Below are 72,089 nucleotides of genomic sequence, written 5' to 3' on the forward strand. Positions count from 1 at the left end.
GGTTTGAACAAAGTCTTCAAATCTTTTAATCCATTCAAAGTAATTTATATTCCAATTGAATGTTTTTATGTCAAGTTAGATAAATAAAAGAATCATTTTTGGTGTTTATCATAAACGATGAATGGATTTTCATGACACTATAAATTTATAAAGTACACATATATTCTATTTTGCTCGTTATTCATGCGGTTGTCATTTAGTTGCTTCCATTTCTTTTATATGAATATGTGAAAGATCTAATATGCTCAAGAGTCATATTAGAATGATATTGATAATTAACATATGATACTAAGGGTCACACTAACAACAATTTGATACAATTGATTATTTATTAGAAATTGTTTTTGATAAATATCCATAAGCTTTTATAATAAATTGGGAAAATATTTATTTCAGGGAAATAATTATTTTACAATACAAGTAACACATTATTTCATAAGGTATGAATTAATAAGTCATGCACAACATTTTGGACTCGTTGGATCTTTTTGTCTTTTACCTAAAGACAAAGTTTATATCTTATAAACTTTGAGTTTATAAAATATAAACTATGCCTTTCTTTTGCTTGAAAATTGTTTAATCAAAAGTATGGAGCATGGTCTTGCAAATTCTTTAATCAGAAAGTATGGAACATGGTCTTGCAAATTGTTTAATCAAAAGTATGGATACCAAGTCTACTATATATTTGGAGAATGACTTTGATTTTATATATTCCTATGAAGAAAAAAACGTGAGCGCTCTCCATTCTCCCCATCTCTTCTCTTGCTTTAAGTTAGTAGAAGTTGCTTGCATTATCTTTACTCTCTTGGATCAAATACTTGGGTATTTGTATCCAAGCTTAAGAGCTTACATAGAACTAGCATTCTCATCAAGTTGGTGCATTGTTGGTGTCTTTTTAGTTCCACATTCTTCATCAAAACTCAAGCCTCTCAAGACGACTCAAGGGACAACAAATGTTGTTATCATCTTTCTTCTTCTTTGGTTGTGTTTTTATCTTTCCATTACTTGCAAGAAGATCCTTGGTGGGTTGTAAATTTTTTTGAGTTTTAGAAACTAATATAAATGTAATTGACATTTGATGATTAAGTAATGGGAGATTTATTTATGAGTAAAGTTTACTATCTTTTGTCAATTGTTTATTTTGTGTTTCCTTTTGCATGTTTTACTTCCTGAATAATAGGATTATTCAAATTATCCACAGTCAATCATACTTTGGGAGTAAGTAATGAAGTAAGACTATCATGAATTGGCTTGTAGATTGTCTAAGTTATTAGACATAACAAAGGTTTTTGTTGTAACGTTCATGAGTAATCCTGAAATAGTATTTGAGTATTGGATTAAACCCACGCTTACTTGAATCACTTCATGGAATTTATCATGAGTGATTATGAGATGATAATATCGTATAATCTTCAAACTGAGATATATGAGTTGTTGTTTACGAGTTGGTTGTGCATTGATAATACGTAAACGCATCAGTAACTTGATGTTATAAAACGTATTGTTGTGTATGACTTGATAAGTAAATAGTACAAGCATATAAGTCAGAGTTTATCTGTTCCTTTTATCCCAAGGGGTAAAAGCGATATCTTGGGCCCCTCGATGATTTTGTGTTGAATTATATGTCGGGCCCAGTCAGGACTGAATTGATGTGTTCAATTAAGTTCGTTTTTAAACAAATCTGAAATCGGGAAACAAACTGTTGGACATTGAGAATGATTCTGTTCCATGTCTTTGTCCACACGATATCTTGCAGAACAGAGGATTAAATGATTCCTTATCTAAAGGACACGTCATTGACTAGTTCAGAGTTTGATAGTGGCTTTTGAAAGCTACGATTGCTAATCAGATTTTGAAGTCATACTTGCAATTATAGTTATTAGACTTATCCAAGTGGGAGACTATTGGATTAGGTGTTTAAGCCCATAACTATAATTTGTATATACTTGATTTGATAGTAGCATGGTCCTTTTGGGTTGCCTTCACCATAACAACTTGACAGGATGAATTATGGAGAAAGAGATTAATTAATGATTTATTAATATATTATAAGAATAATATATTAATTGGAAATCATATTATTTAATTAGTATATAATCAGGAATTAATTTGATATTAATTTTAGGATTAAAGGAACTGATTAAAAGAACGGGGACTAATATTGCAAATCATTGATAGTTGCAATGTTGGGCTGATGGACTCCTTTAGAAGGGAGTGGACGAAATCTATAGGAGGTCCTATAGAAATTGTCCAAGGTCTTCTAGAAGGAGTGTTCATGGGTTGCTTAGGGCCTACGGAGGAAATTAGGGTTTCCACCTGAAAACCCTAGCAGCCACAGCTATTTAAAGACCCCTAGACCTCCTGAAATCGGCCACTGCTTCCCAAGAGAAACCCTAGCAGATTTTCATAGTCTTTTATCACCTCTCTCCTTCATCCTTTTGCTATTGGTGTTTGTGACTCCATTATAGGTGCAACACTTGGGGCACTAAGCTTTCATAAGTCAAGATCAAGGAAGGAATTCTTGTTATTACTAGATAACAAGCAAGGTAATCTCCTAACCCCAGTTTTCATATGGATTTCGATTTTGTATGCTAGTATTAGGGTTGTTGCTTTGGAATTTCTATTTGTATGTATAGCTAGAGAAAACCTTAGATCCAAAGCAATTAGGGTTGCATGATCACATAGGAATGTTGTTATGCTCAAAAACACATTAGTATCATCACATGAGGTTCAGGGAGGATGATGTGCAGAAGACAACCTTCAGGACTCGTTATGGTCATTATGAGTTTGTGGTGATGCAATTTGGGCTTACCAATGCACCTGAAGTGTTCATGGATCTCATGAACCGGGTCTACAGGCTGATGATGGATCGGACTGTGATTGTATTCATTGATGATATTCTGGTCTACTCCAAGACCAAAGAGCAGCACAAGGAAAATTTGTGAGAGGTATTGGAGACCCTGAGGAAGGAGAGGCTTTATGCAAAGTTCTCCAAGTGTAAGTTCTGGTTGCACGAGGTGCAATTTTGGTGGCACATCGTCAACCAGAAGGGTATATTGGTTGACCCGGCCAAGATTGAGGCCGTGATGTGATGGGAAGTTCCGAGGACCAAATCTAAGATTCGGAGTTTCTTAGGTCTCGCAGGGTATCATCGGAGATTTATCCAGGATTTCTCCAAGATTGTAGTGCCTTTGACCTGTTTGATAAAGAGGAATGTGACTTTTCGGTGGGGGCCTGATCAGCAGTTGGCTTTTGAGACTCTGAGGCAGATATTGTGTGTGGCCCCAATTCTCGCGCTCATTGAGGGTTTGGATGATTTTGTGGTTTATTGTGACGGCTCTATTTCGGGTTTGGGCTCAGTTCTTATGCAGAGGGGTCACGTGATTGCTTACGCTTCGAGGCATCTTAAGCCTCGTGAGGCCAACAAACCTACGCATTATTTAGAGATGGGGTTCATGGTTTTACCCTCAAGATCTAGAGGCACTATCTGTATGGAGTTCGGTGTACTATCTACACTGACCACAAGAGTTTGAGGTATTTCATGGATCAGCCAAATCTGAATATGCGGCAGCGGAGATGGTTGGATGAGGTAAGGGATTATGATTGTGAGATCTTGTACCACCCTGGGAAGGCCAATATGGTGGTTGATGCTTTGAGCCATAAGGCAGTGTGTTCTTCTATCAAGGATATATGCTTGAGGATGATTGTCACTTCGCCTTTGATGGATTTGATCAAGAAGGCTCAAGTAGAGGGGTTGAAAAAAGAAAATCGAAAGACCGAGCGGATTAGAGGACATGTTCCTTTATTTTTTCGAGAAACCTACGGATTGTTGACTTATTTTGGTAGAGTTTGGGTTTCGGCATCAGGTGGGGTGAGACAGAAAGTTTTGGAGGAGGTGCAAAATTCAAAGTTTTCTATCCATCCGGGGGCCACGAAGATGTACATAGATTTAAGGTTGAGCTATTGGTGGCCCTGTATGAAAAGGGAGATAGCTTGGTTTGTTGAGTGGTGCCTGACTTGCAGGAAAGTCAAGGTTGAGCATCAGAGATCCCACGGAAAGATGCAACCCATACCCATTCCCATGTGGAAATAGCAAGAGATTACCATGGACTTCATTACAAAATTGCCAAGGACGGAACGAGGTGTTGATTCTATCCGGGTCATCGTTGATAGATTGACCAAAAGTGTGCATTTCATACCGATTGTCGAGAGCATATCCGCTGAGAAGTTAGCTGGCATCTATGTTCGGGAGGGGGTAGTGCGGCACAGGGTGCCAGTTTCGATGGTTTCGGACCGGGATGTTCGTTTCACCTCTAGATTTATGAGGAAGTTTCATGTGGATTTGGGTACGCAGTTGCGTTTTAGTACAGTATACCACCCTCAGACTGATGGCCCGAGAAAATGGACGATTCAAACGCTCGAAGATATGCTTCGGCTTGTGTGTTGGATTTCGGAGGAAGTTGGGATACTTACCTTCCATTGGTCGAGTTCTCCTACAACAACAACTATCATGTCAGTCTCGACCGACCGCCTTTCGATTTGTTGTATGTAAGAAGGTGCAAGATCCCGGTTTGTTGGGGGGGAGGTCGGGCATCGGGTCATGGGGACTACCGAGGTGATACTCAATACCACTGAGTTGATTCAAAATGTGTGGGACAGGTTGTGAGTCGCGCAAAGCCGACAGAAGAGTTATGCAGATTGACGACGTTTGGACCTTGAGTTTCATGTAGGAGACTTGGTGCTTGTGAAGGTGTCACCTTGGAAAGGTGTCATCCGATTTCAAAGCGGGGCAAGTTGGGCCTCAGATTCATTGGGCCTTTCAGGATTTTGGTCCAGGTGGGCAAGGTTGCTGTCACACCCCCAAACCAAGGATGGCGGAAACGTCCGGGGGTGGAGGACTTCATGTATAGTATCATAACAGCAATTGTAATAGTAATTCAAGCAAACACAACCAACATATATATATAATTGAAAAAATTTACATCATTGTATGAATTACATGTTTACGAATCAATCACAATATGTTGATAAAATATGAAATAGTAGACGCCTTAGCGTCCCATCCTCAAATGCACTTGATTACCTGTTTAATGATTTCCTGAGAATACAAGTTGTTTGAAAAAGTGTCAACACAAAGGTTGGTGAGTTCATAAGCTTCTGTTTGGTATTATTAAAAGCCTTTCGTTTGTAAAAGTAGTATTTGTGTTAGAAAAATCCAATATTTTCCTTAATGTGTAAATGTAGTCTTAAAACCCAAAGACCGAAATGTACAAGTAATTTGTCATATTTATAGTAAAACAATGCAAGTTTAAATCGACATAAACTCGTTAAATTTTTAATGAAGTTCCCGTAAATTCCAATGTTTGTTAATACTTTATGTGAGTTTATTATAACCATACTATGACCAAGGTTGCCTAAAACGACGTTCTTCAAGCGTCGGAAATGTTATGACATTTGTCACCCCAGACCTATCGGTCTAACTGTTGCATGCAGTTTAGGTGTGGGTTTGTCAAACCCAATATAGATCTATACACAAGTATCACGCTCTCCCTTAAGGAGACTCTGGTTACAATACAGGACTTAATGGTAATTTGAAGTAAATGTCTCACAAAGTCATTAACGGAATTACGTGTTATGAAAACTTGATACCGTATGGTCGTACCTTGCTTAATGAAAATATCCTTTGTATAAATGTACCCTTTTTAAATGTATGTGTTATGTAATGTATCATAAACTATACCTATTATAGTTTATCAACCAAGGGTAGTACGTGGTAATGTATGCAAACTATATTCAAAATAGTTTATTTTATGTTTGAATGTATCGATTGTACTTTGATTATAATCACTTGTTATTCTTTATATTTTATATGACCAAATCCAGTTGTAAACTGATGTGTGTCTAAATATTAAGATAAAATGTCATATATTGCAGTAACATATAGTCACATAAAGATATACACCTTGCTCAACATGTTACAAGGTGAAATGAAATTAACAGCAACTTTTCGTTAAAAACAGTTTTTGTTACCGTTCTTAGAAAATTTATAGAAAAATCATCACAGCTCTAAATCCAAATCCGCAAATTTTGAGAGTTTGGAATATGAGTCTAGTTTGTTCGTAAATTTTATCATGATTTTTAGTGATCTCTAACAGAGGTGAAAATGTTCATAATCACATACTGGTCCGGGTTTGCCTCTGAAATGACAGGCAGTTTTGTAAAAATCACCATTAATTGTAGAAAAATCATTTGGAGATGTGCAAGTAGTCATTTTAAAGCTAAGAGTATGAACTACTTGCACCTGAAACAGCTTTGAAAACTAAAATATTTAAGTTGACCAAAACAGTCCGTGATTAACGTCCATCTTTTCTGATGCAATCTGTTAGAAAAAGTTTAATTGTGTTCTTGATGATTTTACTTGTATTCCCTCCTTAAAACTTAAGAAAAACATGTAAATGTATGGGTATGAACTCACCTTATGTGGTTTCAGTAGATGAAAGTGAGAGAGAGGAAGTGTTCAACTCAAGAACACTAAGAAGATGTCTTGATGATTCGAAAATCTAACACCGAATAAGATGGAACTTGTGTAAGATATCAATAATTTGAGTAGAATGGAGTTTAATAATTATGTGAATGATGAAGATACTTACTAATTGAAGAAATAAATCCCTGGAGAAAGCCTTGAAGTTCTTGAAGTTAAGAGAAAAGATGAGAGAATTTTGGAGAGTGTTCTTGGTTGCTAAGTGTAGAATGAAAGAGTTTTTATGGAGAATGAGGAGAGAGGATCAATCAACCAGCTCTTAGAACGTGGGAAGAGCTGGAGATTGGCTGTAAAGGTCCACTAAGGAGACAAGGGGTAGTGGGAAAGAGTGGCTGATCATAGAGTGAGGTGGTAGTGGGTTGCTTTTGCCATAAATTAAGGAAAAGCAAATATTCCCTCAATAATTAGATCAATCACCAATTCTTTTAATATATTTTATAAAAACCCTGGAGATTTATATATTTTGGGGCCTTAGTTTATAAAATAAAGTTTTGGGTGAAAATCCCACGTTAAAATAATGAAAAACGGAGTTAAAACGAAGTCGTAGTCGAAAAAACCGGTAAAAAAGGGCCTGTCTGCGAGGCTTCGCTTCGGACCTTCGGACTTCGGACACGGCTTCGGACTTCGGACACGACTTCGGACACGGCTTCGGACGGACGGGACTTCGGACACTGGTCCTTCGGACCTCGGACCTCGGACACAGCTTCGGACCAGAAGCTTTGGTTTCGGATCCTTAAAGCTATTTACTCGTTTTTATCCCGTTTCAAGCGATTTTGGACCCGGTTAAGGGTCGAGATGACCCAAATGATTACAAAAAGTTAAAGTAACTTTTGAGAGAGATTTGGGAGAGATTTCAATTAGAAAGAGATAGAGTGAAAACGATTTAGAGAGGTTTCGTTTGTGATTAATTTGAGTGTCCGGCTTCACAACGCAAGGTTCGTAAACCCCATTAAACCGTGTTTTAGTGTCGTACACAATCCCGATGATTGTGCAATAGTGTTTTATCGCTTTGGTTCGTTGTTTAGCACTGTTAAGGCTAAGGAAAATCAAACACATGAACTTTCCAAATGATGATTTCTCACTAAAATAGCGAATTGTATAGTGATTACATAACGTAAACCCTAGCATACAAGGGTTATTGGAGTTGACCGGTTTGACTTGTTGACTTTGAATTTACCGAAATTTGACGGTTGTCACAGTTGCATACCGTATGGATTTTCCCTACGAACTCAGCTAGATCCATAACATCTTCCATGTGGCTCAGCTTCGGAAGTGTGTGGCCGATGATTCCGCAATTATTCCTCTAGATGACATTCAGGTTGATGACCGCCTGAATTATGTGGAGAGACCACTAGCGATCCTAGATCGGAAGACGAACGCTCTGCGTAACAAAGAAGTGTTAGTGCTCAAGGTACAGTGGCAACATCAGAAGGGTTTCGAATGGACATGGGAGTCCGAGGCGGAAATGTGAGAACACTACCGTGATTTGTTCGCTGCATCAGACTTCCAGGGCGAAGTCTAGTTCAAGTGGGGGAGAGTTGTAACATCTAATTTTCCAGGTATTTGATTTTGACCATTGAGTGATGAATTGTTTGCAAGATGGGTACCCAATGGCAATTTCGTGATTTTGGGTGCAGCTTGGGTATGTTGGGCGTACCTAGTCCAATGCCAGTACGTTGTGCGTACGCTAGTACGCAGGGCGTACGTGGTTTAAACCAAAACCCTAATATTTAGGGTTTGTACACTATGTAAGCACCATTATAGCCCCAAGACCTTTCCCTTTATCGTCCTTTATTCCAATATCGACCCTCCTTGAAAACCCTAGTCTATTTTGAGCATTTTGAGCTTTTAAAGTGAGTTGTGGGCTTTCTTGTTTGTGAAGAAAGATCTTCAAGGAGTAGGCTTTGCTCTCAAGACTTTGGATCCAACATCTTCTCTTCATTGTGCACCATTTGGAGGTATAAAGCTCCAACCTTGGCTCATATTGTTCTAGATCTTGGTTAAGCTAATTTTTTCTTCTCGTTTGTCCCAAAATCTAGTTCTTTGTGGGTATGAGGTACTCCAAAGCATTTAAGCCGTCCTTTTAGACATTTCATGGCATTTTAGGTCATAAAAATGCAAGCTTGGATCTTTGTTTGTCCCCATGCAAGACTTATGGTGTAGAAAAGGTTTGAGCAAGTTAGGTTTTTAGTGTTGGGCTTCTTGTAGCCATGCAAAGGCATAAAGTTTGCAACTTTATGGCCTTAGGGGTGTTATTTAGCTCAAATATGATATTTGGACGTGGTTTCTTAAGGCATTAAGAACTTATTATGAGTTTTTCTTCAAGGGTGTGTATGTTGGGCGTAATGCCCAGTACACTGCACGTACTGCACCTCACTCGCGATCCGTCCTCGTTTGGTCATATACGAAGGGCGTACCAGTTGGTACGCGGGGCGTATGGCCCAGTTCCATCTTTTGGTCATTTTGGGCCTTGAATTGTTGGGCTTTGCTTGTTGGGCTTGGACAATAGACTTTTATGGTAATGGGTCACTTCTGGATTTAGGCCCATATTCGACTTTGTATGATCATTGGGGTTGGGCCTGGGATTTTGTTTTGGGCTTAAATGAAAAGGGTAAATTGGCCTTTTTACCTTAGATATTGGACAAATAAAGTAGAGTTTCAGCTATGGGTTATGTCCCAATTATTAATCGGGGCTTTATTATTTATTCGTAGCACGGATTTTTCCGGTCCAGCATCCCGAGCACTTATCTGGTTTTTAAGCAGTTGAGGTGAGTTTCCTCACTAGATCCATGGGTCGAAGGCACTAATGTCATCCCATTTCTTGTTGTGTAGAATGCTAGATGCCTTGTGATAACTATTTGAAAGACCAAGATCTGGCCCCTGGCATTTGTATGAAAGACCAGTATCTGGCCCCTGGCAGTTATATGAAATACCAGGATCTGGCCCCTGACACTTGTATGCAAGACCGGTATTTGGCCCTCAGTACTGAACAGAAAAACCATGGTTTGGCCCATCGCACGAAATGATTATATGACTATGATTTGGTCCATAGTGTTTAATTTCTTTTATTTGTGGTATGTGGTACTTTGGGGAAACTCACTAAGATTTATGCTTATAGTTTATGTTTATGGTTTCAGGTACTTCTAATTCAAAAGAGAAGGGCATGGCGTGATGGCACATTATCCTCCCCTCATGATTTTCCTCATTTTATATATTTGTAATCTAATGTTTTGGATATTATGACTTGGTGTTGATTTTGAACAATTAATGAATGATTTGATAAGCTTTTAAAAGAAAATTTGTATTACTTTTTTGGGGTCGTTACAAGTTGGTATCACAGTCTTGGTTTGAGGGATTCGGGCAAACTTTCAGGTGTGTCAGAACTCAAATTAAGGAAATGATAGTTTTTTATTAAGAAGTTAAATTTTTAAAAAGTTTTTTAAAAAGTTTCTTAATAAAAATGAAGTTAAATTTTTAAAAAGTTTTTTATTAAGAAGAAGGGGTGCGATGTGTGTGATTATCCAAGCTCAAGTAAGTGGTTCCCAAATTACCCATACATATGTATTATGAGTAGTATGCTTGATATGAGAATTGCATGCTAGATTATGGCTAAGGATACCTTCAGGGATCATATGATAGAATTTCCTGATTTTTGTGATGCCTTATAGCCTAGTGGAACTTGATGCTATGTATTACTTGGAATTGATATTGGCTCATTTAATTGCTAAGTGTATGTTTTCTAAGTTGTATACGATTAGGATTGTATAGCCCTTGAATGATCGATTTAGCCTCAATTTTTGTTCCTTGTTTGGTTGTGGACATAGGGTAGAATCATCATTTGATAATCTATGCGATCCTATTTTGTGTATAACTTGCATGCATAAGGAAACCAGCAGTGTTGATTGAGGTTCTTAGTATTGCGAGTAGTGAGAGCTGAGATTTCCTAGGAAAGCCTAGGATTCATATGTTGTATAGCATAGGATTGGTATATGGTTGTAGTGTGGTGGCTTAGAGGGATCAGGATTGACCTTGAGGAAGGTACATGTAGGTGTGAAAGGTAGTATTGGGCCCATACTACCGGAAGCACAAGATCTGTATTCGAGACAAGAGCAGACCTGACAACTATAAGGAGGCCTTTGTGGTGGGGAATTTTCTCTCGATTCATAGGCTGATTGTTTTTATGTTGAGTTTGAGTATGGTGATGACTCGAGGAGGTTCAGGTCCGGGTTTTGGTTTAGGCTCGGGTTCAGGTGTTGAGCCAATTGATGAGAGGTTACGCGAGTTCATTTCGGTTGAGGTTACTCGCGGTATCTTGGATGCTACCCCTGTGTTGTTTGGTACCATCAAGGAGGGGATTAAGGAGTTGATGGATGAGAGGTTCAAGTCTTTTCGAGCCGCGATTGCTTCGGGTAAGGTTGGAGCTCGAACTCCCTCATTTCGGGAGTTCAAGGCTTGTGGAGCTCCTGAGTTCTTTGGGGTTAAGGACCCCATCTCTAGCCGTCGTTGGATCGTTGACATGGAGAATGCTCAGCGGACTAGCTTTTTCCCTGAGGGGGAAAAGGTGGGATTTGCATCCTGCTTGCTGAGGGACAGAGCACGAGACTAGTGGGAGGAGGTTACTCGAGCTGTAGGGTTAGCGGCAGTGGCAGTGATGACCTGGGAGGATTTTGTTCAGAGATTCCAGAGGGAGTTTGCACTTGCTATCGAGGTGCAGCAGCTAGAGAGGGAGTTCTAGGACCTGCGCCAGACTACTGAGACTATATCAAAGATTACCGCCAAATTCAGGGAGAGGAATTTCCTTGTCCCGCAGTATGCTGCGGATGAGGAGATGAGGAAGACGAGATACCATGACATGTTGAGAGAGAATATCGGGGAGTTTGTGAGCTTTTCGGGGTGCAAGACCTTGAATGATATAATCGAGAAGGACAACGAGCGGGAGATTGAGTTGAAGCTTCGATCGAAGCGGAAGATGGAGCAGGTACAGACAGCAGTGGGCTAGGCTAAAAGGCCCATGACCTCCGATGCTCACATTAGAGGCTAGTAGGGTCGGGGCCGTTGTGGAAAGTCGCGCAATGGGGCTCTCCGAGCGGTGGGTTAATGTTGTTTTAGTTGTCGCCAGTCGGGCCATGAGAGCAAGGATTACTTTAGAAGGGCTCTGATTTTCTTACATTGCAATCAGACCTCCCATAAAATGCTGATTGTCCGAGATTTTACGAAGGAGCAGTGGCGACGCCTACGCCAGCCACCATGAGGATTACTGATGGACGCCAGGGCAAGGTGGAGGCTCCTGTGGTGAAGAGTAGGGCATTTTAGTTGACCACCGATGAGGCCTGTACAGCATTGTAAGTGGTTACCAGGACCTTTTTGGTCAATGGTTTGACCGCTCTTGTTCAATTTGATTCGGGGGCTACCCGATCCTCTGTAACTCTTGCTCTTAGCAAGAAGTTTTGCGATGTTCCTGGGACTTTGGTTTCCCCACTAGATGTTGAGTTTGCGGATGATCGTACTATGATTGCTTCAAGGGTTTTCTGTGGGTGTGTCTTGAATCTGTTTAGTGAGAGATTCTCTATTGATTTGGTGTCGGTTCCCTTGATAGAATCCAAGGTTATCATTGAGATGGATAGGTTGGGCCCTAATGGGGCCATGATTGATTGTGAAGAGAAGTAGGTGAGAGTTCGAATCCCAGGTGGGGGAGAATTGTTTATTCCTGGCGAGAGAGATTCACATGGGCCAACTCTCTGTTCAGTTGCGAGGGCCAGGAGATATCTACAATAGGGTTGTTATAGGTTCCTAGCTTATGTTGCAAACACTCGAGTTGAGGGCACGACAGAATTGAATTGGTGGCCATTATTCGGGATTTCCCCGATGTGTTTCTTGAGGATTTAGCAGGAGTGTCTCCCGAGAGGTAGGTTGAGTTTCATATTGATCTGGTACCTGGTGCGGTTCTGATAGCCAAGGCACCGTATCGCCTGGCGCCACCTGAGATGCAGGAGTTGTCTGCCGATTCTATTTGTCAAAAAGAAGGACGATTCACACAGAATGTGCATTGATTATCGGGAGTTTAATAAGCTAACAGTGAAGAACCGTTATCCATTCCCAAGGATTGACGATTTGTTTGACCAGCTTTAGGGTGCATCTTGGTTCTCCAAGATTGATTTGTGGTCGGGGTATCATCAGATGAGGTTTTGGGAGGACGATGTGCAAAAGACAGCTGTAACATCCATAAAATTTTGAAATTTTAAAACTTTTAAATAAACCCAAAAACCATCATTTATTACAAATTCTTTTCAAAATAAGTTGAACATCAGAGAAATCCCAAAGATCATAAAACAAATATGAGGAGGTGCACGATCACGCCTTCGCCTTCCTGCGATCCTCAAAAGTGCCTGAAACATAATCCAAAACTGTAAGCCCGAAGCTTAGTGAGTTTCCCCAAAATACCAATCACAATACAAAAACAAGAATAAAATCACAAACAACATGTTGACCCAACTCGTCGAGTGCACATACTAACTCGTCGGGTTACTACAGTACTCAGAGAAATGCGAAAAATCCAAGCCAACTCGTTGAGTTCCTATAGTATCCAGAAAAGCGGGAAAACCCGAGCCAACTCGCCGAGTTGTCAGGACAACTCTCCGAGTTTTCCCAGCTTAACTCTTTCAGTCCTTTTTCACCCATTCTAACGCTTAAGAATGTAGATCTGGTACCCCAAGAGATGGAAAACCACGTAAAGTTTCTAACTTTACGTCCATGCATGTCACCAAGAGGCTTCAAATCTTAAAGAAGGCTTAATAAGGGACCTAAAGTATGAAGGGGGCCTTGAACTTGATAAAGCTTGAAACTTTAAGCCTAAAGAGGCCACACACGTCCAGATCTGAAGTAATAACTTCATGAAATGCCCAAACCTAAGAATGATCCCAAAATGAGCCAAAAATGACAATAAACTTCCAAGGAAGAGATCTAAGCAATAGATGAGCAAGTTTCGACTTTTTACCTCAAAAGAGTAGCTAAACTCAAGAAGATTCTGGATCTAAAGCTTCCCCTTCAAGCTATGCACCACCAACTTTAAGCTCTTAAAGAGAACACCAAGGAAACACTCTTTAAGCTCACACACACTCAAATATGGGAGTGAAAACACGAGACTAGGGTTTCTTGACAGAGGAGGCGATTAGGGAGGCCATCAATAGGAATTAAGGCCTTTAAATAGGGTGCAACACCCTAAAAATTAGGGTTTCATATTCAGCCACCAACTCGTCGAGTTTTCTTATGCAGCTCGTCGAGTTGGTCGAAAAAGATCCGCGGCCCAAAGACTTTCAACACGTCGAGTTGAGGCCATCAACTCGACGATTTCCAAGGAAAAATTTCCTTTTTAATAAAATTCTCGTACCTGGGAATCAGGATGTTACAACTCTCACCCACTTGAACTAGGCTTTGTCCTCGAAGCCTGCTACGGTGAACAATTCCGGATAATGCTCTCGCATCTCAGCCTCCGGCTCCCAGGTCCACTCATATCTCTTTCGATGTTGCCACTGTACCTTTTCCAAAGGTACCTCCTTGTTACGCAAAACCCTTACCTTCCTTTCCAGAACAGCCACATGCCTCTCAGCATAGTTCAGGGGCTCATCAACCTGAATGTCATCCAATGATACTACTGCAGCCTCGTCTAGTACGCACTTTCGCAACTGTGAGACATGGAAAGTGCTATGAATCTGACTGAGCTCCTCCGGAAGATCCAATCTATACGCAACCTTGCCAACCCTAGCAATAATCCGGACTGGTCAGATATATCGAGGGCCCAACTTCCCCCTCTTCGTGAAGCGAATTACACCCTTCCAGGTTGAGATCTTCAGCAACACCATGTCACCGACCTGAAACTCCAACTCAGATCGGCACCGGTCGGCATAACTCTTTTTCCGACTCTGAGCAGTCTGTAATTGCTGCCTGATTCGCTTAATCATCTTTATAGTCTGCAAACCACCTCGGTCCGACCAATGACCCTGTGACCAGCCTCGCCCCAACAGACTGCGGTACGACATCTCCGCCCATACAACAACTCAAAAGGCGGAGCACCAATACTGGAGTGGAAATTGTTGCTGTAGGAGAATGGTCCGCTCCCACCAAATTCAATGACGTAGGCTCACAACATATTCTCGAGAGTCGGAATGGTCCGCTCGCTCTGGACATCGGTCTGCGGATGATAAGTTGTGCTGAAATGCAGCCTCATGCCCAGTTCCTCATGGAACTTCAGCCAGAAATGAGAGGTGAACCGAACATCACGGTCTGAAACAATAGAGACCGGAACCCCATGGCGAGCAACAATCTCGCGAATATACACATCAGCCAACTTCTCGGCCGACGAGCTCTCCCGAATTGCCATAAAATGGGCACTCTTGGTCAATCGATCCACGATGATCCAAATAGCATCAAAACCCTTTTCCGTCTTCGGCAACTTGGTGATAAAATCCATCAAAATCTGCTCCCATTTCCACATAGGAACCTCCAGAGGTTGCAGCTTGCCATGCGGCCTCTGATGCTCGGCGTTGACCATCCTACAGGTCAAGCACCTCTCAACATACCAAGCGATCTCTCTCTTCATGCACGGCCACCAATAACTCAAACTCGGATCCCGATACATCTTGGTGGCCCCCGGATGGATAGACAAGCGAGACTTATGAGCCTCCTCCAACAGAATCTGTCTGACCCCACTAGACACAGGAAACCACACCCGACCGCAACGGCTCAACAAACCACGACTGTCCGACATAAATCTGGTAATCTCACCCCTGATCCTCTCAATCTTCCAATTCTCCTCTCAAACACACTCAGTCTGAGTCTCCCTAATCCGACCCACAAGTGGAGAATCCACAAATATCCTTATACATGTCATCGGAACAGAAGATCCAATCGACTTGCGTCCTAGGGCATCCGCCACCACATTCGCTTTACCCGGATGGTAAAGGATCTCGTAGTCATAATCCTTAACTACGTCCAGCCACCTGCGCTGCCTCATGGTCAGGTGCGGCTGATCCATTATATGCCTCAAACTCTTGTGATCTGTGTAGATGGTACAACGGACCCCAGAAAGGTAATACCTCCAAATCTTAAGAGCGAAAACTACCGCTCCCAACTCAAGATAATGCGTGGGATATCTCGTCTCATGCGGCTTCAGCTTCCGCGAAGCATAAGCTATCACTCGTCCTCTTTGCATGAGGACTGCTCCCAAGCCGGTGATGGATGCATCACAGAAAACCACAAAATCCTCAATTCCCTCCAGGAGGGTCAATACTGGGGCCTCGCAGAGTCTCTGCCGAAGGGTCTCAAATGTCGACTACTGCTCAGGGCCCCACCGGAAATCCACCCCCTTCCTCGTCAGACGAGTGAGGCGCACTGCAATCTTGGTGAAATCCTGAATAAATCTCCGGTAGTACCCTGCCAGACCCAGAAAACTCCTGATATCCGAGGGAGATTTCGGAACCTCCCACTGCATCACCGCCTCGATTTTGGCCGGATCGACCAAAATCCCATCTTGGTGAACGAGGTGTCTAATGAACTGAACCTCTCGCAACCAAAACTCGCACTTCGAGAACTTAACATAAAGTCGTTCTTGCCTCAAAACTCCAAGAAGCTAGCAAAGATGCTCCCCATGCTGCTCCCTAGTCTTGGAATACACCAGGATATCATCAATGAACACTATAACTAAGCCATCAAGCATCGGCCTGCATACCCGATTCATCAAATCCATAAATACTGCCAGCACATTGGTGAGCCCAAACGGCATCACCACGAACTCGTAATGCCCATAACGAGTCCATAACACGGTCTTACCCATGTCCTCCTCCCTTACCCTGACCTGATGGTACCCAGACCTCAGATCTATCTTGGAGAACAAAGATGCTCCCCACAACTTATCAAAGAGATCATCAATCCGCAGAAGGGGATAACGGTTCTTCACCGTTACCTTGTTCATCTCCCTATAATCGATGCACATCCGGTGCGAACCATCCTTCTTTTTGACAAAAAGAATCGGCGCTCCCCATGGAGAACTGCTCGGACGGATGAACTGCTTTCCTAGCAGCTCCTGCAGCTGAGATGACAGCTCCTGCATCTCAGGCGGTGCCAATCGGTACGACGCCTTGGTAATAGGGGCCGCACCTGGCACAAGGTCGATCCTCAACTCGACCTGCCTCTCAGGAGGCACACCGGGTAACTCCTCCGGAAATACATCAGCGAACTCCCTGACAATAGGAACATCAGCAACTGACACCTGATCCCCAACCCGCGTATCGACCACATAAGCCAAGTAACCTGCACACTCGTGCTGAATGTACTGCCAAGCCCTGGCTGCCGAACAAAACCTTGCACCCAACCTGGTGCCCTCACCATAAATAACCAGTTCTCCCCTACTTTGGGTTCGAACTACCACCCGCTGGCCCTCGCAGTTGATCATGGCACCGAAACGACTCAGCCAGTCCATACCCATAATCACACAGACATCCCCCATAAGAATAAGGATCAAATCAATCGGGAAGGATGCCCCGAAGATCTCCAGAATGCAACCCTGATAAACCGAAGTAGCATAAATCTCGTGTTTGTTGGAGATAGAAACTCGCAACAGACATTCCAACTCTCCTATGGGAAAATCGAACTCCCTACTAAAGGACCGAGAGACAAAGGACCGACTCGCATCCGAGTCAAACAATACAAGAGCATGCAAGGAGTTCACTAAGAACGAACCTAACATAGGTACAAACATATGAGCATAAAACAATCATAATCAATAAGATAAGAGATAGAAACATACCAGTCACAACATCTGGTGCTGCTCTGGCCTCCTCGGCAATGAGATGGAAAGTGTGACCTCGAGCCCTGGAGGACTCCGCCCTTCCCTGAGTCCCGTCAGTGATCCTCAATATAGCTAGCGCGGGGGCCTGCGCCGGCTTGGCGGCGAGCAACGGAAAATTGACCTTCACATGGCCAACCTGATCACAATGATAACAATCCTCATACTCTGAACCGGGGCGGACTGGCGGTTGTCCCTCGCATAATGCCCCTCTTTGCCACATTTTTGGCATACTCCACCAGATCGACAAGCTCCAATATGAACCTTCCCGCACTTCCCACAAGTGCGGCCACGCTGACCCCCAGACCTTGAAGCAGCGGCCTTGAACCACTTCGGTGCCGGTTGCGACCATGTCGGGGCCTGCCTCTGCTCTCTCAACTAAAACTCTATCTCAAGCTCACGCCGCCTGGCGGCCTCCTGTAACTCCAGCAAGGTATCACACCGCTGAGTAGAAACAAACTGTCTGATGTCCGTCTTGAGCATGCTCATATAACGGGTCATCTGCGCCTGCTTTGAAGCAAACTCAGGGCAAAACATCACCCTCTCAATAAACATCCTAGTGATCTCCGTCACCGACTCCGATCCCTGCCTCAGGTGTAAAAACTCCTAACCCAACCTCTCGCGCTCGACTCAGGGAATGTAGCGAGTGTGAAACATCTCTCTGAACTGATCCTAAGATATTGCAACCCTCTGCTCATCAGAGTACGATCCCGTAACAAGTCACCACCAATCCTTCGCTCCGGAGCTCAAGAGATTCAGAACGCACCTGACCTTCTGGTCAGCAGGGCGTGAACACTTGAAGAAACACCCCTCTACATCAGATAGCCACCTCATGGCTATGATCGGGTCCTGGACTCCATCGAAAGTCGGGGGCTTCGTATTATCGAAGTTACGATACTAAAAAACCCGCCCTGTCCCAACACCTGCAGCCGCCATGGTTGTGGAGGCTGCAGCAGCAGCCATCTCAGCAATGGCTGCATAGTGATCATAAAAGAACTTCATCATCTCGGTCTTGATAGACCCGAACATCTCCGGAATCTGATCCCGGACAATAGCAACCACCTCCTCACGGATGATTTCTCTGATGCGGTCCTCTAACAATGCTGGCCCATCCTGACTGCCAGCTCCCGATCCCGACCCGGATCCGATCTCAAATTGTCTTGTTGTCACCATACTAAAAATACACCAGGAAGATATCAAATAATCCACATAAATAGCGGGGAACCAACTCCCAACGAAGCCCTAGGGGTTGTGATTTCCTTGCTACGTATGCGGGTCATGTGCTTCCGGTAGTACGGGCCCATACTACCTTCCACACCTACCCGTGTTTGTCTCAAGGATCATCACAACACCCTAACAATACTCATAAGCATAAACGAACTTGCAGTCCTCACTCCTAAAGGAAAAGCTAAACAACTCACTACTGGCTGACTGACCCCTCACGACCCATCTATGAAACTTCTACCAACCCTGAAGCACTCGTTTATGCTAGCCATACATAACACTGGACCCTATAGACATTTGAATATCTGATCCTACCCTAAGCCCTTCATCAAACAAGAACATGAAATAAGGCCAAACCAAACATTCTCAGGCTATAAGATCTTAGTTATATATAACCATGATGCATACACTAAGCAACTACAGTAATGATGTCAATTTCATAAAAGAAAGGCCCTAGGCTATCTGCCATCATATAATCAGTCAATTCTATCATGCAATTCCTGAAGATCCCTAACCTATCACTAGCATGTTGTCCTAACATATCACAATATCAAATAATAACATGGTATTTTGGGGTCTACTTACTGGCTCTGGCTGATCGTACACATTACATCCTCCTTTAGTATTTTGAAAACCGTTTGAAAATCATTTTGAAATTTTTTTCCTTAGTTTGAGACTCGATTCACATGAGTGTTCCTCCAATTCACTCAGACCAAGGCTCTGATACCAACTTGTAACATCCATAAAATTTTGAAAATTTTAAAACTTTTAAATAAATCCAAAAACCATCATTTGTTACAAATTGTTTTCAAAATAAGTTGAACATCAGAGAAATCCCAGAGATCATAAAACAAATATGAAGAGGTGCACGATCACACCTTCACCTTTCTGCGATCCTCGGAAGTACCTGAAACATAATCCAAAACTGTAAGCCCAAAGCTTAGTGAGTTCCCCCAAAATACCAATCACAATACAAAAACTAGAATAATATCACAAACATCATGCATTCAGAGCCTTCAGTCTAACTGGAATGCCCTACCGGCCAACAGCATGACTGGTACGCCACCTCGGGCCTTCAGCCCATCTAGAACCTTCTCCGGGCCTTCGACCTGTCTTGTACGCCCCACTAGCCTTCAGTTTATCTAGGACGCCCAAGGTATGCTGACCTTTAGCACAAAGCAGGTCCGCCTTAACCCAATCACACATAACATGTCGACATATGCATAACAGTTAAACATACAACTAGTCAATCAGACAAACAGACAGATCTTACAAATCACTAAGCATAGCATCATCCCTATTAACAGGATACAGATCTAACAGATCACTACAAAACTCAATCATGCAATAATCAGGATAACAATCCGAAAGGGCCGGCCTTGGTGCCTTTGACCCAACAAGTACAGTGAGGAACACTCACCTCACAAGTAGTGTTGAACCGGTACAATCCAACTCCAAAACTCAGCTCCGGACTCAAAAGCCTACAACCACCATGTGACCCTTTCGATCAAAACCCCGAAATACCCAAAATGACCTCAAAGTCAAACTTGGTCAACCATGGTTAAAGTTAAAGTCAACAGTCAAGGTCAACAGTCCATGTTGACCCAACTCGTCGAGTGCACATACCAACTCGTCCAGTTACTACAGTGCTCAGAGAAACGGGGAAAATCCGAGCAAACTCGCTGAGTTGTCAGCACAACTCGTCGAGTTCCTATAGTATCCAAAAAAGCGGGAAAACCCAAGCCAACTGGCCGAGTTGTCAGGAAAACTCGTCGAGTATTCCCAGCTTAACTCTTTCAGTCATTTTTCAACCATTCTAACGCTTAAGAATGTAGATCTGGTACCCAAGAGCTGGAAAACCACGTAAAGTTGCTAAATTTACGTCCATGCATGTCACTAATAGGCTTCAAAGCTTAAAGAAGGCTTAATAAGGGACCTAAAGAATGAAGGGGGTGTAATATCCTGTTTCGGATTGTCCGTGATTAGGGTTCGTGGGCTGCAAACCGGGCATGAGGAGGTCTCGGGGTTACGCGAGTTGCTAGAAGCTTAGGACATCTTGTCACCTTTCCGTGGTCAGACACGTCCAGATCTGAAGTAATAACTTCATGAAATTCCCAAACCCAAGAATGATCCCAAAATGAGCAAAAAATGACAATAAATTTCCAAGGAGGAGATCTAAGCAATAGATGAGTAAGTTTTTGATTTTTTACCTCAAAAGAGTAGCTAAACTCAAGAAGATTTTGGATCTAAAGTTTCCCCCTTCAAGCTATGCACCACCAACTTCAAGCTCTTCAAGAGAACACCAAGGAAACACTCTTTAAGCTCACACACACTCAAATATGGGAGAGAAAACATGAGACTAGGGTTTCTGGACAGAGGAGGCGATTAGGGAGGCCATCAATGGGACTTAAGGCCTTTAAATAGGGTGCAACACCCTAAAAATTAGGATTTCATATTCAGCCACCAACTCGTCGATTTTTCTTCTCCAACTCATCGAGTTGGTCCAAAAACATGTGCGGCCCAAAGACTTTCAACACGTCGAGTTGAGGCCATCAACTCGACGAGTTCCAAGGAAAAATTGCCTTTTTAATAAAATTCTCATACCTAGGAATCGGGATGTTACAACAGCCTTCAAGATGCGTTATGGTCATTACAAGTTTGTGGTGATGTAATTCAGGCTCACCAATGCACGAGCAGCGTTCATGGATCTCATGAATCTGGTCTACAGGCTGATGCTGGATCTGTTCTACTCCAAGACCAAGGAGCAGAACGAGGAACTAGGGGTGAGCATGGGTCGTTTTTGACCTAAAACCAAACCCAAAACTGATTTATCGGTTTTTAAAAGACTAGAACCCAACCCAACCCAACCCAAAACCGATGGGTTCGCTTTTTCGGTTTTCGGTTTTCGGTTTTTCCCCGGTTTGGCTTCGGGTTCATCGGTTTTAAACCCAAAAAATATTAAACTTAGCAATTTATCAACCCAAATCCAATGACTTCATTAAATAAAAGAACATATGAGGGTGACTTTGAACATATGAGACAACTCTAATATGATATTTAAAATAATTAGTTCATCTCTAATTTATAAAATTGCATTTAGTATGAAGTTTTGTTCCAGAGTTGATGTGGGATAAGGCATAGATGCTGGAAAAATAAAACAGCAAACAATGTCTATTTTGTGTAAGATCCAACAGCTTACCAAGCAACCAAGATGTTATTTGTATTCATATTTTTCAGAATATAATATATGTATATATATATATATATATATATATATATATAATATAATTTTATTATTTATATAATAACTTCGGTTCGGTTCGGTTTTTCTTGGTTTCTTAAATTTACAAAACCGACCCAAACCAAAATTTTTGGTTTTTGAAAATCCAAAACCCAAACCGTCGGTTTCGAAGTTGATTTCGGTTTTTTTGGTATTTTGGTTTGTGGGTTCGATTTTGCTCACCCCTACGAGGAACATTTGCGAGAAGTATTGGAGACCCTAAGGAGGGAGATGCTTTATGCCAAGTTCTCCAAGTGTGAATTCTGGTTGCACGAGGTGCAATTTGTGGGGCACATCGTCAACCAGAAGGGTATATTGGTCGACCCGGCCAAGATCGAGGTCGTGATACGATGGGAGTTTCCGAGGACTGCATCTGATATTCAGAGTTTCTTAGGTCTCGCAAGGTGTTATAGGAGATTTTTCCAGGATTTTTCCAAGATTGCGGTGCCTTTGACCCGTGTGACAAAGAAGAATGTGAATTTTCGGTGGGGGCCTGATCAGCAATTGGCTTTTGAGACTCTGAGGAAGAGATTGTGTGAGGCCCCGATTCTCGCGCTCCCTGAGGGTTTGGATGATTTTGTGGTTTATTGTGACACATCTATTTTAGGTTTGGGATCGGTTCTTATGCAGAGGGGTCACGTGATTGCTTACGCTTTATGGAAGCTTAAGCCTCATGAGGCGAACTACCCGACGCATGATTTGGAGTTTGGGGCCGTGAATTTTGCCCTCAAGATCTGGAGGCACTATTTGTATGGTGTTCATTGTACTATCTACACTAACCACAAGAGTTTGAGGTATTTGATGGATCAGCCGAATATGAATATGCGGCAGCGGAGATAGTTGGATGTGGTAAGGGATTATGACTGCGAGATCTTGTACCATCCTGGGAAGGCCAATGTGGTGGTCGATGCTTTGTGCCGCAAGGTCGTGTGCTCTTCTATCAAGGATATCTGCTTGAGGATGATTGTCACTTCGCATTTGATGGATTTGATCAAGAAGGCTCACGTGGAGGGATTGAAAAAGGAAAATTGGAAGACCGAGTGGATCAGAGGACAGGTTCCCTTATTTATCAGAGACCGCCAGGGGTTATTAACTCAGTGTGGTAGAGTTTGGGTTCCAGCATCAGGTGGGGTAAGACAGACAGTTCTAGAAGAGGCGCATAAGTCAAAGTTTTCTATCCATATGGAGGCCACGAAGATGTAAAAAGATTTGAGGTTGAGCTATTTGTGGCCCTGTATGAAGTGGGGGATAGCTTGGTTAGTTGAGCAGTGCCTGACTTGCAGGAAAGTCAAGGCTGAACATCAGAGACACCACAGCAAGATGCATCCCTTACCCATTCCCATGTGGAAGTGGGAAGAGATTACCATTGACTTCATTACAGAATTGCAAAGGACGGCATGAGGTGTTGATTCTATCTAGGTCATTATTGATATATTGACCAAGAGTGCGCATTTCATACTGATTTCCGAGAGCATATCCGCTAAGAAGTTAGTTAACGTTTATGTTTAGGAGGTAGTAGTTCGACATGGGGTGCCAGATTTGGTGGTTTCAGGTCAGGATGTTCGTTTCACCTCTACATTTTGGAGGAAGTTTCATGAGGAGTTGGGTACTCAGTTGCAATTTAGTACAGCAAACCACCCTCATATTGTTGGATTAGTGTCTAAGTCCATAACTATTTTGGTATGTACTTGACCCGATTATGAGCATGGTCCTTTTGGGTTGCCTTCACCATAGCAATATGTAGGATGAATTAAGGAGAGAAAGGATTAATTATGATTTATTAATATATTATGAGAATGATATATTAAAGGAGAAAACATAATGTTTAATTAATATTAGTCAAGAATTAATTAAGAATTAATTTTGTGGCTAAAAGAGATTAATTAAACTTAGGGGACTGGATTTGTAATTATAAGATAATTGCAATTGGGCTATGGATTACCTAAATAATATAGGTTGGACGAATTCTATGGGAAGCCCATAAGGAATTCGTCCAAGGGATATGTTAAAGGAGTCTATGGGCTGCTTAGGGCTTAAGCAACCAGATTAGGGTTTCCTAGTTGTAAACCCTAATAGCCTACATGTATATAAAGGCCCCCTATGCCCCAAAAACGTGGCTAAGTGTTCCTTTAGGGTTTCCAGCCGTTTTTGGTGCCTCCTCTCTCCTCCCTCTTCATCCAAGTTGCTTAGTGGTGTTTGTGACTCCATTAGAGGTGCAACACTTGAGGCACTAAGCTTTCTGAAGCCAAGGATTGATTGTTATTGCTATATAACAATCAAAGGTAAGATCTAAACCCTATTTTCAGTTATAGTTTATTAGATCTAGGGTTTATGGCTTTGGATTATCAATTGCATGTTCATTAGACAAACTAGATCCAAAGCTATTAGGGTTTGCATGTACACCATAGGATTGATGTAGTGCTCAAAACCCATCAGTGGTATCAGAGCCTAGGGCTGTTTGTTTGATGTATTTGATGCTATATTTGATTATGCATGCTTAAAATCGAAATTTCTTGGTTTCTGGGGGCTGGACTCGCCGAGTCCATGGCTGAACTCGCCGAGTCCATAGTGAACTCGACGAGTCCAAGCATGACTCGACGAGTCAGAGAGTCAGATGGAGCTGTTTTCGGGATTTTGACCTATTTTGGCTGTGGATAGTTACCTAAAACGTTTTTTATTAATAAAATCCGATTTTTATCAATATTTGGAGATTATCCTTGCCAAAATAGAAGATAATTGTCAAAATTTAGATAATCTTTTGTTTTATTATATAAAGATTGATTATTTGTAATTTAGATTTGAATTATATTGTGAAAAAGTTTCAATTTTCCCCTTTAGGTTTTATAGTTTAAATTTGAACTTAAAAGTTTTGTTTTTGAAATTTGAATAGCTAAACCCAAATGTTTTGAAAAGTTTCAAAACTTGCCCTCAAGTTTAGGAATTAAAATTTTTTGATTAAAAGTTAATTTTGAAATATTTAAATTCTAATCTCAAATGTTTTGAAAAGTTTCAAAACTTGCCCTCAAGTTTTGGAATTTAAAAGTTGATTAAAAGTTTAATTTTGAAATGTTAAATTCTAAAAACCTCGTATTTTGAAAAAGTTCAAATTACACCCTTATGGTTTTGTTAATTAATTAAAGTGTATAATTAAAAGAGAGTTAATAAATCCATAAAGTTTTTGGTTTACATTTAATTAAATTAAAAGTATAATTAATTAAATTAGACCACATAGTATTTTAAAAGTTTAAAATACACCCTATACTATGTATAGATGACATTAAAAGTCTAATATTATATATGTATGAGTAAACAGTCAGTCTTACCGTTAGTAGGCCTCATTCACGAAGCTGGTCTACAAGGGGTGTTTAAGGAAATTGCCTATAAAATGGCGATTGAATGGGCATCCACTCTTACCCACCTCACTCTTGACTAGTAGAGGGTCGTTAGCCGAACGGGTATGATAGGACGAAACCTTCCATTATAAGTATAATGAAGTACAAAGTAACTACATGCCTTTACAAATTCCCAAAATTCTAGTTACTTTAGGCAAAATGTGAAATTGTATGCTAATCCATGGAATTACACTTCGTACCCTTGTCAAACGTTAGTGGAGCGTGTGTGGTTAATCGACACACTAATTTGGGATTGACATTGGTGGTGGAGGGTGGCTCGGTGTTTATCGTAGATCAGTGGAGCGTGTGTGGCTAACCGGCACATTGATTAGGTAATAGTAGCATTGGGTGCACCACGTGATTCGCACGGTTATTCACACCTTGTTTGTGATCCTCGGCATCCCAGACGCAAACCTGAAGGGCATAATCGAGATTAAACACGCCATTGAAAAGTTTAATGAATCTCAAAAGATCTAGGAGTTTCAATTCATTTAAAACTTAAATTTCTTTTTCGTTTTTCATGGTGGAAATTGGTAAATCGTCATTTACCTACCTTCAAATATTCTGCAACTAGATTACGGCATCCCTCTTCTAGGTTGTAGAGTATTATGTTGGATCCTAGCCTTGATGTTTCATTTGGGTGTTACATCAAGGATTCTAATCAACTTGACTTGAATTTCTCCCGTTTCGCAGATGTCTGAATCTAACAATGGTCTTCCCAAATCCATTGGAACAAGCTTTCCAAATGAAGATGGCGTTCCAAGATACGATCAAGGAAATGAGAGTCATGTTTCACTTCTTCCACCTCCTCCAATTGTTCTCCCTGACCCACAAGTTCAAAGGCTTGAAAAGTTCAAGCACGAAGATGGGAAACATGTGTGTGCACACGTCTTAGAGATGAAGTCACGCATTGATAGGTTAAGGATGTTGGGTGTCGATATCTCAGAGATGTTGGCTGTTGACTGGGTTCTTCAGTCACTTCCTGATTCGTATAGTGAGTTCGTAAGAGAGTACTATACGATGGTTCATGACGTTACCTTCATTGATTTGACCTATTTGCTTATTGCTGCTGAATCAGCGATGATTTGGTGCACTGGTCAAGCAAACTTGATTGGTCGATCAAACTCCCATACTTCATTGGACACTGGCTACATTGAAAGTCCAGAAAAGACTGAGATTGTCCCTTGCTATGTACCAAAGGAGTCCATTTGCTTTTACTGCTAAGAGAAGGGGCATTGGAGACGAAGCTGCCCAAACTACCTGAGAGATCTAAGAGATGGGAGAGTCAAGACGTATGGCTCTACTTCAGGTAAAATCCAATAACTAACTCTATATGTTCCTATTCTTTGATTTTCAATACATGATGTGATAAGATTACATTTTGATGTTTTATAGGATCGAAGAAAAGAGAGGAAAATTAAGGGAAGAAGTAAGCTGAATCTGATCGTGAAGAAATGGATTTCGATCGCATTGCTTGAAGATCGGATTTTTGAGCTACTACTTTAGAGTTAGAATAAATTGCTTAGAAATTAAAATAGTATAGTTTTCATTTGAATTACATTGTAAGGACAAGTTTTTCCGCAATAAAATGAATTTTGATTTCGTCCAATTTATTTATCCTTGCAATGACATATGTGAAAATGGATGTTTATGTATTTCTAATTTTAGCAATGTTGAATTGGATGTGATTCTTGATTATGTTATTTGTGAAATGTCGAGAATTTACCAAATAGGGAGAGTTTCTCATCGCCCAAGGTTCAATTCGAAAGAAACTTGGAATCATGTAACATGCATTGCGTGATGAATGAGAAACTTCATATTTTGGAAATTAGACTAATTCCTTGACAAAGAGTCAAGTGAAGGGCTAGGGTTCAGGTACACTTGGTTGTGCGCTGATCAAGTCCACCACAAGAGTGATAAAGATATCCGTCATGATTTACTAAAGTTTAGTAAATATGTTTATACTTATAAGACTAAGTGTAATTCTGAGTTGATTGAAAAGGTTTCAATAAATGGCAGAACGAATAAGAAGAATCAAGAAGGCAGAAAGATAAAAGTTTCTCTGTTCTAAGAAGAAGGGAGAGTACCTTTTATTGTATTTTATGATAAAGTATTAATGATTAAGAACCATATCTCAATTGATCCTCTAAGTGAGTCTTAGTACATTTGTATGTCTAAGAAGAGGAATCGGGAATTGTGGAAATGGTTAAATCAAGAAGTCAATCATACTTCGTTCCAATATCGAATCTTAGAGTCATACTCCAAGATTGTGAATTGAGTGACACGTCTTTAGTAGGTTTATAACAATCAACAAATATGGAATTGGAAAAGGTCTTCTTATTCCTGTACATTTGAGATTGGTAAGTTGTGATGTCTTGGATAAGACAAAGACCAACTAGAACCAATTATGTGAAGTGATAGTCTTGATAAAAACTACACTAACTCTTGAATATTTGTTTTGTCAAGGAATGTTTCTTGACAAGAGAATCTTATATGTCAAGGAGTCATTGGGAGTCTTAATGGTCTTTAAAGGTTTCAAGAACAAATCAAGAGTTAAACCTAGTTGATCATCACTAGCACACGACTTGAGGTTTAAAGCCTATCGTGGATGACATACTCTTTTTCTGTGCCATTCCAGTTGAGCTAATTATGCGTGTGAGTTCTATGAGTTCTCATTTAAATGCATAAAGACAAAGCACCTTGATCAATGGAAAGTACATTGATATGTAGGGGTGAGTTGCTTGGAAGACATGGTGGGCACTCGTGTTACCATGAGGCAACAAATCAAGATTGAACAAGTTCAGTCCATATGGTTTTGGATTTGTCGCAAACCTTCGTTTTGACAAATTCACATGGATAGGAACACATACATCATAAAATCTAAGTGCCATAAGGTTTCCCTCCTTCATGAAAATGATTGTGAGGAAATGCTTTCACTAAGAGAGATTTTAAGAAGATAGCAATTGTGAAAAATTGTATTCTCAAATTCGATTATGATTACGGCATCCCTTTTCATAGCTCGAATTGTGAGATTTGGCAATTGGTCTGAACATTTGGGACTTAGTAACATAAATTCTGAATTGTTTAGACACACATGTGAGTTATCTAAGGCAAAGGTGTATGAGCTTAAAAAGCTTAGATAAAGGCTTATCAAAGCATTAGGTATTAGAAATATGAACTTAAGGAATTCAATAAGCATTGTTTTCTAGAAGTTCAATTGTTTTCTGAATACATGTCAAAGCTAGTGGGAGCATAAGTGTTATGCTGGTAAGAAAATAGTCATCATGTTAGTGGGAGCATGATTATTATGGTAAGTATTGCAAGTTAGCAATATTAATTATAGAAAACAAAGATTCACTTTGCAAAGTTGCAAAGGTTGAAAAGTTGTTTTGCTATAATTAAGGGAGATAATATTATACTTCGTTTCAAAATTCTAAAGCTTAGATCGAGAAATGTTAATAAAATTTAGTCAAGGATACATAGTGCATTCTCAAAATTCGATTATGATTACGGCATCCCTCTTCATAGTTCGAATTGTAGGAACAGGGCACATAAAATATTATGGCAGAAGGCTGATAAAGTATCACGTCTTTATGTGAGACATTATGCATCGTGTCCAATACGCTTCGGGTATAGGATCGATTGCATATGCTATAATATTTGACCGTTCTAAAATTTTCCAAATGCCTAGGGCATTAAGAGGGAAAAAGGGACTAGAATCGGTTTTGACTAAAATAATTAAACAACTATCAAAGGACGATCTGAGGTTCACTGAGGATTTGTCGCTTGTGAGTAGTTGGAAGTATAGTACTGGATGGACTATATTGACATTATTATGAATAGATAAGACTCTATTAAAAATGAGTTGTCATATAGCAAACATGGAAATGTTTCCATAATTGGGAGTTGGAAATTAAGAATTTATGTCTAGATTAGAAAATTTTATGCAAAAAGGATGTTCAAAGGAATGTACTTTGAGTGAGAGAAATCACATCTATATAATTGTTTTGTAACAATTTCTGATAGAGTACCTTGTGATTTCATTGGCCGAGTCTTTATGAATTTTGTGTTATGACATTACGAAAGAATGATTGCATAAAATGTTAGAATCTGACATATTCTAAAAGTGGCAAGAATTTGGTATTCTTATACTAATAATAAGGATTGGGGATTGTGAAATGAGTTTCATTGGAAAAGTTTTTCAATTAATCTATTTCACAAAGCATGGACCATAGGAAACCAAAGTGTGCATGCTTGGAGCATGGGACAATTGTGGTTATAATTCGAGTAATAAGTTGATTTTCTGAAACAGTAAGCAATGAATAATGAGTAATCAATATGGTGTTTAAATAAAAGTGTTTTTATTTAAGCTCAAAAGTTTTGGGGCCATATAGGATTAATATTATTATTGTGTTTCACTTTGCATGTTTTGACTTCCAGAATAACTGGGTTATTCGAACCTCCACAGTCGGTCATACGTTGGAAGTAAGTATGAAGGAAGACTGTCATGAATTTGTTTGTAGATTGTCTAAAGTGTTTAGACATAGCACAAGTTTGCTGCAGAGTTCATGAGTGCTTTGATAAGATTAAAGTATTGGATTAAACCCACGCTCACTTGAATCACTTCATGGATTTATCACGGCTGATTAGTGAGACGATAACATTGTATGTTCTTGAAACCGAGACGTGTGAGTTGTTATTTGTTGGTCGGTTTCACATTGATGATAAGTAAACGCACCAGTAACTTGGTGTTATAAAACTTATTGTTGTGTGTGATTCGATTAGTAGGTGCAAGCAAGCATTTGAGTCGAAGTTTATCCATTCCTTTTACCCAAAGTGGGATAAAAGCGATATCTGTGGGCCCCTCGATGATTTAGTGATGACACTCTAAGCGCTTGGCCAAGCCAGGACTAAGTTGATGTGTTCAATTGTAGTCTGTTGTCAGTCGTCATAAATCAGATGTCGGGAAACAATACATAGACAGAGAGAATGATTTAAATCCATGTCTCATGTCTATACGATATCTTGTAGAATGGAGGAATATATAATCCCTTATCTAAAGGACACGCGTATCTGATAAGACCAGAGTTGACAGCGGCTTTTGAAAGCTACGATTGCTGATCAGGTTCTGAAGTTATGCAAAATAGTTATTAGACTTATCCAAGTGGGAGACTGTTGGATTAGTGTCTAAGTCCATAACTATTTTGGTATGTACTTGACCCGATTATGAGTATGGTCCTTTTGGGTTGCCTTTACCATAGCAATATGTAGGATGAATTAAGGAGAGAAAGGATTAATTATGATTTATTAATATATTATGAAAATAATATATTAAAGGAGAAATCATAATGTTTAATTAATATTAGTCAAGAATTAATTAAGAATTAATTTTGTGGCTAAAAGAGATTAATTAAACTTAGGGGACTGGATTTGTAATTATAAGATAATTGCAATTGGGCTATGGATTACCTAAATAATATAGGTTGGACGAATTCTATGGGAAGCCCATAAGGAATTCGTCCAAGGGATATGTTAAAGGAGTCCATGGGCTGCTTAGGGCTTAAGCAACCAAATTAGGGTTTCCTAGTTGTAAACCCTAATAGCCTACATGTATATAAAGGCCCCCTATGCCCCAAAAACGTGGCTAAGTGTTCCTTTAGGGTTTCCAGCCATTTTTGGTGCCTCCTCTCTCCTCCCTCTTCATCCAAGTTGCTTAGTGGTGTTTGTGACTCCATTAGAGGTGCAACACTTGAGGCACTAAGCTTTCTGAAGCCAAGGATTGATTGTTATTGCTATATAACAATCAAAGGTAAGATCTAAACCCTATTTTAAGTTATAGTTTATTAGATCTAGGGTTTATGGCTTTGGATTATTAATTGCATGTTCATTAGACAAACTAGATCCAAAGCTATTAGGGTTTGCATGTACACCATAGGATTGATGTAGTGCTCAAAACCCATCACATACCGACGGCGAAAGCGAGCAGACGATTCAGACGTTTGAATATATGCTCCAGGCTTTTGTGTTGGATTTTTGAGGAAGTTGGGATACTTACCTTCCACTGGCCGAGTTCCCCTATAATAACAGCTATCATGCCAGTATCGAGCAACCGCCTTTCGAGTTGTTGTATGGAAAAAGGTGCAGGACCCCGGTTTGGTTGGGGGTCGGGCATTGGGTCATGGGGAGTACCAAGGTGGTACTTAAGACCACTGAGTTGATTCAGCAGGTGTGTGACAGGTTGCAAGTCGCGCAAAGCCGGCAGAAGAGTTATGAAGATCCACGACGTTCGGACCTTGATTTTCAGGTAGGAGACTTGGTGCTTATGAAGGTGTCACCTTGGAAAGGTGTCATTTGATTTTGGAAGCGGGGAAATATGGGCTCCGGATTCAATGGGCCTTTCAGGATTTCGGCCTGGGAGGGCAAGGTTGCATACTGGCTGGATTTGCCTGATGAACTCAGCCAGATCCATAACACCTTCCATGTGTCTCAACTTCGGAAGTGTATGGCGATGAGTCTGTAGTTGTTCCTCTAGATGACATTCAGGTTGATGACTGCCTGAATTATGTGGAGAGACCGGTAGCAATCCTAGATCTGAAGACGAAGGCTTTGCATAACAAAGAAGTGTCACTGGTCAAGGTCCAGGGGAAACATCGAAAGGGTTCCGAATGGACATGGTAGCCCAAGGCAGAAATTCTAGGTTGAAGTCTAGTTCAAGTGGGGGAGAGTTGTAACATCTAACTTTATAGGTGTTTGCTTTTGATCCTTGAGTTATGAACTGTTTGCAAGATGGGTCCCCAATGACAATTTCGTGATTTTGGGTGCAGCTTGGGTACTTTGGGCGTACACTTTGGTACATTGGGCGTACCTAGTCCCGTGCCAGTACAATGCGTGTACGCTAGTACGCAGGGTATACATGGTTTAGACCAAAACCCTAATATTTAGGGTTTGTGCACTATATATATATATATATATATATATATATATATATATATATATATATATATATATATATATATATATATATATATATAAGAACCATTATAGCCCCAAGACCTTTCCCTTTTATTAGCCTCCATCCCAAGATCGACCCTCCTTGCAAATCCTAGTCTATTTTGAGCATTTTGAGCTTTTGGAGTGAGTTGTGGGCTTTCTTGTTTGTGAAGAAAGATCTTCAAGGAGTAGGCTTTGCTCTCAAGACTTTGAATCCAACATCTTCTCTTCATTGTGCACCATATGGAGGTATAAAGCTCCAACCTTGGCTCATATTATTCTAGATCTTGATTAAGCTTAGATTTTCTTCTCTTTTGTCCCAAAATCTAGGTCTTTGTGGGTATGAGGTACTTCAAAGCCTTTAAGCCATCCTTTTAGACATTTCATTGCATTTTAGGTCATAAAAATGCAAGCTTGGATCTTGGTTTGTCCCCATGCAGGAGTTATGGTGTAGAAAAGGTTTGAGCAAGTTAGGCTTTTAGTGTTGGGCTTCTTGTAGCTACGCAAAGGCATAAAGTTTGCAACTTTATGGCCTTAGGGGTCTTATTAAGCTCAAATTTGAAATTTGGATGTATGGTCTTAAGGCATTAAGACCTTATTATGAGTTTTGCCTCAAGGGTGCGTACGTTGAGTGTAATGCCCAGTACGTTACGCGAACTGTACCTCAGCCACGATCCGTCCTTATTTGGTCATGTACACAGGGCGTACAAGTTGGTACGCGGGGTGTACGACCTAGTTCCAGCTTTTGGTCATTTTGGGCCTTGAATCGTTGGACTTTTCTTATTGGGCTTGGACCATAGACTTTCATGGTAATGAGTCACTTCTGGATTTGGGCCCATGTTGGACTTTGGATAATCTTTGGGGTTGGGCCTAGGATTTTGTTTTGGGCTTAAATGATAAGGCTAAATTAGCCCTTTTACCTTAGATATCAGACAAATAAAGTAGAGTTTCAGCTATGGGTTATGTCCCATTTCTTAACCGGGGCTTTATTATTTAGTCAGAGCGGGGATTTTTCCGGTTTCTAGCAGCCCGAGCATTTATCTGGTCTTTCAGCAGTTTAGGTGAGTTTCCTCACTAGATTCATGAGTCGAAGGCACCAATTCCGGTCCATTGTTTGTTGTGTAGAATGCTAGATGCCTTGTGATAATTATATGAATGACTAAGATCTGGCCTGCGACACTTGTATGCAAGACCGTCATTTGGCCCTCGGCGCTGAACGAAAATACCATGGTTTGGCCCATGGCAGGAAATGATTATATGACTATGATTTGGCTCATAGCATTTATTTTCTTTTATGTGTGGTATGTGGTACTTTTGGGGAACTCACTAAGCTTTATGCTTATAGTTTATGTTCATGGTTTCGGGTACTTCCATTTCAAAATGGAAGGGCCCGGCGTGATGGCACAACATCCTCCCTTCATGATTTTCCGCATTTGATATATTTGTACTCTGATGTTTTGGATATTATGACTTGGTGTTGATTCTGAACAATTAATGAATAATTTGATAAGCTTTTAAAAGAAAATTTTTATTACTGTTTTTGGGTCGCTATATATATATATATATATATATATATATATATATATATATATATATATATATATATATATATAGGCTTAGGTTATTATATTCAAAGTAATTATTGTGTTATTATATGCATAAATGTGGGCCAATCATTTTACTTATTTTAAGAAAGTGATTAATACATATTATTGAATTAAATATAATTGAAAAATACCAACTAATTTACCTAGAAGGGTATTTTAGTCAATTAACATAAATTTAATAAAGGAAATTTGCATATTTTAAGGGATCATATATTCTATTAATTTTAAAATTCCGATTTTACGAATTATAAAGTTTTTAATTCGGACATTCTGACAGAATATGTTTGAGTATGTTCAAAAATAAAAAAATTCATTGAACCATAAAATAATAAAAATATTCTTGAACATATTTCTTGATCATGACTTTAAAAATTTGTTGTAGAATAACAAAATTCTCGAACCATCAATTGAAGAATTAAAACAAAAATTACATTAATTCTTATAGAATACATGTAACAATTGCTAAGAATTACATTTATTGTTAAAGAATAAAACTAAAAAAACTTTCAAATCTGGAAAAAAAAAACATCAAAATCTAACAAAGACACTACTACATTCTAAAAGAATAATGTTGCTAAGAGGCGTCGTTCAAATTTCGTGGTCCGTTCTTCAAGCATCAGCTTCTATAGAAACAAATCCAATAATAAATTAGTGAGAGAATATCCATATTCCATTCCAACATAATTGGAATTCGTGATTCCATTCTGATAGAATTGGAATTCATTTACCAATAATTATATTAATTCGGGGAATTCTAACAAGATATGTTCATGATTATCATAAAAAACATTCTTTTCTGATAGAATACTATAAACAAAGAAATACCATTCAGTTGAAGCATTTTAGCGAGCGCTTGGTGTGCATCAAAACAACTTTGAATTTCGGATGAGAGGGTGCTACAGCCGCCGCAATAAGAACCCTAACCCTAGGAGGGTGCTACAGCCGCCGCTTATACCCCATCCTTCACCCGCCACCTCCTATCCGTCATTGGAGCCGAAAATCGCCGGAGCCACCCCTTCCTACGTTTGAAAGAGAGCGAGCCAGTCGGATGCAAGAAGTCTAGGGTTGTCACGCCACCATCCCTTTCGTGGTGGCTAACTGCCGTGAATCGCTCAGTCACCGCCATGTTTATATGGCTGCTGTGAACTACCGGTGCCAAACCAACGTCGCCGCTTCAACGAGCATCGAAGACGAAGGCCGCCGATTGTAACTGTGGCAGTGAGCGATCGGAAGAAGAAAGATATTGGCTGTCGCGTTGTGTTTCACGTGAGTACGAGTGTTTCTGCTCATGTTGGGATGCGTATTCCAGAATATGTCGTCGTGTGTGTGCTTGGTCGGCCGGAAGTGGAGTGTGTACGAGAGGGAGATGAGAGGGAAAAGGTTGGGGGCGACGATGAATAGAAGAGAAGAGGGAAGAGGCGGACATGAGGATATATACTAGAAATTGGGTTTTAAAACTGATATTCCTAAAGTAAGGGATATTAATTGATTTATATATTTACCATAATTAATTAAATGTATGATTACATATTTACCCTTTTGAAATGATTGGTCTATATTTATTCATACAATAACACAATAATTACTTTAAATACCTGAACCTATATATATATATATATATATATATATATATATATATATATATATATATATATATATAGACACACACACACACGCGCGCTTGCCATTCAGATATCTAAACCAAATTACTAGAAATATTTTTAATATTATTCGATTTTGGTTTTTTCTCATACCTTTATTACCATTTTTTTAGAACAAACTATCTCTCACACATACACTTATATCTACTCATAAACTACTGCTTAAATCCACCTATTTGACAAACATTGCATATATGATTGAGTTTATGAACCATTGGCAAACATTACCAAATAATTTTGCTATGCAAGATAGAAAGTATTGATTAAGTTCTAGGTGCAACCGCTTAGGGTTCAATAAATTGGAAAAACTTTATAAGTATATATTCGATGTAGAATTCTAATGGATCTGATTCGAACAAATTTTCTATTAAAAAAAATATTTTGGAACCGCAAAAGTTTTCGATCAACAATGTATCATCTTTCACATCCCTAACATTTTTCTCTTCCACGTCGAAGTCATATTAGTTTTTATCTCTCTTCTCTAACTATTCTTAAGTCATCTTTCAAACATAGAAATGTTCACCTTCCTCGTCATTCCCATCCAACCAAAGTTTTTAGCATTGTCGCGTGATTGAAACATTTTTAAGAACTTAAAAATGTAGGTGACCGTGAGAATGGTTTGAAATGAATAAGATAATTTAGTGAGTGTTTAACCTTTTATAGACCCATTTATTATTTTTTTTAATAAAACCCAAAAAAGCTAGCCATTGGGACTTGGGAGGCAACTGTCCACTTCTTATTCGGTGCAGCCATGTCGTTGAGGCATTCGGTGCAAGATTTGAGCATACCACATTCTACGGGCGATGTTCCGATCGGCACCTCATTGCCCTCCTTCCACACCCTAAACCCTTATGTGTAGTATCATTGGCGAGTTTATATATATTTATGGTGGGTCATTTGACCCACCATTTTTTTTTCAACAAATTATATATAATAAATTATTGTGACCTATCATATAAAATATAAGTGAACCATCTTATTATTTTTGGAAAAATATACATAAATCAGATTTTTAGAGCCTTTATTCTATGTTTTAATAGCCCAATTAATGTTTTTAGTGTATAATCCAATATACATAGCCTAATACAAATTAAACTAAAAAAAATAAAGAAGTTAACCTGAGTCAAGAACGGTTTGAACCGCAATGCATGAAGCTTCTACACTTCATTCAAAGTGCCAATCATATTGCCCGTTTTCCTAGCGTAGGTAAATTACTTTTGTCAATTTTGTGAACATTATTTAAATATATGGTTTCTATTTCTAATTTTGTGAACATTAAATTTGTTAGTTTTCGAATTCCAATTCCACCATCGATTAGCGGTGGTTCACAAATCACAAATTCTTACTATATGTTTAGTTCATTAATTTTGTGAGTAACTTATTGTGAATTTTTTTCATTGTTTTAATTGCTCTATTCCATGAATCTAAAATCTTTTTTTGTTTATACGACTTAACTCGATCTGAACCCGCAATAGTATTTTTTTAAATAATTTTCTTCTTTTATCGGTTTCATTTAAATAATGAACCATATAGTTTTACGTTCTAGACTCGCCACTGTGTGGTATATATTTATGATTAAACATAAATCCCGAATGGCTATAGAAGTTATTAATATTTCCCGGTTTCAAACTGTTTTCTCTCCGCTTTTTGGTCACCAACACTTATGTTAGTTAGTTTTATTAATAAAAACAACTATAACGTGATTAATAATAATATATTAAAAGTTTTACTTAATGAATTTATATAATTATATTTGTATACCTTTCCTTTTTAAAAATAAAAAATAAAATTATTTGAAATGATGGAATAAAAATGTAATCATTAAGCCTTAAAAATAGAAAACTAAACATGAATTTTGCCATAAAAATTGGATCGTATTATTCCCTTAAGTTTTAGCTAGCTTTCTTGCATTACGCACTTGCAAGCAATGGTATTCAAAACTTAAGACTCCATTGAACACGTCCATGGATAAAAATCGTTGGTGAGATGGATTGCAGGTATAGATTATATTCAATCTTGATGAACCACCTGAGATCCGCCATGTGCAATGCACAAGAGAAGGCCCAGGATAGAGCCAGTCAAATCGAGTGCTTGAACGAGAAATCCAAGTTTTACGATCTTGGTATCATCCAAATCGATGTCAGTTTTAAACTGATCAAAGAAGAAGAACCAGAAGATCAAATCCCAGAAACCATTCAGAAAAAGATCCTTACAGATCTCATCGAGCTCAAAGATCTGTTTCTTAGTCGTCTTAACGACACGAAATGTTCCATAATCCAAAAAGATAAAGAGTTAATGGAGAAATTAGATTATGAGGTTTTTCCAGATAAGATAATGATGGAACAAATGAGCTCAGACCTCGACATGTTGAAAAGAACACTCGACCACGCATTTAAACAAATCCAGAAGTCTGAAGTTGAACCTTTGGAGAAACAATGGAGATTATTGATCGAGAAAGAAACAATTTTGATAGCCATCAAAGGGTATGTCCATGATATTAAGGTAAAATTGAAATCATCGATCAAATTCCCGGTTTCCAAGAACCAGAAGTCGAATAAGGTCGATGGTGTCAGGAAGAAAGACATGATCATATCGAGACTGATGGAAGAAAGACACGAGTCGAAGCTCCAAACAATGGCGATTGATGAACACTACATGGTTCTTGTAAACGAATGTTGTGATGAGTTTTGGTGTTATGAAATCGAGACAAAAGTTAAAGAAGACATGTTTGTATATATTTTACACGAAGTTGCAAAGGATTGGACCGAGTATCAGGAAAATGAAAGCATCAAAACGCAATTGAAAGATGAAATATATGAAACTGTTTTTCTCGAGACCATAAACGATATACGGATCAAATTAGATTTCGAGTTGCAGAAGATTCAGAACAAGATTAGCAAGTGTTGTATACAAAACGCAATCAGGTTGGAACAAATTACATTTTGAGTTGTGAAATATAGTATACTAGGTTCTATTCCTAATTTTCTTTTCGAAAGAAAGAGAAAAAAGGTGCACTGAACCGGGTCTAGATGCGAGACTTCAAATCGCCCCTAAGACGGTTGTTCCATGAGATAATGACATGTATGTTGAGCCCGAGGGATGAGGTGCTACACTATGCTCTCATATCATGTTTGATATATGAAGTCCTTTACTTTTCTTTTCTCGGAAAGTTTCTTCGAATAGAATTTAGAGGCTCAAACATATATAGATATGGATTTGACTGCGTCTGACAGATGTAGTACCATATCCCCCCCCCCCCCCAGATGGAGGTTATATAAGCAAGGATTTATGTTGATGTCCTGAGGTACTAGACACGGAAGTCTCTAATATATCATGACGAGACTATCATGCTTGTCGAATACCATTATAAATATGTTGAGTGTTTACTCTCTTTTTTCGAAAGAGTCTTTGAGATGAAATAAGATACTCTAAGTCTCTAATATATATTGAGGTGGATTCGATTGTGTCTAGCTAATGTAAGGCTTCAAAGTTTTGATAAATGAAATGGGGATTTGTTATTTCAGGTTGGAACACATTAAGCAACAAGTCAAATCGATCTTGGGGCCGGTGGCCTCGATAAAAAAAGAAGAGTTGGTATACAAGAAGGCCTTTGCTAGAAGATGTCAAAATCTCTTATTAGCTGAAACCGAGGTTAGAAACCATATGAGAATTTTATGTATTATACTAAATGTATGAAATTTATAAGATCATATTTAATGCAGATTTTAGAAATTATTTGATTAATCATTTTAATGGTTGCGAAGGTCGATTTATTAGGAGATCAAGTCGAGGCACTTCAAGACCTACTTGGAAAGATTTACTATGTATTGGTGAAAAATTATTCGATTTTGTCGTATAATTGTGAGGTAGGTTTACAAAATATTATTATGAGAATAAGAGTATTACCTAGCTTGATGGATTATTATTTAAGTTATGTTTAAATCACGAGTCTAAAAGGTGTTATGTTTTGATTCAGGTTATGGATATTTTGAAGTTGATTGAAAGAAAGTTGGGTTTTTGATAATCGGCACAAATACTTTCGAACTTGGACCCGGATTTAGTTTTTTCCAAAATTTTGAACATTTGTGATTTCTATTTTGTTTCTTCTTCAATGTAGATGGTGTAGAATTAAAATTGTCCTTCAATCACGTCTTATCATAGGGTTTATCGATTAATTTAGGCTTGAAAATATTACGAATAAACAAACCGAATTATATTTGGAGTATTTTGGGTTTCGGGTTGGTATGTAATTTTTATTTATTTATTTTATTTTTTGAATGCCTGAATTTTTATCAAGGAAATAACTCTAGGAAACTAAAATAATAAAAAAATACATCAAGAAGAAGCAAAGGATTTTGGAGCTACGACATCCATCTACACATAAGTTAATTCTTTTCATGCACTATCCAATCATAAGAAAAAACAGCTATACTGTCAAATAAAATATGTTTTTTTTTGTTTGCTTCTATAACAAATCATCGAATTTCTCAACTTCTCACCATCAAGCAACCGAGATAATAGCATGCAGCATCAACTTTTTCAACCCTTGAAATGAGAATTTATTACAAGAAATTCTACTAGAAGAAGACGGGTCTATAACACCTTCTTTTACCGATTCTCTTTACATACCCAAAGCCCATACCTAAAGCACAAAAGATCGGTCGAAAAGCACAGCTAAGAGTTTAAGATCAACTCTACATATATGGGCTCAGGTTATATGTCCAATGGGATACACCATCTTTTCTTGTTCTTTTTTTTTTTTTTTTTTTTTTGTGGTATTTGATCATTTGACCAAGATCCAATTAATTTTTAACACAGACTGGAAACGGACCTTTGGGCCTTTAGGTGAGAGTCAAGTAGCGGGCTACTTCTTAAAGGTTATATCCCTTCTCATAAACAACGAGAAACAAGTTATTCTGGTCTCCTGATTTGAAGGGACAACTGGATGTGTCGAATAAGTGCACTTATTTCGAAAGTAACATAAGCTAATCATGATAGTCTTTTTTGTTCCAGAGGACACTGCATCTAGAGTGCAGTAACCTGGTAAGCTTTTATACACATGCACAGTACATTTGGTAGTAATTTTCCAGAATGGCCCAGTTGTTGTCAAAAGAAGTCTACATCAACTTTAATTTATTTATTAGAAATAACACTAAACGTCATAACCACAGTACATTGTGTTTTAAGGAACAAAAATGAAAAAGATCTGATAGGTTTGGTGGACATTCATGTGGTGTGGCAGACTTATATGATGTCTGAGGATTATCAATTGATGGGGCTTAGAGGTTGGGTTAAAAATATAGTACTTGTAGAATGGAGGTGAGTTTTGGGAGGTAAAAGGTGTGTCATGTCAATTCTGCTAACATAACTCTTTGTCTTTTATATATATATATATATATATATATATATATATATATATATATATATATATATATATATATATATATATATTTCTTCTCAAAATCAATAATACATATTTCTTTTACCACACGTGATTATATATATATATATATATATATATATATATATATATATATATATATATATAGAGGAAGGTTCAATTGACAAAAAAAAAAGGTTGACAATGGGTGAATCATTCTCAGCCACACATTTATTTTGCCGCAAAACACTTAGGCGTACCGTCGGAAATGGATAACGGATAAACATGTGTTTTCCAACCAAACATGTTTCCTTAAACTATGCTAATCATTATCTTAATATACACAAAAACATATTTTTTTTCGTTTTTTTTATTTTTAGAAAGCCATTATTATCGAAAAATTATTTTAAATATATCAAAATTCATAATTTTTTATTCTCTATAAATAGACATCCATATTGATATATACTTTTAAGATAAAATAAAAAATTTATTTTTTTTAGAGTTTCAGCTCTCGTTATTCATAAGTGAATAAAAAAATCTATCAGATTTTTATTACAGTATATTCGTTATTCACTTATGAATAAAACGTATGCGTAACTTTTTTTATAGTTTAACTACCGTTCATATATGAATATGACACGCAATAAAGTTTTCTTACTTAAAATATATTTTTTACATCATCTTTCATCATATATTATATTTATATATGAATAAAACTTGTATTAGTTGTCGTCATATTTTATATTCATATATGAATAAAACATTTATCAGATTTTTGTTACAGTTAATTTGTTATTCATATATGAATAAGTAGTATAAATGATACTTAAACTGTAAAAAAATTAATTATATATTTTTATTCATAAGTGAATAACGAATGTACTGTAGCAAAAATCTGATGCATTTTTATTCACTTATGAATAACGATAGCTGAAAATATAAAAAAAATAAATTTTTTATTTTATCTTAAAAGTATATCAATATGGATGTCTATTTGTAGAGAATAAAAAATCATAAATTTTGGTATATTTAAACTCATTTTTCGATATAAATAGCTTCTTAAAAATTAAAAAAACAAAAAAACTATGTTTTTGTATATATTAAGGTAATGATTAGCATAGTTTAAGGAAACATGTTTTGTTGGAAACACATGTGTATTCCTTATCCATTTCCGCTGGTACAACAAAAGCTTTTGCGGCAAAAATAAATAAGTGGCTGAGAACGATTCCCCCATTCTCAACCTTTTTTATTTTCTCAATTGAACTTACCTATATATATATATATATATATATATATATATATATATATATATATATATACACACACAGACTAGGGTACAACCCGTGGAAACCACGGGTAAAAGTTTTATAAATTTTTTTAAACTAATAATAAGATATAACTTTCTTTAGACTTTTATATTGATTATTTAAAATTTATATATATTTTTATTCGAATATCCCTTATATGTTATGTATGTGAAGAAATTTAATATAATTATCATTTATAGAACAATATAATTTTAAGATACATTTATAGGTTAAAACACATGTAACACATGGGTTGATAACATAAAAGAGCAAAAATAACAATGTACTTTGAAAATATGTTGCTATAAATGACAAGAATGGTTCATGTTACTAATTTTTTTGGATAATGGTGCAATGTCTGGCACATTTTTAGAGACATAAGGGCAAATTTGGAAGTTCACTTTAAAATATTTTAAGCTGAGAAGACAACACAATGACAACAATGAATATGGAGATATGGAGATTAGTAATATAATAAACATATATAAACACATTATGACTTTGGAGAGATTTTCAATGATCAACCGACCAAGTTAGTGTTGAAATTTATAAGAGTCAAATTTCACTATTTCATATGAACGACATATAACTTAACAACACAGAGATTTTAACTCAACACCTTATGGGTTAGATGTGATGAGTCAAACCCCTTTACAAAGAAACAGTCATACTCCGTATTTTAATGTATTAACAATATCCCAGCAAGAAACTGGCACAAAAAAATAGTACAAACAGACCAAAAAAATACAATTACCAACTACAAAACATACACTTGCACCGAAATAGAAGAAAAAACTTATAGCAACAAAATTTAGAAGGGGACACTCACAGTAGATGATTCCCAAACCCGGTAAAACTGGAGCTATTAAACTCAAGAGAAGCCACGCTACCAACCTAAAATGGTAATGAACTTTATGATATTCACCAAAATAGAAACTGACATAGATTAGTTATACCAGATAGCTGCAGGAAATCAGATATAAATATGAACACATTATGACTATGGTTATAAATAATAGCCCAACGAATTCCACACATCTAACATCAAATGGATCAATTACCAGAAAGAACAAAATATCCCCTAAACCTATCAACATATGGCCAATTCAAAATTAGGTATGGTGCTTATACTACTAATCAATATTTTACATAAGTAATAAAAGTTCCAAATCAGTTTTCATTTCATACACATCACCTAGAGCATCATAGTCGTTAAGGAATTTAACTCCTTAGGTTCAAGAAAGTATAAAGGAAAGATGTGGAATTACAATATTTGAAAAAACCCATAATCTGAACACAAAGGCATAAACACAAACACATACCTGCCAATCCAAGTTAGTAAGAAAGAAGATGAAGATATTGAGTTGAGAAGAGAATTCGACCCAGTTGACGAACTTAACAGTATTTTAGGGCTACAAATAGGGGGAAAACCCCTCTCACTCCTTTATGAACTCGTTGAGAAACAACGCCACGATGCAAGAAGAAAAGGGTTTGATGCAGATAATGAGTAAAAATTAAAGAAAACACATGGTGGAGGATTAGGATTCATGAAACCACTTTAAGCAACAGTGAACAAAAAGAAAATTATAGCAGGAGATTTTAGTTGCATCTGCTTATACTATGTTGGATTCTTGTATGGTCTGTCCATACCTAAATACCTCGATTATCCATCGCTAAGCTTCAAAAATCAAAACCCGAATTGAAGGGTACACTTCTTTAGTCACATGATGACAGAGGCGGTGACGACCTAGAGATCTGTTGACCACCATAAATTGAAAAAAAGGTCACCAGATGCCAAAATCAAACTCAGAAGTGGAACCATCGATTATGGCTGCAGGTTGAGAGAAGGGGATGTGGAATCCTTCAAGTGGCTGATTCAAATGAGTACGTGTATGCCAAACTATGAAATCAATTTTTGTTTTTGGCTTTCTGAAATTTCGTAAAGGAAACGATGATTAAATATGTTTGAAGTATATATAGAACCGCATATGATTAAAATGAGCAAATAAATCAAATTAATTGCAATTGATATCATACCTTATATATGAAACCGGATACCATAAAAAGCTGCTATTAATCGGGTATGTATTTCAAACATGGACAACTGTTATGTTTTAATCTAATGACGTGATTTTATTGAATAGAAGCTGAAACAAAATAGGGGCAAAAATGGTATTTAACTTTAGAAGAAATAAGTGTTTCTGAAGGGACACGTGGCAAATTAGTTTTGTTTATTAGATATATATATATATATATATATATATATATATATATATATATATATATATATATATATCATTTACCTATATGCGAGACGTTATTTTGGATGATTAGCCTATACACATCGTTATATATATGAGTCATATCTAACAGGTTCATTATCTAAAGCTTATGTCAAACTTTGAACAATCTAAATGCATAGTAGCTCGAGAGTAATTTGGTTCGTTTATACTCCGAGTCCTTAGTCATGTTTAATAATAGGTTTCTTAATGAAAGATATGTTGGAATATGATGATCTAAAACATGCTACAGAAGCATTAAAAAACTTTGATCATCACATAGCACCATGGATCCATGTTCAACGAATTACAAGCAACAAAAACTAACCTACACTTAGGGTTTAATGGAATACCTTTCAAGGATGAATTTTAAGATCACGCATGAGGGTTCCGCTATTGTTTCACACCCTAATGTAGCAATCCATGCCAATAGCTTAAGAATCTCCTTGCCATTGCCTTGGTAATGTCGACCACAAGAGAAAGTGATCAATGTGTCGATTTCTTGTGAACGGAGAAAGTCGAAACCCTACCTATAGTTGCTAGGTTTTGGCCAAAGGTAAGAGGGAGGGATAAGAGAGGGTTTGAATGTGGCAGTGCTTGGGGAGGGATGTAAAAAAGGAAGCCTTATACATGCTCTAGCTCAATAATTTTGTTGGAAATAGTGTCCAAGGTCATTAGCTGTTTAACAATATTTATAATAATAATATGGTCCTTTTGAGTTGGCTTCATAACATAATTAACAATAATGAAATAGAGAAAAATAAGTTATTAATTTATTAAGTAATTAATAAATTAATTGAAAATTATTTTTGGAATTAATTAAATAGTTAAATTAATTAATGGGTAGGGGACGGTTTTGATATCCCTTGGATAGGGATAATGCATGTTTTGAATAAGGTAATGATTATTGTGGAAAATTTGGTTTGTTTAAGGATTTATCTCATGCCTATAAATAGACCGTTAGGGATCAAACCCTAGCTGTCGATTCTCTCTATAACCTGTCCACCCTCTCTCCTATTGTTGTAAATCTTAACCTCTCTTCAAGGGTAAGCGATTTTCGAATAAACCTCTCAAAGGGTTGTTGCTTATTAGCTTTTTAGGATTTTGGGTCTGACTACATTAGATGGATTCTCCATTGGGTCTATCATCCATTGCAAGATCTGACAGTTACAAGGTCTCAATCAAAGAAAAAAGAGTTTAATGTTTTATCCTTTCTTTAGTTCGATTTTAAAGTAGGGTGCTATAACTAGTAAAACCCGGATCCTAGGGTGTATGTACACATAGCTATTTTTTTTTGTTTTCGTTGCCTTAATCAATGTGCATAGATGCATAGAAAACACAACAGTGGTATCAGAGCCTTTAGGTTTTAGTTAATTGCACTGCTTTGTAAAATTGCAAATTGCAAATCTAGATCTACGAAGAACGCGGCGTGCCCTCTACTGGATGTGACACGTCTGGTCAACAGTGGGAAGGGCCCGGTGTCACACCCCCAAACCAAGGATGGCGGAAATGTCCGGGGGTGGAGGACTTCATGTATAGTATCATAACAGCAATTGTAATAGTAATTCAAGCAAACACAACCAACATATATATATAATTGAAAAAATTTACATCATTGTATGAATTACATGTTTACGAATCAATCACAATATGTTGATAAAATATGAAATAGTAGACGCCTTAGCGTCCCATCCTCAAATGCACTTGATTACCTGTTTAATGATTTCCTGAGAATACAAGTTGTTTGAAAAAGTGTCAACACAAAGGTTGGTGAGTTCATAAGCTTCTGTTTGGTATTATTAAAAGCCTTTCGTTTGTAAAAGTAGTATTTGTGTTAGAAAAATCCAATATTTTCCTTAATGTGTAAATGTAGTCTTAAAACCCAAAGACCGAAATGTACAAGTAATTTGTCATATTTATAGTAAAACAATGCAAGTTTGAATCGACATAAACTCGTTAAATTTTTAATGAAGTTCCCATAAACTCGTTAAAACAATTTGTTGCTTCTTAGCGGGGTCCTGTGCTGGTTGGCTCTTCTTTTCGTTCCAGAACTTCCTTTTGTTGTTTCCCCCTTTTGATTTATCAGTGGTGGTGGTTGTAGTATTATGACCGGCTCGGTGGTCAACAAGTTGTTGTGCCAGCTCCCTGGCACTGTCAAAAGTAGTTGGCCTTGAAGCCAGGACACTACTTTGCACGTAGAGAGACAGTCCCCAAAGGTATCGCTCCACCTTTTTCTCCTCCGGAGTAACCATTGTTGGGCAGAGGAGAGCCAATTCATTGAATCGGGTGGTGTAGGTTTCAAGGTCAGAGCCCGTCATCCTGAGGTTCCAGAGTTCTTGTTCCAGCTTTTGAATTTCACCTCTCGGGCAGTACTCCTTCATCATCAACGTTTTTAGTTCTGCCCAGGTTATGGAGCTAGCCACTTCGAGAGTAAGTGACTTAACCCGGCAGTTCCACCAAGTAAGGGCCCGGCCGGTGAAGGTTAAGGTTGCGAACTTAACTTTGCTCGCTTCGGGGCAGGAGCACACCTGAAAGACTACTTCGGTCTTTTCAAACCATTGCATCAACGTGATGACTCCCCCGCTTCCATTGAAGTTGTCGGGTTTGCCATTTGTGAAGTCTTTGTATGAACACTCTTTTGCACGCCACGTACTGTCTCCGTGGTTAGAGTGTGTAGCTCCCGATCCCGAACCACCAGCTCCGTTGGTCCCTATCTGCGACATTGCGGCCGCTACGGCTGCTGTTACTGCAGCCTGGAACATCGCGGGATCAAACTGTGGAGGCGGCGGCGGAGGAGGTGTTGCTGTGTTGCTGGAAGGTCTTGGTCTTCTTCTTGGCGGCATGGTTCTGTCATAAGTCGTAAACCAATGTACTTTTAGTAAAAGTGTATTCATAGGGAGAGAAATCTTTTATACATAAAGTATATTATTACGTTGTTTTCCGGTATGTTTACGATACATACGATTTTATACTTTTTATTGACCCAATACATTGGGTTATGAGGTAAAATGAAAGTATAAAATATTTTTATTATAGTAACACAAAATACTCCTATAGTATTTGTAAATGTTTAGTTTTGAGTTCTTAAAGCATTTAGTTACTTTATAATATTCATCATACTTTTAATGAGAATTTATAAGTCCTTGTCTTACCCGTTCGGCTAACGACCCTCCACCGATCAAGGAAGCGGTGGGTGAGAGTGGACACCCATTAAGTTGCCATTTTATAGGCAACAACCTTATACTCCCCTTATAGACCGGCTTCGTGAATGAGGCGTACTAGCGGTAAGACGAGTTTGTTAGATTTGTTGTCCATCCTGACCATCCCCCGGTATATGCAAGTCAATTCCCGGACAGATATAGTTGATCAGGCTATATCCTTCCCAGACTTGATTTACATATACCAAGGCATACCCATAATGTACAACTCCTCTTCTTTTATTTTATGTTCTTCTAGTTATGACACTATGTGAGCATGTATGCATGTATTTATACTTTTTAATAAAAAGAATCATTTATTTTCTAAAAGTATATTTATTTGAAAAATGCACAAATCAGAGACTATTAGTCCCAATTGTGTTTATAGTTTGTATATCTTATGTGGTTTGATATACTTAATTCACTATAAACCTGGCTCTGATACCAATCTGTCACACCCCCAAACCAAGGATGGCGGAAACGTCCGGGGGTGGAGGACTTCATGTATAGTATCATAACAGCAATTGTAATAGTAATTCAAGCAAACACAACCAACATATATATATAATTGAAAAAATTTACATCATTGTATGAATTACATGTTTACGAATCAATCACAATATGTTGATAAAATATGAAATAGTAGACGCCTTAGCGTCCCATCCTCAAATGCACTTGATTACCTGTTTAATGATTTCCTGAGAATACAAGTTGTTTGAAAAAGTGTCAACACAAAGGTTGGTGAGTTCATAAGCTTCTGTTTGGTATTATTAAAAGCCTTTCGTTTGTAAAAGTAGTATTTGTGTTAGAAAAATCCAATATTTTCCTTAATGTGTAAATGTAGTCTTAAAACCCAAAGACCGAAATGTACAAGTAATTTGTCATATTTATAGTAAAACAATGCAAGTTTGAATCGACATAAACTCGTTAAATTTTTAATGAAGTTCCCGTAAATTCCAATGTTTGTTAATACTTTATGTGAGTTTATTATAACCATACTATGACCAAGGTTGCCTAAAACGACGTTCTTCAAGCGTCGGAAATGTTATGACATTTGTCACCCCAGACCTATCGGTCTAACTGTTGCATGCAGTTTAGGTGTGGGTTTGTCAAACCCAATATAGATCTATACACAAGTATCACGCTCTCCCTTAAGGAGACTCTGGTTACAATACAGGACTTAATGGTAATTTGAAGTAAATGTCTCACAAAGTCATTAACGGAATTACGTGTTATGAAAACTTGGTACCGTATGGTCGTACCTTGCTTAATGAAAATATCCTTTGTATAAATGTACCCTTTTTAAATGTATGTGTTATGTAATGTATCATAAACTATACCTATTATAGTTTATCAACCAAGGGTAGTACGTGGTAATGTATGCAAACTATATTCAAAATAGTTTATTTTATGTTTGAATGTATCGATTGTACTTTGATTATAATCACTTGTTATTCTTTATATTTTATATGACCAAATCCAGTTGTAAACTGATGTGTGTCTAAATATTAAGATAAAATGTCATATATTGCAGTAACATATAGTCACATAAAGATATACACCTTGCTCAACATGTTACAAGGTGAAATGAAATTAACAGCAACTTTTCGTTAAAAACAGTTTCTGTTACCGTTCTTAGAAAATTTATAGAAAAATCATCACAGCTCTAAATCCAAATCCGCAAATTTTGAGAGTTTGGAATATGAGTCTAGTTTGTTCGTAAATTTTATCATGATTTTTAGTGATCTCTAACAGAGGTGAAAATGTTCATAATCACAGACTGGTCCGGGTTTGCCTCTGAAATGACAGGCAGTTTTGTAAAAATCACCATTAATTGTAGAAAAATCATTTGGAGATGTGCAAGTAGTCATTTTAAAGCTAAGAGTTTGAACTACTTGCACCTGAAACAGCTTTGAAAACTAAAATATTTAAGTTGACCAAAACAGTCCGTGATTAACGTCCATCTTTTCTGATGCAATCTGTTAGAAAAAGTTTAATTGTGTTCTTGATGATTTTACTTGTATTCCCTCCTTAAAACTTAAGAAAAACATGTAAATGTATGGGTATGAACTCACCTTATGTGGTTTCAGTAGATGAAAGTGAGAGAGAGGAAGTGTTCAACTCAAGAACACTAAGAAGATGTCTTGATGATTCGAAAATCTAACACCGAATAAGATGGAACTTGTGTAAGATATCAATAATTTGAGTAGAATGGAGTTTAATAATTATGTGAATGATGAAGATACTTACTAATTGAAGAAAGAAATCCCTAGAGAAAGCCTTGAAGTTCTTGAAGTTAAGAGAAAAGATGAGAGAATTTTGGAGAGTGTTCTTGGTTGCTAAGTGTAGAATGAAAGAGTTTTTATGGAGAATGAGGAGAGAGGATCAATCAACCAGCTCTTAGAACGTGGGAAGAGCTGGAGATTGGCTGTAAAGGTCCACTAAGGAGACAAGGGGTAGTGGGAAAGAGTGGCTGATCATAGAGTGAGGTGGTAGTGGGTTGCTTTTGCCATAAATTAAGGAAAAGCAAATATTCCCTCAATAATTAGATCAATCACCAATTCTTTTAATATATTTTATAAAAACCCTGGAGATTTATATATTTTGGGGCCTTAGTTTATAAAATAAAGTTTTGGGTGAAAATCCCACGTTAAAATAATGAAAAACGGAGTTAAAACGAAGTCGTAGTCGAAAAACCGGTAAAAAAGGACCTGTCTGCGAGGCTTCGCTTCGGACCTTCGGACTTCGGACACGGCTTCGGACTTCGGACACGACTTCGGACACGGCTTCGGACGGACGGGACTTCGGACACTGGTCCTTCGGACCTCGGACACAGCTTCGGACCAGAAGCTTTGGTTTCGGATCCTTAAAGCTATTTTACTCGTTTTTATCCCGTTTCAAGCGATTTTGGACCCGGTTAAGGGTCGAGATGACCCAAATGATTACAAAAAGTTAAAGTAACTTTTGAGAGAGATTTGGGAGAGATTTCAATTAGAAAGAGATAGAGTGAAAACGATTTAGAGAGGTTTCGTTTGTGATTAATTTGAGTGTCCGGCTTCACAACGCAAGGTTCGTAAACCCCATTAAACCGTGTTTTAGTGTCGTACACAATCCCGATGATTGTGCAATAGTGTTTTATCGCTTTGGTTCGTTGTTTAGCACTGTTAAGGCTAAGGAAAATCAAACACATGAACTTTCCAAATGATGATTTCTCATTAAAATAGCGAATTGTATAGTGATTACATAACGTAAACCCTAGCATACAAGGGTTATTGGAGTTGACCGGTTTGACTTGTTGACTTTGAATTTACCGAAATTTGACGGTTGTCACACCCGGCTTGATCGCAACCCATCTACCCATGTTCAATTTTCTTTTGTTTATGATCTGGATTTGTACTCTGATAATTATTCTCATTTTGACATACTTTTTTTTGGGGTTGATATGAAACTAAAAATCAAAATTTTATCCATGTTTTCAGGGTGTTACACCTTATCATGACGTGTTGTACACAAAACAGTCGTTCGGTGTGTCGAGACGAGAATATAGATAGGGAAGGTTTAGACACGTAATCCTCCTTATTACTCCGAAAAGTTATATGTCAGTTCTAATACCGTAATTAAACATTTAGAAACCTGAACCCTTAAAATTTCCTAATTCTAGGTTGGCAACAATCCTTACACTTATTAATACTATTTTAGATAGGCAACCTAAGGCATGCTATTCTATAAATCAATTAGCACATAAAAGCAATTTAGGAATCTTATCATAAAGTAAGCTAGCGCTTATGTCAATTCAAGTGTATTACCTAAATTATAATAGACACTTATCTCACAATCATTTCTTAGCATTCTAAGTTTAAGTCTAGAAATCCTCTAAATTCCTAGTTCACTTAAACTAATGCTCTGATACCAACTGTGGCATCCCCAAATTTACGACTATTTTAAAAAAATATTTATGCTTATTTAAATCAGAGTTCGTTTATAATTGCAGAATTGGTCCCGTAAATGTATTTTTGAAAAAAATGTTTTTCATTGATTATAAAAATATTGGGATGTCATAATTGATACAAAACATAAGCATAAACAATACATGCCTTACATTATCTTATTGTACTAATTGCCTAAAACTCCTCGAATCTCTTAGTGAATTGTAGCTTCGTATCGCTACATGTGATACAAGAAACTGAGTGAGTCAGGTTGGGAAACCTAGTGAGTACATAGGGATTTCAATCCCACAATGTTATTATATATATATATATATATAATATATATATATATCTTTACTATATTATTAAACATATTGCCTCTTTCTTGAAAATTAAGAGGTACAATAGGTATTACCTCATGTACAATAATATTAAGCCTATAACATATCGTATACGTATTACACTACACGGTATTACCTACCCTAATCTCCTAAACACTCAACAGCAGCCATCAAACCAATTCTCATTTGTCTCTGGACTCCGACAATATCAAACACAAGCAGCGCACCACTACCTGTCTCCACCAAAGATGCAATCGACGCCCTGGAAGTCCACCTTTTCCGTCACATACAAGTAGCCCTAACCCTATCCCGCCGCCACGATCAACCACGATCAACGATTTGGGGGAACAACAAGTAAATTTATCCGGGTTTGGAGTTTTTAGTTCTTATTATCGAAGATCTCTCCGGTCGGCCGTTAGTTCATCGTCTGCAACCGGATTTCCAGCAATGGAAGGGGCCACGATGGGCCCTCTACTTCTCTTTAAACCCTAGATCTCCTCTATTAACCAGCGTTCCATATTTCTTTCTCTGCCACGACCACTCACTCTACGCCGTTCCACCACCGACAACCGACTCCACTTACAACTCCTTTATCATCCACCATCTTCAATTGTCGCTATCATTTATGCCGCCACTACAACCTAGAAGAGGTTACCGACCATCTCTTCCTCCATCAACTATCACGTTCTCACCCAAATGTTATTACCTCTCTATTGGATGATCGACGCGTTCGAAGTGCACCTATACCTCTACCAACGTTTGATGTTCTGCATAAACAATTACACAACAAATTCAGTTTCTGCACGTATTATAAGTTTTTTTTTGAGATTTTAATGCATTGGACATTTCTTTTGAGGCGTATAAGTATAAATATTTATGATTTCACTTTTATAGGGCTAAAGTAAAAAGCTTTTGTAATATTTATAATTTATCTTATCAATTTTGTGGTCATGAATATACTGAAGACCAGGTATCATGAAGGTATACCCTTAGTTTTTGTTCACCCATCAACTGTGAGGAGATGTTGGATTCTGCTGTGGAGGATGTCATTAAACGTGTCGGCCGGTAATGGATCTTCTAGACATAGATAGGTTTGTGTTGAACTAATATTTTGACCAATATTATCTGATGTGTACTGCAAGATTGATCTTCTAAGTTTTTCTTACTAAGGTAATACCAATGATTTTATTGACATAAAGGTTTGTTCATTCACTAAACTTCTATTTGATGTGTTACAAGAAAGAGTTCGAGAGAAGGAGGAGAAATAACCCACAATGCTTAAAATTATTGGAGATGACTTCTATGTATCTTTGAGTAATTCCATGGTTTGGTTAGATTCTTTATATTGGTGAATGAAACTGAAATTTGTTTATTCTTTGAATCTAGCAATCCTATTGTTTCTTTTGTAACTATATTAGTTTGTGTTTACATTTACCAGATTTTTCTAACAATAAGAGACAAAATCTTCAAAAAGAATGAGTTTTTTTTTCCTTTAACATTGTATTTACATCATTGAATGTTTTGAGTTTGAAGAACCTGACTTTATATTTATTACTCTGAATATTTCTTAGCCAAAAATCCTCAATAAATGGTTCAATGTCAAGAATAAAGCTCACGACTTTAATATGCATGATTCCAGTCATGATGGTAATTTTATCACTTGCTATTTGTTTTATTTATACATCAAATCAATATATTTCATATTTATGGGGTTTTAAGCTACTCTCTACGTGAGAATTGTCTAAAAGATGCAAAACCGAAAGTACAAGAAAAGGTCAAATGAAGTGGCCCACTACTGTTTTTTTTTTTACGCTTCAAACCATATCACAGTTGCTTCCGGAAGACAACTAGAAAGACGCAAAAAGTTGGAATTTATATAAGATAGGAGGTTTTATCAAAAGAAGTCCATTTGAATGCTATGAGATTAAGGATTTCAATCCGTGTCCCATAATGTATTTGCACATCTTACCGTTTCAATTTTTTTTTCTCAATCAACACACAGATTAAAGTTTAATTACTTGTGGTCGGTGTTCACCAATTCAAAACTGCTCTTTCTCTCTTCATTTAATTCTTGAGATTATGAACTTGAACTTTGTAAATGTAGGAAGATGAAACAATAACAAGGAGAACAAAGAGTGATGTCTGATAAACATCTTACTTTAGTGTTGTTTTTGTCTGTTTTGCATTTTTTTTTCTTTCATGCTTGAAGAAATTTTCTTCTTTTATCGGTATACATCTTGCAAAGCTTATTAGGGAACAAAAAATTGTAGTAGCTGTCTCTGTGTCACATATTGGAACAAGAAATGACAGTAGTTGTCCTTTATTCTATATCAAAACGGAACTGCACATTATTAGCAGGATTTCCTGTGTCCGATAGCTGACGGTACTTATAGAATTCAAAAACTGCCCCTAAACATTGTGAATTAGTCCTGCTATTACCGTCATGTACATCGATGACATAATATGATTGAATTAGAACTTCACTAACCTGAAACATTCAAGGTCTAGCTAACATTTGGTATTTAAATAACTAATTCATTTTCATCTTGATCTCACTTACGAATGATGAGTTTTTCACTTCATTTATCATATACATCAAAATTTCAACATGGTTTGTCTTAATAGCAATTTTAAATTTGGTGCTATTTATTGAATTATGGTAGATGTTAAATTAGTACTTTCTGTTATTGTTGGTTTATTGAAATAGTATTGTAGTTTGTTATTTTTAGATTATGGTGCTCCATTTTTTTTAATATAAATTGTCATTATCACCGATTTTTCCTTTTTTTTTCATTGCTATCAATCTATTATCTTCGTTGTTCAAATATTCACTGTCAAAATGTTTAGGTACCACTCACTTTCATATGTCTAACTAAAAATAAAGTTAAAGTGTCCCTTTTAAATCATTAATTTTGGTATTGAATAATTATTGATTCATAATATTAAATATTGATTGTTTAAAATATTCATTTATTTTAATCCATTAATTATGAAATTATGTTTATATTAAATTTGTTGTTTGTTAAGAAGATAAGAACTTACTTAAAATGTTTTTTAAATAAAATGTCTATAATACTTCTGTTTTCATGACAATTAGGTAAATTTGTATTATAGAATTGTATTTGTTTTGTTGCAACATTACAATTATAAATTAGTTTTAATATATATATATATAAATATATATATATATATATATATATATATATATATATATATATATATATATATATTATATATATATATATATATCCCTAAATATTAAAACTAATTTTTATCAAACAATATATAGATGTGTTTCCAACTTAGATATCTATAAACCTTCATACCTAAACTTAGCCACCCCAATCGATCCTAGTCTAAATCCTAGTCTACGATTATCAGGAAGGATTATCCTGCCTAACGACTCATTTAGAATAATCAAGAGATTGTCATCTAGAAGATGACCAAACATACTTTTATAGTTGCCTGATCTGGACCCATCATTTCTGGTCATCCAAGGGATTATACAGACATACTATTACAGTTGCCTGATCTGGGCCCATCATTTTTGGCCACACAAAGGAATAAGAAGACATGCCATTACAATTGTCTGATGTGGACGCACCATTCCTGGTCATCCAAAAAGGAATACGATATGTACTATGATACGTATTTCGTACCATCAACACGTAAAAGTGTCAAGGAACAAAATTCTACTATCCGTTCCTAGCCTACACACTCATATCCCGAATGAGACTACCCGATATTAAACTTAATTGAACTAGGTATCTATAATAAGCTTTATCTTTATTAACGAGCATAACTACTAAACTCCCGATACCAACTCTGTCTAGACAACACTATTCTGTCTTGGTGTATATTTAGCATAAAGTATTTTAGGCATTATTATACTTTTATTCTTTCCCCTAATAATATTTGTATTATCGTTATTATATAATATATATATATATATATATATATATATATATATATATATATATATATATAACCATATCTGGTTCGCATATCGTATATCCTCAAACATACTTCTAACACATAACTAGGAAATGAGCATATAGCTCACATATAAACTTTGTAATGTTGGTTATTTTCATAACCAAACCATATAACGCGGAAGCATAACTTTGGATCTTTAATCTCTAATCTGGTTAAAAGAAAACTTAAACAAGAATGAAGGATTACATACCTGATTTCATTTTGATCTTCCGATCTGAAGAAGTGGGTTGGGTTTTCCAGTTGATCTCAAGAGCTCTCTCTAAAATCCCTCAGCAAACCCTAAAAGAATTTTCATGTGTATTTCGTGTGTCTTGATCTGCTCCTCATCACATGTATATATAGATGGAGACATACCCTAATGTGAGAGATGGAAGGGATCTTAAGGATCTTGAGTCAAACCGGAAACTCAACCCACAAGGTAAGTAAATATTCTACAAAATCGGTCCATCAACAATTTATATTCTTACCATAATAACTGGATTTAATGATAACATTACATATATATATATATATATATATATATATATATGATGTGGTCCCATAATTATCTAACAATCTCCAACTGGACCACAAATATATATATATATATATATATATATATATATATATATATATATATATATATATATATATATATATATATATACGTATAACTGTATAAGAGCTTTAATGAATATTATCATAATATTGTTACCCTTAAACAATCTCGTCCACTAACCATAATAGTATAGGATCAAAGCGGTATTCGTTACAATTTACGTAACTAAACCTATCAATGGTCACATATACATATATAACTAACGACATAGATTAAATATGATGTGTGGTTTTAAAATCTAAATAGATTTCCAACGAGTTCCTTTTTAACTTGAAGTGAGATCAAACTTCAAATAAGTGTAACTAATAACGGAGTTAACCGAATTCTTAATTATGTACAGAAAAATATAATTGTTGTTAAACAACACATAAAGCACCATAAAATTCCCACTAAAGCCAAATATCACACCAACATGTGTAGTATGCTCATGAAAGACCTAGGGAGATAATCCCTTTATAAGCGGATCCACTTTTATGGAGTTTGTTCATATGTGCTATATATATTTCCATTTTGCACTATTTTATTAACAGAAGGAAATTGATGTCAATATGCTTTGACTTAATAGAACTTCTGTCATTGGAATATAACATTGCTAACTTATTATCACAACTTTAGTGGTCTTTCAAATAATGTGTAGCCTCGTGACAAATTTCTGCAACCATATTCTGTGCTACAAATTATGCTGCCATTATGGAAGAAGCTACCAAAGTCTATTCCATGAAATGACTCATTATGCTAAAATGCAAAAGTATCCCGATATGGATCGGTAACCATTTTGGCATCTAATAAAATCAGATTCTTAATAAAAATGATCTCCAAAACATCTTATTTCCTATAGTTGAGCATATAGCCTTTTGTTATATATAGATATCTCAAAATCCATTTGGCTGCTTTCTTATGATCCAAACTTGGGTTGCGTAGATATATGCCCAAAACCAGAAAGATAAATTTACTCCCACTTAATCTGTGATACACAAAATCATCTACTGTATTTCCCTCAAAACCAAAAGGGATAATAAATTGATGAAAAATGTAGTACCACACATAGGATATCCAAAGTTAAGGTTGTTGAGTTTGTGTATTCAGAATGGGAGATTAAATAACATTGTCGATCACTGCTTCATAATCTGCATACTATCGAAAGCAATAATAGGAATCAAGATTGATTCCTCCTTAAGGACAATGTTTTAACCTTGTTTCTCCCTCAAACTCAACATCCTCAAAGAATGTTGCTCTATCCAAAATGCAAAGTCAATATCCATGCAATTGAGAACTAACATAATGCCCTCATTCCATTCCTTAAGGTTAATCTTATTGAGTACATGGATCTTAAATGTGCTCAATGTTAGCAGATATAATACCATAATTCAAATTTGTTGTTTTGAGAACATAAACAAATCTATTTGTTATGCTCATTAATTCATAAACCGTAATCAATAAATTCAATTTATGACATCTTTACAAGATATCGACACAACGTTAATATCAAGTCTTTGGACAATAATATTAACTTGCAAGGGATATACTTGTTTAAGTGGTAAAAATATTGACAATATAACATGTTAATCAATAAGTTCCTCTTTAGATTGACTCATTAATCACATGGAACCCAAAATATTATCATATTTTACCACTACTTATGTGTTTATCCGACCAAATATTAACCTACATTTGGGTTGATTAATACCCGCATTAACAAACACATAAACCATAAAATTTAATAATAAACATTGACAATAAATCATGTCAATTAACAAGCCCTCTTTGGATTGACTTATTAATGACATGTAACCTTAAAAAAAATTATCGCATGTTTATTATTATATATGTGTTTATTCGGCAAAATATCAACCTACCTTTGGGTCGATTGATATCCGTATTAATAAACACATAAACCAAAATATTTAAGTTCTTTGTAAATTAATTTTCATAAAAGATATCACTTTGGTGACATATTATATCAACTAATTTACCATAAAAATAAATAATATGTCATAAGTATAGTTTGTTGATAACCAAAATTTAAAGTGTTATACATAAGATAGTGTCAAATTAACATGTTATAACTATAGTTTAATGACAACTTGAGATATTTATCAAACTATGTCATACTTTGGGCCGAACGCATTTTACATAAACAATATCGTATAATACTTAATGTATTTAAAACAAAATTGATTAAAATAATATACGTTATTTTGGTAACAATATTATATCAATCCATAAGCCAAAACGTTCAAGTATTCAATTGAAATATATTAGGTCGAAAACTGTTAATGTTGATTAAGGAGGAATCATTTGATGTAACAATTATATTGACAAAAAAGTATGAAACCTAAAAAGGCACCGTAAAATGCTTGAACATTAAAAAAAAATAAAAAATAAAGAAAAAATCTAAAGCCCAAAATTTGATCTCTCTTGGCTGATAAAATGTCAATATCTCATAATTTTTGTTTATTGGCAACCCAAACAATAATTTGGTGATTTAGACGATAGCTAAGGAAAAGTTTCAAAATCTTTGAAATCATTTATTAATTTGAATATAATTGAAATGAATGAGGGTCAAAAGTGAATTCTCATTAATAATATTAAATGAGTTTTCCTAAATTCAAAACACATATTAGCCGTATGGATAACGTCGGAAGCAGCAAGACGACTAGGAGAATTAAGATCAACTGTTATTTCTTTTCTACTTCACATTGAAAAACATGGTTGTTTCTTTATTCTATAACAACTTTGGAGTTTCAAGAAATCTCATCGCCTTACAGAGTAGTTACAGGTATGATAAGTTCATACCGATTCTAGACATTTAAAACCAAAAAAAAATCTCGATTTTAAAATAACCATATATTTTTTTTATAAATCTTATATCCAAACATAATTTTCTAATAACATATTCGAGTTAGCTTTGATACCAATTGTTGGTTATTTTCATAACCAAAATATATAACGCGGAAGCATAACTTTGGATCTTTAATCTCGAATCTGGTTAAAAGAAACTTAAACTAGAATGAAGGATTACATACCTATTTCATTTTTTGATCTTTCGATCTGAAGAATTGGGTTGAGTTTTTCAGTTGATCTCAAAAGCTCTCTTTAAAATCCCTCAGCAAACCCTAAACGAATTTTCATGTGTATTCTGTGTGTCTTGATCTGCTCCTCATCACATGTATATATATATATATATATATATATATATATATATATATATATATATATATATATATATATATATATATATATATATATGGAGATATACCCTAATGTGAGAGATGGAAGGGATCTTGAGGATCTTGAGTCAACCCGGGAACTCAACCCACAAAATAAGTAAATATTCTATAAATCGGTTCATCAACAATTTATATATTCTTACCATAATAACTGGATTTAATGATAACATTATATATATATATATATATATATATATATATATATATATATATATATATATATATATATATTATGTGGTCCCATAATTATCTAACATGTAACAGATATTTAATACTTTAATTAATACTTGTATTAAAATCATGTTTATGAAAGAGATTATCCATTCACTTGACTTAGGTGGGTGACCGGTGATCTGATCAGAGTTTCGCCTAACACCTTAGATATTCCCTTGATGTAACCTAAGTATGATTAATACAGAGTTTCGCCTAACACCTTAGATATTCCCTTGACTTGACCTAAGTATGATTAATACAGAGTTTCGCCTAAAAAAATTTCATCATTGTTACACCATGAGTTTGTGTGTAACCATTTGCCACTGGTTTGGTTTTATGTGTACGTAACTTGCCATCTATGTTTGTCTTATTTTTGTAAGACTCATTTGCACCCAAATGTTTTATAGTTGGGTGATCTATCAACCAATTCTCATATTTGATCATGATACATGGATTGTATATTTTCTTCCAAAACCACATTCCATTTAGCAGACTCTAGTGCGGTCATGACTTTATGTAACTAGTAGGTTCTTTTATCATCTACAAATGATTCATTACCATTGGATATGAGCAAACCATATCTTTAGTTATGATGTGTTCTACCATACTACTTACGGATAATAGGTGATACTATGTTTACGTTCCTTAGTAACTCTTTTATGAGACTCGATAGGTTCTAGAACCTCTTGTTGAGTTCTAATGTTAACGGTTCTCTCTTGGTTGCTTTCAAAGAATAGGGAGAATTTATATTAAATTTACGTTTTATATTAAAATTGCATTTTACATTAAAAAAGTAAACGTGTTATATAAATATTTAGGGTACCGCAATATTTATCCAACGCAAAAGCAAAATCAAATTTACGTTTTACCTTCTTCCTTATTTTTTGCAGTAACCAAAGGGGTAAACGGAGGTGACGCACCTCCTGGACCCAACATAACGGCAACTGTGAGGTGGCCCTGACTTTTTTACGGTACGTCATCCACTTGAAGGCAATTAGGTGGATGGATGACCCGCTCCGGGATATTTAGTGGCTCTCCGTTTTCATTACGGCGTCGTTTATATGGCCCACGGCGTTTCAAGTTGCCGCCGGGGAATATTTACTCTGACAAACTCATTTTCCGGCCGTTGATGTCCGCTCAAAAACAAATCAATTTCTGCGCCTAAATTAGATTGGACTTCTAATGAATCATGACCGTTGGATTTGTCCGCATCGGCGGTGACTATACGAATGAATGATTTTTCAAGAAGTTACATTTACTACCCTTGATGTTTTATGGTTACCAAAAATGATCACTTTTTTGAACATCATTGCGTAAATTAATGACAAAAGTAGAGACAGGAACATACATGGGTAAATGCATTGACTTGACAATACTTTAGTTTTCTTTTGATATTTTAATAAGTATGATAGATAGTTTGAAATGATAATAATAGTACAATAGTTAAAAAGAAAAATTATATTGTATTACAAAATATCTTTTTGTTAAGATGTTATTATGTGTTGTTATTATGTTGAGTTAATTTGATCTAATCTATATATTCAAATTACAAAGTATTTAAAAAATTAGAAAAACAACTTCAAACTGTGTAACGACTCTCATATTTTACACAAGTTAGACTATCATTGATTATCATCATCGGTGAAATGTGGTAGCATCATAGGGTGTAATCAAGCCGAATTCAATCGAATATTGTCAAGCTTGAAACTCGATTCGACTAAAAAACTTGAGCTCGAAACTCGGCTTGAGATCAACTCGAGCCTTAATTTTCTAGCTCAAGCTCGATATAATAATCGACTTTCGAGCTTGGCTCGACTCGACTCAACTCGATTAGCTATTAAAAAGATATAATTACATTAAATTGTAATAGAAATACGATTAAGCTTGTGAGTTTTACTTGACTCTGTTCTGTAATATGAAAGCATGAATAAAACAATTGATGAAAATGTTAATATAACTATGCTCGATTAAGCCTGCGAGTTTCATGAGCCGCGTATTCCAATACTCGAGCTCGGCTCAATATTGTATTCCAATATTTTCCGAATTGGTCTGGAATATCTTACTAGTTGGCTCAACTCGGTTATACCTCTATTTATCATTCACCGAGTTATTATTACATATAGTTAAGGGAATAAAATGTAATGACCTAAAACAAAAGGGACTAAATTTTAAAATTTTACATCATCAAATAAACTCGTCAACTATGGCTCTCAACACCCGACCATGGTTAAATCTGACAATAAACAGAGACAAATCGACTAGAAGGAAGAAGACGTTCTCTACAAATATTATATAATTTTTTTATTGTTTATAAAAATTGTTGTTGGTGAATGTCTGTTCCTTTTTATATATAAATAATATAATCTTGAAGAATACATATATTCTGGAATCGCTGTGTTCTTTCCTTCTCACGTCCTCCATTTGTCACTTTTCTTGAATTTCTATAGACTCGTCTTTTTCATTCTTCGTTCCTTCTTTCCTTTTTGATGTTATTGTTGAATTCCATGTTGAATTGACTTTCAAATCAACGAAAGGGAACTGATATTAAGTTCTTTAATTGCGATAAGGAAATTTGACGACTATGGTGTTGAAATGAGATCGTGTTTCTCTTTTGGCGGGAATTATGTGGTGAGATTTACCTAATATTCTTCTTCTGGTTGATTGAGTAAAAGTGGCAAAAGAACTGAAAGCTATATCTGTCCGGAAATTGAATGCAGAGGTAGACATATACTTTAGGGTTTTGATTTTAAGGAGGTTGCGTGTGAAGATTTACGAAATCATATACATAGCTGTTGCTATTTGAAGTAAGGAAGATCTGTTTGGGGAAAAAGGGATTCGAATCGTGAATCGATGGAACTGGTGCAAGAGCGTAGCATCGACACCGATAAGCTCAGCTACGAGATTTTTTCGATCCTCGAAAGCAAGTTCTTATTCGGTTACGACGATTCGAAGCTTTGGAAACCTAAGCAAGTTTCTCCGGAAATATCTGTCACGCCGACGCCAATGGCGGTGGCTGATGACGGTCCTGTTCAATCTATGATGAACCAGAGAGGCAAAATCTGTGTGCTCTCGATTGATGGCGGAGGAATGCGGAGTATTCTAGCAGGTAAAGCACTAGCTCATCTAGAGAACGCGTTGAAAACGAAATCCGGCAATCCGAACGCGAGAATCGCGGACTATATCGATGTCGCCGCTGGTACAGGTGTCGGAGGTGTGTTCACGGCGATGCTATTCGGAAGCAAAAACCAGAGTGTTCCGATTTTCACAGCGGAGGACACGTGGAGGTTTCTGGCGGAGCAAGGGAAATGGTTGTATCATCAGAAATCGAGTTCCACCGGCGGCGCCGTTGGAGGTTTATTGAAAAGGATTTTCCGCGGCGGAGGCGAAGGCGGTGACGGAGGGATAAGCCATGCCACGGCAGCATTTGAAAATGCAATGAAGGAAGCATTCGTCGTCAACGGGCAGAGTTTGACCTTAAAAGACACGTTGAAGCCGGTTTTAATTCCCTGTTACGACCTCTCCAGCTCAGCTCCATTTCTCTTCTCCCGAGCTGACGCCATGGAAACAGACAGCTTCGACTTCCGGCTATGGGAGGTCTGCCGCGCCACGTCAGCTGAACCGGACTTATTCCAACCTGTCCCAATGAACTCCGTCGATGGAAAAACTCGATGTATTGCAGTTGACGGCGGTTTAGCCATGAGCAACCCCACGGCGGCGGCGATCACCCACGTGCTGCACAATAAGCAGGAATTTCCATTCGTGCGCGGGGTGGAGGACCTTTTGGTACTTTCACTGGGCACCGGTCAACTTCATGAAGGGAATTATGATTACAATCAAGTCAAAGGGTGGAAGGCTAAAGATTGGGCTCGACCCATGGCTCGAATTTCCGGTGATAGCTCCGCCGACATGGTGGACCATGCCGTCGCCATGGCCTTCGGTCAGAGCCGGTGTAGCAACTACGTCCGTATCCAGGTATTTCACTTTTGAGTTTGTCATGTTATTTATTTATTTATTTATTTATTGAAAACATAAACTTATATAAAGTAAAAGATGTTAGCATATAATGATTTTACACTTTCTTTAACAAAATGACTTATTATTATTAATCACGTTTCAGAATTTTCTTGATCTATTTTTTCGTTGTATTTATCTAAATAGTAATTATATTAATTAAGAAAAGTATAGTCGTAACAGTCTACTACACGTGCAACAAAAATCTTTTTTACAAGGGCAATACAGGTTGATGGCAGAAAACCAGATGTTGGTAGTCAATCGCTATATATAAATACCAATTTGTATGGTACGAAAATAATGACGTATTTAGACTTTGATAACATTTTCGGTGTAATTTTTTTTATATTGGTTGAATTTGATGTCAATGTCAATATGTCATTAAAATCTTGGAAAGTGGAATACATTTGATGAAAAAGATGGTCTTTTTAACTCATTTCCATATGTAAATGAGAGTTGGCAAGCGATTAAAATGGTTTTCTTTACTTTGGAATGGGAATATACGTATATACCCATATGGGTATGGAAAATGATATTGATTTCTTTTTAGCTAAAATCGTTTTTTACTAAAATATAATTTCTTTTTATTTTCTATTGTTACCTACTTACCTATATAAATAAGTCTTTTTGTTTCAGACTTTCAGTATATTTTTTTATTAAATTTTTTATTTGGTAGGCAAACGGGTCAACCATGGGTCCTCACGGGGCCAATATTGATGCGGATCCTAGTCCCAACAATGTTAACGTACTTATTGGAATAGCTGATGAGATGCTGAAACAGAAAAATATGGAATCAGTATTGTTTGGGGGTAAGAGGATGGGAGAGCAGACCAATTTTGAGAAACTTGATTGGTTTGCCGAAGAAGTCGTGTTAGAGCATCAGAGAAGGAGTTGCCGTGTTGCACCTAATGTTGCATTTAAGCAACCTACTCTCAAACAAACCTAATCGCTTCATATGTACAAAAGTATGTGAGGGCTATGGACTGAATATTTGGGAAACATCGGGGACTGGTTTTGGAAATAATTGTTTGCTATTGCTTCATTGCTTGTATATTTGAAATTTTCTAAACGTCAAAATGAAGTTTTTTTTTAATATAAAAACTGAATAACACCAAAACTCTTAAACAATGACACCATATTATATATATATATATATATATATATATATATATATATATATATATATATATATATATATATATAAAATGATTATACACAATGTGAATAATTATAAAAGTTCACACAATTAGTATCTCATTTTTACGACAATACTACATGCACTCAAGACATGTCATTTTCTAGTTACATATGTTTAGTTGTGTAAATTTTCCGTTTTCACATACACAGTTGTATTTTTATCACAAAACGTTTTCAAAATAAGATACAATACCAACATAGATTTTATTGATTAAATTATATTATAATTTACAATAGAAGGATTGATGGATGTAGGGTTGTCAAAACTGTAGCACGGAAAACCAACAAACATGCTACCAACCGAACCAAGAAAATTGGTAGCCAATGTATTTGGTAGCCAACATGTTTGGTTGATATTATCCTACCAATTAAAGAATCTTGGTACGGTAACAACGATGAGACTATGTATATGGAAGGTGGGTCCAATGACCCACCTAATTTTTCTAATATATCTAAAATTTCTATAGAAAAATATTCGTGACCTATCTTAGAAAAATTTTGTACTTACCTTACCAATAAAATCTTTGAATTTGTATAGAAATTTTTCTATAAAAAAATTAGTGAACCATATGGTTTTTATTTTAGACTTGTCATTGTACGGTAATAATACAAATGTTTGAATACTATGGTAATACCGTACCAACCAATATATATATATATATATATATATATATATATATATATATATATATATATATATATATATATATATATATATATATATATATAAACAAAATTGTATATTTTAATTGTTAATTGTGTTTAGTGTTTACAGTTTTAAGATCGTTATATAAGTTATTTGGTCACATCAGTCAATAACTATTACCACGTTAAAACACAAAATTAAAACGTTACTTTAGCGTTACTTCAACAGAATTCTTTTGTAAATTAAAAGAGAATCCTTGCACACACAAAATTCGGCTAGCCCTCTTGCAACTCACTTAGGTGCCGATTTTGGTAGCTATGAGGCTTCTTATATAGTGTGACACAACTAGGGTTACACCATGTAAGCCCTAATGTCCATGACTTTCCACATTCCTTAGGCTCCATGGGTTTTAACCTCCATGGAGTATCCATGAGTCACCTCATGGGTTTAGCCCAACATAAAGAACTATGGATCATAAGCCCACTTTATAAGAATGAATGATTTACACAATCAATCCTCATATATTTAATTAGTCTCCTTTTGATCACAAAATTAATTCCAAATTAATTCTTGATCAATACTAATTAAATAATATGATTTCATATTAATATATTAGAACTTATAATATATTAATAAACCATAAATAACCTCTTCTCAATTATTCATCCTTCAGATTGTTCCGGTGCCATGCAACCCAAATGGACCATGTTACTCTCGGGTCAAGTACATACCAATTATAGTTATGGACTTAGACATTAATCCAACAGTCTCCCACTTGGATAAGTCTAATAACTATTTTTGCAAGTACGACTCCACAACCCGACTAGCAATCGTAGCTCTTAAAAGCCGTTGTCGAACTCTGACCTAGTCAATGACGCGTCCATTAGATAAGGGATCATATATTCCTCCATTCTAGATATCATATGGACTGATACATGGATTATAATCATTCTCTCTGTCCATCTGTTGTTTCCCGATTTCCGATTTATGACGACCGATTAATTGAACAAATCAAATCAGTCCAGGCTTAGCCAAACACTTAGGGGTGTCATCACTAAATCATCGAGGGGCCCACAGATATCGCTTTTATCCACGTGGGGTAAAAGGAACGGATAAACTTCGACTCCGATGCTTGCTTGTACTTACTCATCAAATCACACACAACAATATTTTTTATGACACCAAGTTACTGGTGCGTTTACATACGTCAGTGTGCAACCGACTTGCAACTACAACTCACATGTCTCCGTTTCAAGAATATAAGATATTATCGTCTCATAATCACTCGTGATAAATTCCATGAAGTGATTCAGATGAGCGTGGGTTGAATCCAATACTCGAATCTTATTCCAGGAGTACTCATGAACATTGTAGCAAACCTGTGCTATGACTAAAACACCTCTACAGACCCATTCATGACAGTCTTGCCTCAATACCTACTTCCAAAGTATGATCGACTGTGGATGGTTTGAATAACCTAGTTATTCGGGAAGTTAAAACATGCAAAGTGAAACACAAGAATAAAACTAATCCTATATGGCCCCAAAACTTTTGAGTGTCATACTGATTATGCATTATTCATTGTATAATGTTTCGTTTTATCAACTTAATATTTGAATTAAAACAATAGCTATGCCATGCTCCAAGTACGCACATTATGTTTGTCTATGGTCCTGACTTTGTGAAATAGATCAATTGAAAAACATTTCAATGATGCTCATTTCACAATTCCAAATCTTTATTGCAAGTGTAAGAATTCCAAATTCTTGTCACTGCTAAACTATCATGTAATGCTGCCTTTGTAATGTCATGGTACCAAAAGTCACAGAGACTTAACCAACGATATTACAAAATTTTCCACTGGAGATTGTTGACAAAGCAATACCAAGGAAGTGAAGTCTCAAATTCAAAGTACATTCCTTTGAACATCCTTCTTGCAATAATTTTCCTAATCTTACACAGATTTAAAGAATAACTTCCACAAATGGAAACATTTCCATATTCCCATTTTGACTATCACTTCTGAACAAGAGTTACCTCTTCTCATAGTATGTCAATATGGTCCTTTCCAAAATTTTAAATATACTTCCAATTGTCCATGAGCAACCAATCTTTGGTAAACCTCAGATTGTCCTCGACAATTGCTTAACCATTTTAGTCATATCCGGTTCTATTCCTTTTTCCCTCTTAATGCCCTAGGCATTTGTAAAAATTAGAACACGAGAATATTATAGCATATGCAATCGATCCTATACCCAAAGCATATGGGATACGATTCATAATGTCTAACATAAAGACATGATACTTGATCAGTCTTTTGCTACAATATTTCTATTTGTCATGTTCTCAAAATTTTGATTATGAAGAGGGATGCCGTAATCATAATCAAATTTTGAGAACGCAATTAACATTTCCATATATAGAATTTCCTTATGTTGAACCATTCCAACATAACATTCATATATATTTGACTAAATTTGATTAAAAAACTCAATCTAAGCTTTTAGATTTGAAATGAAGTATAAATTCCTCTCCCTTAATTATAGCAAAACAACTTTTCAAACCCTGCAACTTCGCGATTTGAAACTTTTGTTTTCTATAATTAACATTGCTAACTTGCAACACTTTCCATAATAATTATGCTCCCACTAACATCATAATTATTATCTTACTTTCATAACACTTATGCTCCCACTAGCTTTGACATGTATTCAGAAATCAGCTGGACTTCTAGAAATCAATACTTATTGACTTTCATTACCAAAGTTCAGATTTATGATACTAGATGCTTCGATAAGACTTTATCTAGGTTTCTGAAACTCATACACCTTTCCTTAGATAGCCCACATGTGTGTATTAACAATTTTAGAATTTACAGCAATAAGTCTCAAACGTTTAGACCTTTGCCATTTATCACAATTCGAACTATGAAGAGGGATGCCGTAATCATAACCGAATTTGAGAATGCAAATATCATAATTGCTAACTATTAAAATCTACTTAGTGAAAGCGTTTCATCATAATCATTTTCATGAATTGGAGATAAACCTTATGACACTCAGATTTTATGGTGTATGTGTTCCTATCCATGTGAATTTGTCAAACCATATTCATAAGACAAGGTTAGTGACAAATCCAAACTCATAAGGACTGAACTTGTTCAATCTTAATTTCTTGCCACCTGGAAGCACAAGGGCCTACCATTGCTTCCAGGGTTGTTATGCAAACAACTGATAACTCATAGAACTCACATGCATAATCAACTTTAACTGGAGTGGACACAGAAATAAGAATATGTCAACACGATAGGTTACATTGTGCTAGTGTTTAACAATAGGTTTACTCTTGATTAGTTCTTGAAACTTTCAAGATCTTGAAGACTCTCACTGACCTCTTGACATATAAGACTCTCTTGTCAAGAACCATTCCTTGACAAAAAAATATTCAAGAGTTAGTGCGGATTCTCATCAAGAATGACACTTCACACAATTGGCCTTAGTTGGTCTTTGTTTTATCCAAAAGATTACAACTTACCAATTTCAAATGTACAAGAGTAAGAAACATGTTACTCTACATTTGGTGAGTGTTATAAACCTTTCTTAAGATTATGTCACTCAAGGCACAATCTTGGAGTATGACTCTAAGACTTGTTTTGGAACGAAGTATGACTCATCTTCTTGATTTAACCATTTCAACAATTCACGATTCTTCTTCTTAGCCATACGAATGCACTAAGATATTCTTAGAGGATCAATTGTGACATGGTTTTGATAATAATTAAGATGATCATAAAACATGATACTCAAGTACTCTCTCATCCTTTCAGATTAGAGAAACTTTTATCTTTTCTGCCTAATTTGATTCTTCTTATTCGTCCTGCCATACATTGAAACTTTTCTAATGTTCAAAATTATAATTAATCTTGTAAGTTTAACCATGTTTACTAAACTTTAGTAAATCATGACGAATAGTCTTATCGTTCTTTGTGGTGGACCTGACCAGTGCACACCCAGTGTACCTGATCCCCCAGTCCTTCACTTGACTCACATATACATGTGAACAAAGAATTAGTCTTAATTTCCCAAAGATGAAGGTTCTCATTCATCACACACTACAAGTTTCATGATTCCAAGTTTCTATCCAACTGAAACTTGAGTGATGAGAATCTTTTCTTATTTGGCAAATTCTCGACACTACCACAAACGAAGGAATCAAATTCATATTCCAATATTGCTATCAATGGAAACATATAAGCAACAATTTTTCACAAATGCCATTGTAAGGAGATATAAAATAAAACAAAATCAAAATTTTATTTATTTATAATACGCGGAAAACTTTTCCTTACAATGCAATTACAAATGAAAATATGTTGTTATCTATTCCTAAGCAATCTATCATAACTCTTAAGTAGCAGCTCACAAATCTGATCATTGAACCATGCGATCAAAATTCATCTCTTCGCGATCAGACTTAGCATACTCTTCCTTTAAGCTTCCTTTCATTTCTTCGATTCTTCAAAACACCAAAATGTATTACATCATGTATTAAGAATCTCCAAATAGGAACTTAATAGAGTTAGACAGTGGATTTTACCTGAAGTAGAGTCAAAAGTTTTGACTTTACCATCCTTGTGATCTTTCAGGTAAATATGGCAGCTTCGCAACCAATGCCCCTTCTCTTGGCAATAGAAACATATGGACTCTTTGGGAATGACACATGGGACAATCTCAGACTTAGCCCTTCTCTTTACCATTTGGTCAACCGGGTTGACTATGGCCGATCCCTTTCCATTGGGAAGAGAAAGCTTTTCTGGACTTCCAATGTTACCATTGTCAATATCCATGGAAGTTTGGGAAGTAGATCTTCCAATCAAATTTGCTTTACCAGTGCGCCAAATCATTGCTAATTCAGCAGCAACAAGCAAATATGTTAGATCAATAAGGGTCATGTCGTGGTCTCCCATACGACAGTCCTTAAGGGGAACCCGCTATATGACTTAGGAAGTGATTGAAGAACCCAGTCAACCGCCAACTTCCTTGAGACTTCGACACCCAACTCTCCCAGCTTGTCAATATGTAACTTCATCTCTAAGACGTGAGTACATACAGACTTTCCTTCCTGCCAATAGGGCTTTGAGTGGCCTTGAACTTGTGGGTTAGGGAGAATAGTTGGAGGAGGGGAAGGAAGTGAAGTTCCACTAAAGCACAAAGAAGGGATTAATCTTTCACCTTGATTGACTTGTGAAAATCATCTTTATAACGAAAGTTTTTTTTCAAAAGATTCGGGAAGACCATAGTTGTCTGAACTTAGACATTTATGAGGGAGAAATTCAATTTTAGTTGATTTTAGTCCTTAATATAACACCCAAATGAAATATTAAGGCTAGGACTCAACACAATATTTTACAATTCGGAAGAGGGATGCCGTAATCCGAATGCAAAATATTTGAAGGTAGGTAAATGACGATTTACCAATTTCCACCATGAAAAACAAAATTTATCATTAGGTTTTAAATGGATTTAAACTCCTAGATCCTTTGAGATTCATCGAACAATTCAATGGCATGTTTAAATCTCGATTGTGCCCTTCAAGTTTGTGACTGGGATGCCGAGGATCACAAACAAGGTGTGAATAACCATGCAAATTAGCTTGGTACACCCAATGTTACAACCACCTAATCAATGTGCGGTTAACCAAACACGCTACATTGATCTATGATTAACATCAAGCTACCCTTTGCCACGCACTGTCAGTCCCAAATTAGTGTGCCGGTTAACCACACACGCTCCACTAACGACTTAACAAGGTGCAAAGTGCAATTTCATGGGTTAACACCAAATTCACATTTTCCTAAGTAACTAAGATTGGGAATTTATAAGTATTTAGTTACTTAGTATTTCATTATACTTTTAATGAGAATTTAAATGTCCTGTCAAACCCGTTCGGCTAACGACCCTCCACCACTTAAGGAAGCGGTGGGTGAGAGTGGACACCCATTAAACTGCCATTTTATAGGCAGTAACCTTATACACCCCTTATAGACCGACTTCGTGAATGAGGCCTACTAACGGTAAGACTGACTTTACTCTTATACATATATATAAATATTAAACCTATAATATTATAATAGTATAAGGGTTGAATTTTACACTTTTAAAATTCTAGGGTTTGGAACTAAATGTTTCAAAGTGAGACTTTGCATTTACAAATTCCAAAACATGAGGGCA

The 72,089-nt window shown here is 36.7% G+C and overlaps 2 protein-coding genes across 2 annotated transcripts; both read left to right on the top strand.

The window, feature by feature from the left end:
- The first annotated feature begins 37,405 nt into the window (after positions 1-37,405).
- Positions 37,406-39,799, top strand: LOC145133299 (WPP domain associated protein). Its single transcript, XM_079068244.1, has 4 exons — positions 37,406-38,459; positions 39,060-39,186; positions 39,300-39,401; positions 39,512-39,799. The coding sequence occupies exons 1-4, from the start codon at positions 37,522-37,524 to the stop codon at positions 39,554-39,556; spliced, it is 1,212 nt and encodes a 403-aa protein (XP_078924370.1). The 5' UTR covers positions 37,406-37,521; the 3' UTR covers positions 39,557-39,799.
- Positions 39,800-62,367: 22,568 nt separating this feature from the next.
- LOC145134392 (patatin-like protein 6) lies at positions 62,368-65,117 on the top strand. Its single transcript, XM_079069244.1, has 2 exons — positions 62,368-63,977; positions 64,693-65,117. Exons 1-2 carry the CDS (start codon positions 62,856-62,858, stop codon positions 64,960-64,962), a joined length of 1,392 nt encoding a protein of 463 aa, XP_078925370.1. The 5' UTR covers positions 62,368-62,855; the 3' UTR covers positions 64,963-65,117.
- The last annotated feature ends 6,972 nt before the right edge of the window (positions 65,118-72,089 follow it).

This window comes from Lactuca virosa, chromosome 8 (assembly GCF_052849685.1).
Source record: "Lactuca virosa cultivar CGN04683 chromosome 8, Lactuca_virosa_CGN04683_v6, whole genome shotgun sequence".
NCBI lineage: Eukaryota > Viridiplantae > Streptophyta > Magnoliopsida > Asterales > Asteraceae > Lactuca > Lactuca virosa.

Coding starts and splice junctions, on each gene's coding strand:
- LOC145133299 (XM_079068244.1), top strand. CDS start 37,522: ATGGATTGCAGGTATAGATTATATTCAATCTTGATGAACCACCTGAGA. Junction 38,460..39,059: donor TGTATACAAAACGCAATCAG/GTTGGAACAAAT, acceptor TTGTTATTTCAG/GTTGGAACACATTAAGCAAC. Junction 39,187..39,299: donor TCTTATTAGCTGAAACCGAG/GTTAGAAACCAT, acceptor ATGGTTGCGAAG/GTCGATTTATTAGGAGATCA.
- LOC145134392 (XM_079069244.1), top strand. CDS start 62,856: ATGGAACTGGTGCAAGAGCGTAGCATCGACACCGATAAGCTCAGCTAC. Junction 63,978..64,692: donor GCAACTACGTCCGTATCCAG/GTATTTCACTTT, acceptor TTTATTTGGTAG/GCAAACGGGTCAACCATGGG.